At 36.4% G+C, this 71,427-nt stretch overlaps 5 protein-coding genes, 1 long non-coding RNA gene and 1 pseudogene across 10 annotated transcripts; 3 read left to right on the top strand and 4 right to left on the bottom strand.

The window, feature by feature from the left end:
- Positions 1–12,189: 12,189 nt before the first annotated feature.
- On the bottom strand, positions 12,190–15,048 carry LOC147479338 (uncharacterized). The gene is made up of 3 exons (XM_086578271.1): positions 14,909–15,048; positions 14,638–14,832; positions 12,190–12,647 (listed from the first exon to the last, which is right to left on the bottom strand). The coding sequence occupies exons 2-3, from the start codon at positions 14,821–14,823 to the stop codon at positions 12,456–12,458; spliced, it is 378 nt and encodes a 125-aa protein (XP_086434397.1). The 5' UTR covers positions 14,824–14,832; positions 14,909–15,048; the 3' UTR covers positions 12,190–12,455.
- Positions 15,049–15,675: 627 nt separating this feature from the next.
- LOC147479337 (disease resistance protein RPS5-like) lies at positions 15,676–20,950 on the bottom strand. Its single transcript, XM_086578270.1, is given in 5 exon segments — positions 15,676–15,821; positions 17,120–19,203; positions 19,205–20,287; positions 20,629–20,704; positions 20,786–20,950. Coding segments are annotated over 3 exon segments (3,282 nt in total). The 5' UTR covers positions 20,286–20,287; positions 20,629–20,704; positions 20,786–20,950; the 3' UTR covers positions 15,676–15,704.
- A 5,750-nt stretch (positions 20,951–26,700) lies between these two features.
- On the top strand, positions 26,701–30,715 carry LOC147479336 (uncharacterized). 2 transcript variants are annotated; one of them, XM_086581148.1, is made up of 8 exons: positions 26,701–26,814; positions 26,921–27,027; positions 27,286–27,477; positions 27,557–27,669; positions 28,187–28,509; positions 29,657–29,904; positions 30,041–30,153; positions 30,244–30,715. In XM_086581148.1, exons 5-8 carry the CDS (start codon positions 28,477–28,479, stop codon positions 30,303–30,305), a joined length of 456 nt encoding a protein of 151 aa, XP_086437274.1. In that variant the 5' UTR covers positions 26,701–26,814; positions 26,921–27,027; positions 27,286–27,477; positions 27,557–27,669; positions 28,187–28,476; the 3' UTR covers positions 30,306–30,715. The 2 variants fall into 2 exon arrangements, with proteins under 2 accessions (XP_086437274.1, XP_086437273.1); XM_086581147.1 differs by having other exon boundaries at positions 27,255–27,477.
- Positions 30,716–30,854: 139 nt separating this feature from the next.
- On the bottom strand, positions 30,855–39,522 carry LOC147479335 (uncharacterized). 3 transcript variants are annotated; one of them, XR_015206603.1, is made up of 10 exons: positions 39,482–39,522; positions 39,245–39,361; positions 39,051–39,142; positions 38,449–38,521; positions 38,182–38,335; positions 37,888–37,965; positions 37,104–37,218; positions 36,780–36,956; positions 35,652–36,084; positions 30,855–31,652 (listed from the first exon to the last, which is right to left on the bottom strand). It is a non-coding gene; the product is annotated as an uncharacterized LOC147479335 (long non-coding RNA). The 3 variants fall into 3 exon arrangements; XR_015206602.1 differs by lacking the exon at positions 38,449–38,521 and having other exon boundaries at positions 35,652–35,697; XR_015206604.1 differs by lacking the exons at positions 35,652–36,084; positions 38,449–38,521.
- A 1,883-nt stretch (positions 39,523–41,405) lies between these two features.
- Positions 41,406–43,403, bottom strand: LOC147479334 (conserved oligomeric Golgi complex subunit 6-like). Its single transcript, XM_086578489.1, has 3 exons — positions 42,559–43,403; positions 41,666–41,741; positions 41,406–41,493 (listed from the first exon to the last, which is right to left on the bottom strand). The coding sequence occupies exons 1-3, from the start codon at positions 42,683–42,685 to the stop codon at positions 41,427–41,429; spliced, it is 270 nt and encodes an 89-aa protein (XP_086434615.1). The 5' UTR covers positions 42,686–43,403; the 3' UTR covers positions 41,406–41,426.
- Positions 43,404–52,880: 9,477 nt separating this feature from the next.
- Positions 52,881–54,339, top strand: LOC147479333 (potassium transporter 10-like). Its single transcript, XM_086579919.1, has 3 exons — positions 52,881–53,001; positions 53,080–53,334; positions 53,567–54,339. Exons 1-3 carry the CDS (start codon positions 52,923–52,925, stop codon positions 54,259–54,261), a joined length of 1,029 nt encoding a protein of 342 aa, XP_086436045.1. The 5' UTR covers positions 52,881–52,922; the 3' UTR covers positions 54,262–54,339.
- Positions 54,340–62,261: 7,922 nt separating this feature from the next.
- LOC147479332 (thaumatin-like protein 1 pseudogene) lies at positions 62,262–63,138 on the top strand (annotated as a pseudogene). The gene has a single exon (XR_015205792.1). The product of XR_015205792.1 is annotated as a thaumatin-like protein 1 pseudogene (transcript).
- The last annotated feature ends 8,289 nt before the right edge of the window (positions 63,139–71,427 follow it).

Below are 71,427 nucleotides of genomic sequence, written 5' to 3'. Positions count from 1 at the left end.
AAATTTTAAACAAAAATCTGAACAAACGGTGATCGCGACCACAAATACTACCACCTAGAGATGGAATTTCGGCAAATTCCGGCGCATTCCTTCAAATTTGAAGGATGCGACCAAATATAAAGCCACCTAGAGATCTCTTAGCTAAAGACACAAAACGCTTTCCATTTGTTTCCATATGGAAAAGTCCATTTCCTTTCCATGGGTAAACAAACGCCTTAAAAACTATGGAAAAAGTGGACCACTCTTAATTTCCTTTCCTTTCCATAGTATTTCCTTTCCTTTCCATCATAACAAACACACCCTTAATCTTTGTATTGGCAGCCTCACTTTGGGTTTTACTAAAACGGTGGAAAATAAGAGAAATAGAACTGACATAGAAGTGAACAAAAGTGGCTTGCATTGGGAATGCTCTTACTCGGTCTTTCAAAATACTTCGGAGGAACAATCCTCGTCCACACTATCGTAAGGCAGTGGCGCAGTGGGTTAATCTTTGGGTGTATGTTGCAACGGCGAAATGATTTTTTTTTTATGGTGTCGCGAAATGAAATCTTCCTTGACCGGTTCACTAATTTCTTCTCTCAATAATTAGCCATATCAACTCAATTACTCAAAGAAAAAAGTCTAAAGACTAAAGCAACTTCCGAGTTTTATAATTTTTAAAGGGAATTGGGTAGCTCAACTTTACCGTTTAGATTGGCATAAGCAGCTTAAGAGATGAGGGTGGTGAGGACAAGCCATTACACTAGCTGTCGTGGTGGTTGTTCTAACTTCTAAGTATGAATATTGAAACTCTACACTGTAAAGATCACTTGCTCATACAGTCACACTGAGACATAGAGCCATTACAAAATTCAAATTTTCATTACTATATTCGGGTTTAGGCGAGTCGCCGTGAGTATGGTAGTGTTTTGGCCTTTTCGGCTTTTGGCACCAACGCCGAGGGCACGCAGAACCCGCATCTCCTCAAATTCGCTTCTTTAGCATAATTTGGCTCACTTGGACAGTATTTAAAAATTATCCACTGAGTTACTCTTGAGTTATTGCACTGTTGGTAAACTAAACCATGAGGAATGCATTGCAACTGTGCTCTGCTGTACTGTAATGCACAGATTCAATTTTGCACTTGTTTTCGATTTTGTTAGTTAAAAAACTTGTTTGAACGGTCCTTTGAAAATCTGGGCATAAGCACCTCCGTAAATTGGGATTACTAATCCTTAACTTCCACATGTAACAGCGAAAGCCAAAAAACACATCTTAAATTCTTCATATGGAAAAGTTAAATAAATAAAACAAACTCTCCCAAAAGCATATGTCGCAAAGTAACCTGAGCTCAGGTTGCATAAGCTTCTAAGTAAAGGTAATGCTGCAACCAAATATTTTCAAATAGAAAAATAAAAACCTCATGGGGTACCAAATCAGTTCCACTGATGTCTAAACTCCTAAGAATAACTAACAAAACATTTAACAAAATAACATAAGGATGGTTTCCAAGCTGATCAAAATAGATGATCATACAAGAACTGATAACCCTTGCTTTTGGGGAATACCGACAACCTTTTTGTTCCCAGGGAAGGCATTACGAGATATATCAACAAGGGACTTGAAGCTGTATGGCTCATGCATTGATAACTCAGACAGAACCTTTCTGTTAAGTTGGATGTTTTCCTTCATAAGTCCATGCATAAAATTCCCATAATTCACCTGACAAAGATGGGAAAAAGGAAAAAACAACCAGAGATCAACATTACAGCATAAACATTTCCTTGCCTCCTTGGCATCCCAGCAGTTCAAATACGGTACAACAGTTTGATCAAATGCAGTTGCTGAGTGAAAAAAAGAAAAAGAAAATGCAAATCATCCACGTGGTTTACCTCTCAACCTAAACAAAAACTGCCTAGTAATAAAGGTAGTATACAACTATACATGAAGGTGGTTAAAAAGTTCAACAAATCAACAGTCTGCATTATTAACCACTTCCACAAAACTTTCACAATATCTTGAGTTTTTTTCTATTTTTTTCTTTGAAACGCATGTATGTATCCTTCATTGAAAAATATTCCTAAAAACTCAAATAAATAATTTTTCTTCAGTGATACTGCGTGATTCTCAAGAAAACCCTTAGTGGTCGAGAATTTCAACTATCTGGATTTAAATACAAGAAATATATACATTAAAAATCAAATCCAAGAATTGTCTTTTACTAATCCCGGGTGATTTTTTAAATGCAAATTTGAAACTAAGATTTAAATGTCACCAGACATACGTTTATGACTCAACTAAAACGTAAAAGAATATTTTCCTGTAAGAACAACAACCAAAATCCTTCTTTTTTTTTCCACAAGACATTGCATGGAAGGGATAGCAACAACAGAAAAAAGATGTGGATGACAGGAAATGGAAGTCTTTATAGTAAAATTTGAGAACTGGAACTATGATAGTATACTGTTGTTTTAGAAGAAAAAAAAAGGAAGGCTCGATTTGTGGATGAACACAAGAGAATACTTTTCAATTAACTACTTTTCCTAAAGTATTATTGATATGCGTATCTGAATTCAACTTAAATTCTGGTTTAAATAAGTAGACCTCATAACTTAATCTAATATTTTAAAACATGATATCAGACATTTGATTCCCTAACTAAATCTAAAGTAAGATTCAGAGACACTCAAAGACACACACAAATGTATTGTGACCTACATGTGCTCGTTATTGGGTCTGCTTTCTCCAACTCATAAAAGAAATATGAAAACTTACTAGGTAACCAACATGCTTGATTCAAACAACCATACAACAATAAATAGTGGGTATGAGATTCACAATTTCCAAGCTCAAAATTCCTCTCCTCTGGTCTTTTCCCTTTCTCTTTGGCATTTCACCTTCCTTCAAACAACTATTCGAGGCCATCCATTTGCTATTTTGCCTACTTGTCATCGAAGACCTTATCCACTATTATACACATCTATCTCCCTGTTTCCGCTTCTTTCTTCTTCCTCACCTTCTTTCTCTTTTAGGGTTAGAAGAAAGAATCCTAACTAAAGTAACTTCTTTTATTCTAAACTTGCGAAACAAAAATGGATGACCCATTTTCTTTAAATTGTGCGAGCGAATTCCTCATGGATAAGGATGCCAAAGTAGAGAGCCGACCAAAAAAGTGGTGTAGGTCAATCGAGCATGGTCCTATCAAGCTAGATGACAAATTGACTTCCATTCGATTATTCCCAAAGTAGGTGAATATCAGGGACAATTTTCACCTTCAACTTGTCAAAAACCTTTGCCCAAAGGTGAAAATGGAGTGGACTATTTTCGAAAGTCAAAACGAGAATGAAAATTTCAACCGAGATAATGGCTGAGTTGTGAACTTAGGAGAGGACGTTTGATTCCGTGTGTTTTAAAAAAAAAATTGTATTTTTTTCCGGATAGAATATTTGGTTTGTTTTCGATTTTTTTTTTTTAATTTTAGACATTCTCTTTTTCTAATTTTTTCGATTTTTATATTCAAACAGAATCACATTCCATTGGAGATTAATATTAAGTATGTATTTGGTAAACCTGGGGAAAGGAAAGTAAAAGCGAAAAGCGAATAATCGTTTTTGTTTGCAAAAATTTATGGAAAGGAATAATTGTATTGTTGAGTGGAGTGTATTAGTAGTAAGTTCCTATTTATCTATTTCCTTTCCTTTCCTTTCCACAAAAATTTCAGGGGTTAGAGCATCTCTAGGTGGTGGTAGCATACTCTTCATATTTGAAGAATCTTTACCAAAACCGGTCCCAAATTTCACCAACTCTAGGTGGTCGCAAATTTCGACCGCAAAATTTGATTGTAGGGGCCACCACCGCGCCCCGTTAATCTTGAAATCGGCGCCCGATTGTCGTCGCGCCATTGATGCTGTCGGCGCCGATCTAATGGCGGCGTGGGTCTAATTCCAAAACAACCCACGCGACATTAAGAGTGGCGGCGCAACCATTCAAAAGTAACCCCGCTGACATTAGAGTTGGCGCGAGCGACAAAGCATTACACCGCGGCGTGGTCTTTGGTCAAAGTCAAAAAAAAAAGTGGGGCGACATTTGCAATGGCGCGCGACATTACTAATGTCGCTCCGCATCCGCATCCAAATTGCCAAATTTGCGAACAAAAATACGAACAAACAGGTGATGCGACCACAAATACTACCACCTAGAGATGGAATTTCGGCAAATTCCGACGCATTCCTTCAAATTTGAAGGATGCGACCAAATATAAAGCCACCTAGAGATGCTCTTAGCTAAAGACACAAAACCTTTTCCATTTGTTTCCATATGGAAAAGTCCATTTCCTTTCCATGGGTAAACAAACGCCTTAAAAACTATGGAAAAAGTGGACCACTCTTAATTTCCTTTCCTTTCCATAGTATTTCCTTTCCTTTCCATCATAACAAACACACCCTTAATCTTTGTATTGGCAGCCTCACTTTGGGTTTTACTAAAACGGTGGAAAATAAGAGAAATAGAACTGACATAGAAGTGAACAAAAGTGGCTTGCATTGGGAATGCTCTTACTCGGTCTTTCAAAATACTTCGGAGGAACAATCCTCGTCCACACTATCGTAAGGCGCGGTGGCATGGATGGGTTAATCTTTGGGTGTATGTTGCAACGGCGAAATGATTTTTTTTTTATGGTGTCGCTAAATGAAATCTTCCTTGACCGGTTCACTAATTTCTTCTCTCAATAATTAGCCATATCAACTCAATTACTCAAAGAAAAAGTCTAAAGACTAAAGCAACTTCCGAAGTTTTATAATTTTTAAAGGGAATTGGGTAGCTCAACTTTACCGTTTAGATTGGCATAAGCGACTTAAGAGATGAGGGTGGTGAGGACAAGCCATTACACTAGCCGTCGTGGTGGTTGTTCTAACTTCTAAGTATGAATATTGAAACTCTACATCAGAAAGAAAGATCACTTGCTCATCTGATACACCTGAGACATAGAGCCATTACAAAATTCAAATTTTCATTACTATATTCGGGTTTAGGCGAAGTCGTCACGTGAGTATGGTAGTGTTTTGGCCTTTTTCGGCTTTTGGCACCAACGCCACGGCCGAGAGACCAGCACCTCCTCTTTTTTTTTTTTTTTTTTTTTTTTTGTGCAAATCATACTATTTTATATATATATCAATCTTAAGCAACCCACCCTCACACCCATAAAGGAACACAATTTGTATCAACCATACAATTGAAGATCGAGTTACCTAGTGGCCGATAGGCCCAAGCAACTAGGAGTCTCAGATCCCCATTGAAAGCCCTACTAATCCATTTAAACTCTACAGAGCTACTAACAGGTACTAAAGAGGTAATATAGTTTGTCATGGCTTCCCATTCCCATTGACATAGGTGACCTTGTAGTGATCCGATCACCTCCTTGTTATCGCCTATACACACAAAATGTGGCTTCCCAAGCCTCCTTGCCCCGAAGAAAACCGCGAACTTCAAATGCTTCCAAAAGCATCGTCACCGCTCCTGTAGTTCTAAATCTTCCGACAAATTACCCCTAATGACGCATCCTTCATCATCCGATGCTCTTGCCCGGCTCCTCGCCCATCCCAATTCCACTCGTGAAAAGATGCATCAAAGCTTATTATAATACTATCATTTGGAATAAGGGGAAAAAGTTCCGCAAAACTATGTTTAAGTATAGGCTGAGCTAAGATTAGGGGTGAGATGTTCTTCTCTCTCAAGGCCTTGTAGCACTTGTGCGCTGTCTGCTTTGCTTTCCCGAATTCTTTCTCTGTTGGCTTTTCTCGTTCTCAAATTTGAGCTCATTTAAAGTCCATATGTGATATAGAATAAAAAGCCATGTGTATCCCGGCCGGTAGCTTGATCTTTGGCCTTCTTGCGACTCCACAAGATCGATATCCAATCTCTGTCTTAGAGGAAGATCTTTGTGGTGTCCTCGACCCTAGTATAGAGCTATACCACCACGGTTCTTGTCCATTCACAAGTGAATAGCGGATGTTCACCGTTTCCAACTCCCTTAAGCAAAAAGGACATGAGAAATCCCCTTTTATCTTTCTTTTTCGCGGAATGTCTCCCATTGGAAGCATATGCATGTATAGCTTCCATAGGAACATCTGAATAAAAGGCGGTAGTGGGGATTTCCACACAGGTGAGGGAGTGGGAGTTGCGGCTTGAACTTTGTCCCAACTCATCCTCTGGTTTAAGGAACCTATATGCTGATTTAGCAGTTAGGTGCCCATACTTGTCCCCATTCCACTTCATCTTGTCGGCCAAGGCTTGCTCAGGTCTAACTTTGATAGTCAGGATGTGGTTGCTTTCGGTAAGGATCAAAATGATTCCTTATCTTAGTTTCATCCCACCCACTTTTATCACTCAAGAACAGCTCCGAGACTACCTTGTTCTGCAAACTAGGGTTTTCCACCCCCAATTCTTCCAGGGTTACTGGTTTATTCTTACATTTTAGCCATGGGTCTTTGAGCAGAGAAGTTGTTTCCCCATTCCCAATCCCCCATATTAAGCCCCCACTAATGGCATTGAAGGCTTTGTGTATGCCTTTCCAAAAGTAGGAGGCTTTGTCAGGGGGTTTGTCTACATCTCCGATCCAGTTCTTCCCATATATGCTGAACAAGGTTCTTGTCCATAAGGAAGAAACATCAGTGGCAGCCTTCCATGGTAGCTTTGCAAGGATAACCATATTCATGTCCCTAGCCTTCCTTAACCCCAAACCTCCAACTTGTTTTGGTTGACAGATAGAGTCCCACCCTTTGGTATGGACACTTTTTGTTTGTTCCTTCCCGCACCACGAAAATCTACATGCTCTGTCAATCTTATTGCAAGTAGTCACAGGTAGCAGATAAGTTGACATAGCATATAGGGGTATGGTCTGAGCCACTGCTTGGATAAGAGTTGTTCTCCCAGCTTGGGATAACACCTTTGCTTTCCAACCTTTTATCTTAGTATGAATCTTGTCTACCAGGTAGTCAAAGTCCTCAGACTTTTTTCTTGATAGCATAATAGGCACTCCCAGATATTTCTCTTTTGGAGAGAAATTTCTGATTTTCCAATACCTCTTGAGTTTCATCTTTTGTCTATAGTTGACATTCCTACTGAAGAAGACACTAGACTTTTCATAATTTATTTTTTGCCCTGAGGCAGCACAGTAATCATCCAGAATTTTCTTCAGATTTCCACTCTCTACCACATTTGCTTTAGTGAAGAGGATCAGGTCATCTGCATATAGCAGATGAGTGAGAGCAGGAGAATGTCTTTTGATTTTAATCCCATGAACCCTTTCCTCTTGTTCAGCCTTGGCCACCATTCTAGATAAAGCTTCTGAGACCAAAATGAACAAATATGGGGATATGGGATCCCCTTTCCTAACTCCCCTTTCAGGGGTGAACTTCTCCAGAGGGGACCCATTGAGCATGACTTTGAATGAGACAGTAGATACACACACTGGTATATCATATGTCTCCATTTCTCATTGAATCCAAGTTTTTCAAAGATTTTATCTACAAAGCCCCATTCCACCCTGTCATAGGCCTTGGCCATGTCAAGCTTAAGAGCAATCCAACCCTCTCTCTTAGATTTCATGTTTTTCATGTTGTGAAAAACCTCACAAGCCAGGCCAACATTATCCCCAATGCTTCTGCCCTTGATAAAAGCCCCTTGGAATGGGGATATGATGTTGTTAATCGGACCTTTTCGGTCTGTTGGCGAAATTTTGGAGATAATCTTGTACCCAAAGTTACAGAGGCTAATAGGCCTGAATTTAGAAGCATGGTCTGGGTTAGCAACCTTTGGGATCAAAGCTATAAAGGTCTCATTTACCTCTGGGTTCAGGGATCCCAGGTTAAAGAAATCCTGAACAAAATCAACCACAGTTGGCCCTATGGTATCCCAGCACTTCTGATAAAAAATGCCTTGGAACCCATCAGGTCCAGGGGACTTAAGGCTCCCCATCTTTTTGACCACAACCCAAATCTCCTCAGAAGTAGGAATAGCAGTGAGCCTTTCATTTTCAGTAGGGGTAACACAAGGTTGAAACAAATTAAGGATATCCTCATTTGTCTCAGGTTGATCAGAGGTGAAAATCTCCTTAAAGTATTGATTAAGAGAGGTTCCCACCTCTGTTCTTCCTTCCTGCCATTCCCCCTCATTATTCCTTATCTTTTCAGATATTATTTTTCCTTCTTCTGTATATGGTGGATAAGTGAAAAAACTTTGTGTTTCTCCCACCATCTTTAAGCCAGGTATTAGATGACTTTTGTTTCCAAAAGTCTTCTTCTTTAATATACCAGTCCTGGAGCTCCTCTTTAAGCTTCTTAGCCTTGGTATAGTTTCCTATACTGAAAGGCTCGGACAGAACAGAATTGAGCTTAGCTTGGGTAGCATTTATATTAGTGAAGATATTCCCAAACACATGCTTATTCCAAAGGCTGAGATCCTTCCTAGTCTTACTCATCTTATTTATAAAAGTTCTATCAGGAAGATCAGCCTTTATCGAATTCCAAGCTTTCTCAATAACAGCCAAGCATCCCTCATTTTTGAGCCACATATCAAAAAACTTAAAAGGTCTAGGCAACTTTTTCAGCTTTATTAGCCGTTTATAAACAGAGAAATATGGTCGAGGTAGCATTAGCCCGGTCCCGATCGGGCATTAGGAAAGCAACTAGCCACTTTCGGTGTAGCAAGGCTCGATCAAGCCTTTCCAAGATATGATCTTGAATCCTCCTATTGTTGCTCCAAGTGTATTTAGGGCCCTTGAACCCTAAATCCACCAGCCCCAGATCAGTAATAAGGCCATTGAACTCCTCCATGCTTTTTGTGATTTTACTTCTTCCCCCTATTTTCTCATCTAGACTAGCAATGGCATTAAAATCCCCAAAAAGAATCCAAGGTCCTGGGATCAAAGGGGCTAATCCCCTTAGCTCATTCCAAACTTTATTCCTATTATGAGCAATAGGTTCTCCATACACAAAAGAAAAAAACCAAGGCTCCTTATGGAAATAATTGACAATTTTACCTGTAACTTGGTGTCGTGAAGCTCCAAGAATTTCTAGATCGACTCCTTCTCTCCACAAGACTGCCAGACCTCCACTCCTTCCTAGCGCGGGGAAGCGACAAAAGACCCACTCATCTTCAGGTTGTTTACTCGATTCTTTATTCCTTCTTGACTTGCTTTAGTTTTCGGACAAACACATAATATCAACTTGAACTTCCCAACAGGTCCTTTAGTTGTTGAACGCCGTGGTGGTACCTATCCCCGGCGTTCGGGCTTGGATCGTCATGGAGATAGAGGCGGTGTGAGGGGACAAACCACCGCGAGCCCTCGAGGAGAAAAGTAATGACTCACTGTTTATGTTATCCTCACTTCCTTTCTTGCTGTAGTCTTGCGTATTGCTGCTCCCCTCCATAACTAGAGCCTTCCCACCTTGTTCTGATGCTGCGCTTTCTTTATCTTGAATCTGTCTGATCACTGTAGAATCATCCATAGCCAGAGGTATGGGTTGGTCATCAAACCTTTCACAGTCGTCCTCTAGGCCAGCCATATCTTGGATCTCATAATTGATAACTTCTTGATCTGGGTGTTCTAGTCCAGCCTCAAACCGCAAATCATCCGTCATGTCTTCAGAATCTTCTGTATCCACCTCTTCATCCAAGTCTGACTCCAGGTCTTCTTCATTTGTTGTAGACGGTTCTGAGGAGGTATTCATGCCCTCCTCCTCAGTCCCCCCTTGTTCACTTTGGGATTCACTTTCGAATCGATTTGGATATTGGAACAATTGGCGTTCCTATTGGGATAAGTCTATCTCCTTCCCCTCTATTTCTCATTTCATCTGCTTGTATCTTTGCCCTTTTTGATCTCTTCACAGCCTCTAGAATGCTCCTTCTCCGCCATTTATACTCGCCCTCACCAGCCATGGGTTGATAAATTTCTACTGCTAGACTTCCTTTTCTTTTTTTTCCAGTATTCCTTACTCCATTAGATTCCTCTTCCTTTTCTTCCAAAATCTGTTATTGCATTTAAACCGATCTCGTGGCCTCCTCTTTTGCTTTATGCCTCGAGATACCGTTGTCTTGAAACCTCGTCCACGCGTCGCTTTGCTTTGGAATATGAACTCTGTTTTCTGCTCTCGCACGCTGGATATCTCCTCTTTCTCATACTGGATCTCCTTGGTTTTGCTGAGCTTTTCCTTGGAAATCGCTGATTGTAGGTGTTGTGGTGGGTTTTGAGGGCGGCGCATCCTACTACCTTCATCATGCTTGATTTGACTATATTGTGCTCCAGGTTGGACACATTGATACTTGGTCTCGATCTTATCTTGTATTGCATCCTCTCTCCCACCTTCTTCCCTATTTAAAGCATCTGTTATTGTGTCCCGGCCCATTACGTTTTTGTTCATGTAGCCCATGTTATTTTGTTGCCTTTCAAACACCACCAGCTGGCCTTTGCCTTTTTCTTGCCCAGGCCCCAACAGCCCTATCTCGCCTTTCTCTGGCCCATGTCCTTTGGGCCTAGCTATCCTTTCTATCAGAGGGGGAGGTGGGGGTCCAGAATGCTGAATTCTATCCGTTGTAATTACGTCCAGCTGTGTGCTAGCCGTTGTGATTTCCAGTCCCTGTTTCCTCTGGCTGCTGTACTGAGTATTGGCCGTTTTTTTGTCTCTATTAGTTTCGGATTTTTCTGACGTGGCAGTGTTCCATCTGTCTTGTCTAGCTCTCAGCCCGTACCCTTTTCCTCCGTTAGCCGGAGACGCCGGCATTTCTTCCACTCTTAGCTTCTGCGGCTCTCCTACTATGACGACCCTTTGTTTCCCAGTAAATGCTATGCCATTGAAGAATTGTGGGGCTTTCAGTTGGTATGAGAAAAAAGGTTTGATGACTGCTGGGGTTCCTCCGTTTTTTGATATATCATATCTATATTGTGCCCTAATGCGACAGTTATATTGGTCGTGTCCTATGATGCCGCAGAAGTAACAGAAGATTTCAAGCTTCTCATACTTGAATCTGACTACCAGACTGTCCCCTGTTTCCAGTTTGATGTTCTGCTCCTTTGTTAGACGTTCTTTAATGTCCATTTCTATCTTCACTCTAGCAACAAAGTTGGTTAAAAGTCCGGAGGGCATGAGAGATCGACTTCACATACTTCCCCAAGTCTTTGCTCCCATCTTCCCGTATTAGCTTGATTTATGCGTACCTTTGGAAGGTCCCATATTTGTACCCAAAACTTAACAAAATCAAAATTATAATCCTCCATCCGGTGACTTCCCCTCCACTCCTTAATTGATAGGATGTACCCATATATGTTCCATGGCCCGTTTTCCAGTACATGTGCTCGTTCTTTTTCCTCTTCAAACGTAATTTGGATATGATCTCTGTCCACCATTTCCAAGCAGATTTCATTCTTTGTTTGCCATAGTCTATGCACTTCTGCACTTAGGTCTTCTAGCTGTAGTTTGTGCCCTCCATATATCTTACCCACAAGAGTGAGCGGTCCATTTACTTGGTCTGGACCATTTATACAATCCAGTTCAATCACCCTTTGTGCTTTCTTCCTGAAGAATAGATTAAACATGTTCTGCTGAAGCTCCTCTATTCTCTTGTTTCCTTCCATTATCATATCTGTATCTTGGTGTTGTTCCACGCTAGATTCCATAGATGCTTTCCCAAGCTGATAAAGTTAGATGTCCATAGATGCTTTCCCAAGCTGATAAAGTTAGATGTAGAAAAAGGATCAGGGGTTCTCCTACTTCCTATATGAGAAGTGAACTTAGGACGGCTAAGAGGTTACACGCTGTAGGATAGATGAAAGAGAAGAGTTTAAGAGAGAAGCTCTGTTTTCGCCCACAGGAGAGGCCATTAGAGTGCTACAAGTTGGCTTAAGAAAACACTTGAACAACAGAACCCGCATCTCCTCAAATTCGCTTCTTTAGCATAATTTGGCTCACTTGGACAGTATTTAAAAAATTATCCACTGAGTTACTCTTGAGTTATTGCACTGTTGGTAAACTAAACCATGAGGAATGCATTGCAACTGTGCTCTGCTGTACTGTAATGCACAGATTCAATTTTGCACTTGTTTTCGATTTTGTTAGTTAAAAAACTTGTTTGAACGGTCCTTTGAAAATCTGGGCATAAGCATCGCCGTAAATTGGGATTACTAATCCTTAACTTCCACATGTAACAGCGAAAGCCAAAAAACACATCTTAAATTCTTCATATGGAAAAGTTAAATAAATAAAACAAACTCTCCCAAAAGCATATGTCGCAAAGTAACCTGAGCTCAGGTTGCATAAGCTTCTAAGTAAAGGTAATGCTGCAACCAAATATTTTCAAATAGAAAAATAAAAACCTCATGGGTACCAAATCAGTTCCATTGATGTCTAAACTCCTAAGAATAACTAACAAAACATTTAACAAAATAACATAAGGATGGTTTCCAAGCTGATCAAAATAGATGATCATACAAGAACTGATAACCCTTGCTTTTGGGGAATACCGACAACCTTTTTGTTCCCAGGGAAGGCATTACGAGATATATCAACAAGGGACTTGAAGCTGCATGGCTCATGCATTGATAACTCAGACAGAACCTTTCTGTTAAGTTGGATGTTTTCCTTCATAAGTCCATGCATAAAATTCCCATAATTCACCTGACAAAGATGGGAAAAAGGAAAAAACAACCAGAGATCAACATTACAGCATAAACATTTCCTTGCCTCCTTGGCATCCCAGCAGTTCAAATACGGTACAACAGTTTGATCAAATGCAGTTGCTGAGTGAAAAAAAAAGAAAAAGAAAATGCAAATCATCCACGTGGTTTACCTCTCAACCTAAACAAAAACTGCCTAGTAATAAAGGTAGTATACAACTATACATGAAGGTGGTCAAAAAGTTCAACAAATCAACAGTCTGCATGATTAACCACTTCCACAAAACTTTCACAATATCTCGAATTTTTTTCTATTTTTTTCTTTGAAACGCATGTATGCATCCTTCATTGAAAAATATTCCTAAAAACTCAAATAAATCATTTTTCTTCAGTAATACTGCTTGATTCTCAAGAAAACCTGCTTAGTGGTCGAGAATTTCAACTATCTGGATTTAAATACAAGAAATATATTCATTAAAAATTAAATACAAGAATTGTCTTTTACTAATCCCGGGTGATTTTTTAAATGCAAATTTGAAACTAAGATTTAAATGTCACCAGACATACGTTTATGACTCAACTAAAACGTAAAAGAATATTTTCCTGTAAGAACAACAACCAAAATCCTTCTTTTTTTTTTCCACAAGACATTGCATGGAAGGGATAGCAACAACAGAAAAAAGATGTGGACGACAGGAAATGGAAGTCTTTATAGTAAAATTTGAGAACTGGAACTATGATGGTATACTGTTGTTTTAGGAAAAAAAAAAGGAAGGCTCGATTTGTGGATGAACACAAGAGAATACTTTTCAATTAACTGCTTTTCCTAAAGTATTATTGATATGCGTATCTGAATTCAACTGAAATTCTGGTTTAAATAAGTAGACCTCATAACTTAATCTAATATTTTAAAACATGATATTAGACATTTGATTCCCTAACTAAATCTAAAGTAAGATTCAGAGACACTCAAAGACAGACACAAATGTATTGTGACCTACATGTGCTCAAGTATTGGGTCTGCTTTCTCCAACTCATAAAAGAAATATGAAAACTTACTAGGTAACCAACATGCTTGATTCAAACAACCATACAACAATAAATAGTGGGTATGAGATTCACAATTTCCAAGCTCAAAATTCCTCTCCTCTGGTCTTTTCCCTTTCTCTTTGGCATTTCACCTTCCTTCAAACAACTATTCGAGGCCATCCATTTGCTATTTTGCCTACTTGTCATCGAAGACCTTATCCACTATTATACACATCTATCTCCTGTTTCCGCTTCTTTCTTCTTCCTCACCTTCTTTCTCTTTTAGGGTTAGAAGAAAGAATCCTAACGACAAAACATTTGAACGACATTGTGTCCGTGTAAGACAGTTTTTTTTTAATAACATATGGAATCTTGATGTTAGATAGTGAATCTTACGTGGTTCTTAAACTAACTAGTATACTGCAAAGCAATGGGAGTGAGAGAGAGAGACCGCGGCTTTGGGTGGGTGAAGAAGGAGGAGAGAGAGATATTGGAGAGAAGAATGAATGTTTGGCGAAGAAGATGAGAAAAGAGAATGAGGACAGACAGAAACCTACCAAATAGAATTTTGGGCCACATGCCCCTCCCCCAGCCTAGATCGTTCACTCCACTCACTTGATAATCCATAAAAATAAACAACAAAACCTGATAAACGTTCTTCTGTGTTATACAAGTAAGAACAAGAAAGGAGCGACGAACCTCTTAATGAGAAAAACAAAAATATGAACCCGATCCAAACTACACCAAACACCATACCCTTTTCCTCACTGATTCTTACAAACTAGTAAGATTGTCTAAAAAGCAAGTGATACATTTGAATTTTCCATTAATTTCTTCACGAAAGCATTTGAGTTCCCATTTAATATTTAGGTACCAAGTGTTGCACAATTGATACGAATGAAAAATATATGAGAGCTAAAGCTAATAATCTGCTCTATAATGAGTAAAGTAAAAAAACTTACTCCATGCAAGCGGCTACCGGCATTTATACGTTCAATCCAAAGAGAACGCATATCCCTTTTCTTGGTACGACGATCACGATAAGAATACTGTAAAGCTTTCTCCACTCTTTCTCTTGCTATTCTAATACAATTCTTGGCTCTTCCTCTAAACCCTTTTGCTAATTTAAATATCTTCTTCTTGTTCATCTTTTCTAACTAAATATTAATGAAAATGAAGTTAGTAAATGAGATATTGAAATGACGAGAAAATGATTTCGAATTTGTTACTTACCGGTTGGAGGCGAGAGGGTTTTGAGAAGTGAGAGAGATGACTGACTGCTCGAGTGGTTTAAGAAGATTTTAGGCTGTCACCAAGCCCAATACAATCCCGATTGTAGGCCTCCAAGCCCACTTTGATTTTCTACATTGAACCAAATTATACCTGGTTGGGGACTTGGGGGTGAATGTTTGTCTTTTCTTTATTTAGTTTCAATGGAAAATTTGTACCAAGAAAACCATTAAGATTTGTTGAAGACTTGAAGTGGATTGTTATATTGCTTTAGGAAGATAGAGTTCTAATACTTCTATGAATATAGTCAGATAGCAAGAGAATCCATATTACATATATCATATCATTCACACATAATACATGTCTCCACTCACTGAACTGTAAGGAAACAAATAGAGGACAGAAACACCGCGATTGATTACATGACCATCATTCCTTCAAACCAATAAACCGCTATCTAACAACTATTAGTTACTAGTTTCGACTCCCCATTTGAGCTCCTTTTAACCTTGAGGGGTAGCACAACTGGTCCGGCCTTGAGTTTGCTCTCCAATGGTCACTAGTTCGATTCCCCTCCCCGGGATTAGTCGAGGTGCTTAAGCTGGCCCGGACGCCTGATTAGCAAAACAAAAGTATATAATACGATTACAGTAAATATGTGTTGAGTAACTATAATCCAACACACTAACATAAATTATTATCCTAATTAAGTGTTAACGAACCATGTAAAAAGTGAGCTTGGAGTGCTCGTGAGTATCTTGAGTTTGAGCTTGATTTTCAAAATGCGCTCAAACTTGATTCATATTATTGAATGAGCAGAGTGAGAGTTGCTCGCGAGCAACTCGGCTTGATCACCAGCCCTAACCTTCAAAGCAATATTACGCAGTTTAGGATAAGTATTTGTGGGCACGGAAACCTCTTTAAAAATTTTGGTTGAAGAATTTCCATTCCCATTATTTATTTTTTGGAATCTTCATCCAGTATTTCAAATACTTGTGTGTTGTTTAGTTCCCAATTTTCTATTAATTGTTTTTGAAGTCCCATTTTGATGAGCCACCACTTAATTGCAAGTGAGGTATTTTTGAGGTTTAACCTCTAACATAAAGTGAGATTAGTTTAATGTATTTGCATCAAGTTTTTTCTTCGTAAAGGCTTTTGTGTTAGGAGGGCAGGACTCACCCAAATTTCACACATTGTTTGAGGTTAGTTCAATGAGTTTGCATCTAGTTTTTCCGTTAATTATTTTTTTTTGAGGTTTTGACTATCCAAATATATTTTTTTGAGATTATCAATTGCCTAAACTTTGTTTTAATTATTTTTTTAAGATTAGTTCCAGTTTTATGTTCCCAAATTTATAAAAATTTTTTTTTGATTAGGTTTTGTGAAACCGAATTTAAAGAGGTGTCCTTTGCATCCATCTATGATTTTTGATGTTAGTTTGATGTATAAACATCCAAGTTTTGATGTTCATTAATTATTAATCCAGTTTAATGCAGAGTATCCATGACGCAATTTTAGAACTTTATTTTTTAAGATTAGTTTAATGCTCGATTTTTGCATCCGGTTCCGATTTTCCGCAAATATTATTTGAGGTTAGTTCTACGATTTGCATCCATTTTCCAAATTAATTGTTTTTGTTGAAGTTTCATTTCACCCCTATTTTAAAATATTTGTCATTACGGATAATTTTTTTTTTTTTTTTTCTATTATATATTTTGTATAATTATTTTTAACTTCTTTGAAGCCATGATATATTCTTATATTCGAAATAAGTTGAAATAAATTCGGTGTTTTATCATAGATACTAAAATTGTATGATTTGTTATATTTAAATTAGTTTATATAAATCACCTATTTTTAGTTTTTTTTTTTATTTGATCAAATATAAGATTAGTTTTTTGGCTATCGCCTATTTTTAACCATTTGAAAATCCACTGTGTTTGATTCAGAAGAAATCACCTATTTTTTTAGTAATTTTTTTTATTTGATCAAATATATGGAAGGGAAATCTTTCAAACTTCCAAATATAAGAATTAGAAATGCACTCAAACTCTTCAAAGATCTTTCATATTAGAGTTAAAATTAAATTAAATTAAATTAAATTAAAAAAAAAAAAAAAAAAAAAAAAAAAAAAAAAAAAAACTAACTAACTCTCATATTAGTCTTCTATTGTTTTCTTTTATATATAGATAGTAGATTTGTGGGCATGGAAACCTCTTTAAAAAAGGGTTGAAGAATATTCTTCTCGTAGGGGTGATCCCACTCCAGTGCATCCCACCACTCTTTGCTTGCTCTGATTTCTTTGAGTGTAAGTGGTAAAAATTGATGCTCTGCGCTGAACTGAGGAAGTCTCTTCAGTTGAACACATTTAACTACTACAACTTTTTGAAGACAGTCACAAGCCATCACTCCCTTCCAGATGCTTTCCAGTTTGGGTAATTCCTTCAACCACAGTATCTGTAACCTAGGGACTCTGATGGTACTAGTAGTATTGTTGGTGCTCCATTCTCCAGAATCTTCGCCTGCTGTCAGTAGTTCCTCCATTTTCCTACATCTACAAACAGTAATCACTTCAAGGTTTGGGCAGTGCTGCAATGACTTAGTTGAGAATAGGGTCTTCAACTCATGACATGCGTATACTTCAAGCTTCCTCAAAGACTTACAAACTGTTATCCCCGACCAAAGCCTCTTCACTCTTACCTTCTCCAAATGTATGAATTGTAAGTTTGGCAGCGTGATGATAATACTACTATTACTACTGTAGCTCCCCTCACTCTTCTCTTGTTTCCCTTCACCCTCTATCTCTTCATCTTCTGATGCTATTATTATTTCTTCAAATTCACCACAATCAACGACCCTAACCTGCTCAAGCTTTTGGAATTGCTTGGACAAGTTAGACGAGAACAAAAACCTGACATTGGGACATTTCTCGATTTCCAACATCTCCACGTGCTGTAGAAGATGGCCCTTCTCCTCTGTCACGTCTTCTGAACACATTATGTACTCCATTTTCTTGCAGGCGATGATGCGACACTCTCTCAAATCCCTTGCTTCCTTCAAGCACGATAGTTCTGAAAACCTTGTGAGATCATTAAACTGCTGAATGCGGAGGTACTGAGTGTTTTGAGGGAGCACAAGGGAATTATCAGGAATTCGATGGATCTTGTTACTTACTGACACAAGTCTCTTCCAATACAAATATGAGTTTTCTAAACTAAGCATCTTCAACTCCATATCTCGCCATTCATTAGGGTCCACCACCATGAAATTGAACCTATTCAAACCTTTGGTAATCTGAGAGTTGATAATGAAGTTGGACAAACAAGGGAAGTGGACGGTAAGATTTTCCATTTGTCTCAAGCTTAGCAAATCCTCCAAGGAAGTAATTCCACTTTCTCTTTCTCGGAGGTGATCCAAGCATAACTCTTGGAGGAGAGAGAACTTTAATATTAATACGATGGGTACTTCTCTCAAATCTGCTTGCCAAAGATCCAGGATTTTGAGATTAACTAGTGCTTCCATCCCCTCAGGCAGTTCAGTAAGAGCACTTAAGTCCAGTCTCAATACTTCCAGCAATTGGAGCTTGGCCACTGATGGGATTCTCTTCAATTGCTTACACCTGGACAATAATAACACACGGAGATTCACCAACTCAGAGATTGAATCCGGCAATACCTCTAATTTAGTCTCAGATAAATCAAGAACTCTAAGACCAAGCAGGTGCACGAAGAAATCTCTCGTTATACTCTGTAATGGATTTTGTTGGAGTAGTAAGGTGGAGAACCCAGGGCACTTGGGACTAGAGTATATAGCTTTTATTTCATTCCACATCAGTGAAGCCTTTTCAAGATTTTCAGCCCATTCAGCCACATCAGGTATTTCTTCCAATTTTGTGCCTGCTCTAATCAACACATTTTGACTGGTGTCAGTGATCTTGAGGGCCATATCCCTTAATAAATCGTGCATTTTCACATAAGAACGGGGACCTAGAGTGCTACTTTCTAACATGCAACTATTTCTTAATTTGTTCAAAATAAACTGTGCTCTGTCAACCTCATCCTGCCTACCCCGTTCCTTAATTAGTGCCTCATTGATCCAATAATCAATCAAGTCTCCCTCTGGGATTTTAAAATCTTCAGGATACAACGCACGACATAAGAAGCATTTTTTAATAATTTCATTCCCCAATTGATCAAAACTGAATTTCAAACATTTGGAAACTTTCCCATGTCCATGACCCAACAAGTAGAGTCCCTCATGTCTTTCAAGGCAAATCTCCACTCTCGAATGTCATCCTTCCCTCTCATAGCTCCACCAGTCGTGATGATTGCAGGGGCAAACGATCACATTCATCAACTATAAGCTTCGCAATCTCTGTTACTTCTGGTGTGAGGACATTGCCAATTTTAGCCACAAACAATTCCCATGATTCCTCCTTAGAAAGAAGTTCAACTTCAACTCTTCTTTGACATCCCATCCTGTGGCATACTTCAATAGACCTCGTAGATAATGCGAGCTTGCATCTATTGGCTTTTGTGGGCTCAGGAATTCCTATCTCGTATAGAAAAAATGCATCCCACATGTCATCCAAGATGAGCATTACTCTCTTTCTTCTTTCTAACTCTCTAAGCAGCAACGCAGACCTTTTCAATAAGCATTTTTCTGTTGAAAAATCTAGACCAATTGCCTTTGCAATATCATCTTGTACCTTGTGGATATTTGAATTTTTGGAAACTGTGACCCAAATAACTTTATCAAAATAAACTTTTTCTTCAAGGAGCCGGTTATTAATCTTCATCAAAATTGTCGTTTTGCCAATCCCCCCCATCCCAAAAACACCAATTTTCCTGACTTCATCATCCATTAAGCACCCCCATACCATCTCCAAGTTCTTCTCAGCTGTAGTTTTCCCAACAATTCCTGGTGTTGGCATTGGGATTCCCTTCTCTTGTATCTGAATTGCCAAAGAGTCGTCAGAGAAGCTTTTGTCGAGAAGCTTGGTAGCATCCACGGTTCTCTCTGAAATTCGTCTTCTCAGATTCAATCTCAAGTGGCAGTTAGGCAACACACCTATCAGGCATATTTTCCCTACCCTGGTTTCCTCTTCAATGTCATTTATATCAAATATGGCATTTCGGACATTCTTCAACCAAGTTTGTACCTCCCTCGTGGGTTTCTTTCTATGTTCCTGTTCTTCCTTGTGCAGTCTCACGGTTATATCAGTCATCTTGTCACTCAAGTCTCGTCTTATATTTCTCAGCATTTCAATTTCTTTTGTGGGGCTTTTCATATACTTCCAATGCTCATTTAAAAATGTGTACATGCAGTAACTCAAAGCACAAGTAACGATGGTGGCAACAACTGCTGCAAGAGCCTCCATAACTGGCATAAAACAATTAAATAGGTAAGATTCAAGGCAGAACAGTGGGATCCAATTACAAGTTTTTCTTAACTCCCAACGTTTTATTCACTAACAAACCAGCTATTGTAACCTTGATACGGCAGTAGCTACCTCCACAGGTGGCTGAACACAACGTAAAGTTTAGCTCATTTTATGCTTTTTATGTTGATCAGGTAATCTGGTTTGGATATTAACAGTCATACATGCTACACGATGGCTAAGAGATAAAATTGGTACTTGTAGCTTGAGTGGATTCAAACTCACAAACAATAAAAAATCATAATGAGTAACAATAAGCAAAATTGGAAAGAAATGTTCTAACCTTCTTCAATGAAAGCTTCTTTCTATGATGACTTAACTTCTTGATCACTCCTTTTTTTTTCCAATATTTGTGCTCACTATACAAACAAACAAATCAAATATTGAACAATGCAAAATACAGCATTAATAATAAAAAAGTGACTTCGAGACCAACTGACCTGATCACCTGAAGCATGGATTCTTGATTTATCTTCACACGCATTGATCCAAGTCATCCAACTAAGGGAAGCTCAGAGCACTTGCAAAAGAAATAAGAAATACTTTGAAAAGCAAACAATGTGTGAAACTAAAGTAGACAGGCGACCAAGCTTAGTGGTGTAGGACTGGTTACTCGAGCATGTCCTTCCAATATAGAGTTTTGTAAATAAATACTCAACCAACCCAAAAAGTTCCGATTATGGGCCTCCACGTCAAGTCTCTATCTATTATCTATCTATCTATTTATATATTTATATATACTAGCTTCCGAACCCGTCCTACGAACGAGTGTCGTTATATTAAATTATTCTAAAAAATATTAGCAACTATTTATAGCTATGAAATATGAAAATTATATTAATCATTTGTTTAAATTTTTTGCACCACTCTCTATCAAACGAAAGCACCAAATCTTAGTAAAACCCGTCGATTTATTTTGGTTGTTATGTTTAATAATAGAAGTTTGATTGAAATTTTGTGAGAATGCTCAATGTGGCGAAGATGATATTGAAGCTACATAAATAGCAATACATTCTCAATCATAATAAAATAATTATAATAAGCACTACTTAAAATGCAAAACTATACTTGTTGAGATATTATATTCTCCCTATATATAATACAACTATATTTCGATGTTATTTCAATGCATTTGCATCAAGTTTCTAATTTTACGTTAATTATTCTTTGATGCTAGTTCAATGTATGTAATTGGATCAAGTTTCCGATTTTCCATTAATTATTCTTTGAGGTTAATTCAATGTAGTTGTATCAAGTTTTTTATTTCCCGTTAATTATTATTTAAGGTTAGTTTAGTGCAATTGCACCAACTTTACGATTTTCCGTTAGTTATTCATTAAAATTAATTCAGTGCAGTTCCATCTAGTTTTCAATGTTTCGTTAATGACTATTTGAGATTAGTTAATTGCATTTGCATTAAGGTTCCAATTTTTCGTTAATTACTCTTTGATGTTAGTTTAATACATTTGCATCCAGTTTCTGATTTCTCGTTAATTACTTTTCGAAGTTAGTTCGCATCTAGTTTCCAATCAATTTTCGGTTATTTATGCTTTGAGGGTAGTTCGATGTAGTTACATCCGGTTTTCGATTTCTAGTTAACTATTCTTTAAGGTTATTTTAATGCATTTGCATCCAGTTTCTGATTTTCCGTTAAATATTCATCAAGGATATTGCATCCAATTTATGATTTCCCGGCCTGTTAGTTAATATATGATTTTAGTTTAATGCAGTTATATCCAGTTTTCTATTTTCCGTTAATTATTCTTTGAGGTTAATTCAATGCAGTTGCATCCAATTTCTGATTTTCCATTAATTATTTTTCGAGGTTAGTTTAATGCATTTGCAGCAAGTTTTCGATTTTCCGTTAATTATTTTTTGAGGTTTGTTCAATGCAGTTGCATCAAATTTATGATTTCCCGTTAATTATTCATTAAGGTTAGTTCAGTGCATTTGCATCCATTTTTTTTTATGTTTATATATTTGTTAATTAGTCTTTAGATTAGTTCATTATATTTGCATACAATTTTTTGATTTTTCATTAATAACTCTTTAAGGTTAGTTCAATACATCTGCATCTAGTTTATGATTTATGATTATTTATGCTTTGAGATTTTAATTAGTTCGATGCAATTTCATCCGATTTCTGATTTCTCGTTAACTATTATTTGAGGTTATTTTAATGTATTTGCATGTAGTTTCTGATTTCCCGTCAATTATTCTATGACGTTAGTTCAATGCAGTTGTATTTGGTTTTTGATTTCCTGTTAATTATATTTTGAGGTTAGTTCAATGTATTTGCATCCAGTTTCTGATTCATCGTTAATTATTATTTGAGGTTTGTTTGATACATTTTTGCATACCATTTCCAATTTACTGTTAAATATTTTTCAAGTATTTGCATCCAATTTTTAATTTCCCATTAGTTATTCTCTGACGTTAGTTTAATACAGTTGCATCCAGTTTCCGATTTCTAATTAATTACTTTTTGATTTTAGTTTATTGCATTTGCATAAAGTTTTTAATTTTCCGTTAATTACTCTTTGAACTCAGTTCAATGTATTTGAATCAAGTTTTCGATTTTCTTTTAATTATCCAATATGGTGTGTAATACCAACTTTCTACTTATCCATATGTAGTGTCCTTGCAAACATGACATAAAAATAAATTATGCTTGATTTACTTTATTGGATCATCAAACATTATCCAGTTTCTGATTTTCTGTTAATTATTATTTAAATTATATACCTGACTCACTATGTGGGATCTTCAAAGATTATCTACGAACGGGTCCTGTCATATTAATTATTCTGAAAAATATATTCAACTGTATATGTATAACTATTATATACAGATATTATATTGCTCACTCATCCAAATTTCTTATAACATGAAAACCTCACGTACTCTCTACTAAAAAAAAAATAACTCGCCATTGATAAAACCCTTCAACTTCATTTGTTGTTTAATAATAGAAATTTGATTGAAGTTTTATGAAATTGTCTAATAAAATAAAGTTCATATTGAAGCTGCTTGAATAGCAAGGTGTTCCCAATTATACGAAAAAAGATTAGATAAACACCGTTTTAAATGCAAAACTATACTTATCGAGACATTCCCACAACATATAACACAACTATATTTTGATGTTAGTTCAATGCATTTGCATCTAATTTCTGATTTTATGTTATTTATTTTTTTAGGTTAATTCAATGTAGTTGCATCTAGTTTCCGATTTCTTGTTAATTATTCTTTGCTGTAGTTTAATGCATTTGCATCCAATTTCTAATTTACTGCTAATTATTCTTCGAGCTCAGTTAAATGCATTTGCATCTAGTTTCCGATTTTCCGTTAATCATTTTTTTAGATTAGTTTAATACATTTGCATCCGGCCAGTTTCCAATTTCTCGTTTATTATTCGATGAGGTTGTATTTGCATCTAGTTTTTTATTTCCCATTAATTATTGTTTGAGGTTAATTCAATGAATTTGCATCCAATTCCTGATTTTCCGTTAATTATTTATTGAGGTTAGTTCAATGCATTTGCATCAAATTTATTTTTTGAAATTAGTTTAGTGTAGTTGCATCCAGTTTTCGATTTTCCGTTAATTATTTGTAAAGATTAGTTTCACGCATTTACATCCTGTTTCCAATTTATAGTTATTTTTTTTAGGTTAGTTCAATACAGTTGCATCCAGTTTCCAATTTCCCAGTAATTTAATCTTTGAGGGTTAGTTCAATGCATTTGCATCCAGTTTTCAATTTCCCGATAATTATTTGTTGGTGTTAGTTTGCTGTATGTGCATTCAAGTTTTGATTTCCGTTATTTATTCTTTGAGGTTAGTTTAATGCAGTTGTATCAATATTCTAATTGTCCATTAATTAATTTTTAAGATTAGTTTAATGCTTGTATGTGCATCCAATTTCCGATTTTCCGTTAAATATTATTTGAGGTTAGTTCGATGTATTTGCATCTAGTTTTATGTTTCTCATTAATTGTTCTTTGACGTTAGTTTCATGCAGTATTATATATATTTGAAAATATTTGTTATTATTGGGGGGGTTTTTTTTCCAGTTGCTATTATATATTTTGTGATGTTCTTTTTTGTATAATTTAATTGTCCATATGTAATTTGTTTTGGTTTGGTTTGGTATATAATTTATTTAAGCCCAACGTCTACTTTAACTAAATCAATAGTTATATAATTTATTTAAGCCAACGTCCGTTTTAACTGAATCTCGTTATTCCGCTAAAATTGGAAATTATAAAATTCATAAATTTAATTAGAATATGTCGTAATTATTATGGCCTGTGGTTTTTGAAATCCTTAACTATGACTAAATTTTACACCTCAAATTGATTCAACTTTATTTGTTAGACCCATATATATAGTGCATACAATACAATTTTATTTGTTTTTGGTGTACACTATTACTTATTTTATGATTAGTTTACTTTTTTTTTTCCTTTTTTCCCAGTCACATGTGTGGTTAACAAATGCATAAAGTAAATGTTCAAGCAACTCAATTCATTTTTTTCATTTGTTCTTTCGTAGTTTCATTATTATTTTATAGAAAGAAACTTTGTTATGTTAAACTTCACCTGAGATTAGTGTGGAAACTATTCTTTGTGGCGTAAGGGTTTTAGGAAAATCGTTTTTGGTTGAAAATATTGCTTTTTGCAATTTAGTTATTTTTTTAAGGTTAGTTCAATACAGTTGCATCCAATTTCCGATTTCCCGGTAATTTAATCTTTGAGGGTTAGTTCAATGCATTTGCATCCAGTTTCCGATTTCCCGACAATTATTTGTCGGTGTTAGTTTGGTGTATTTGCATCTAAGTTTTGATTTTCCGTTAATTATTTTTTGAGGTTAGTTTAATGCAGTTGTATCAATATTCTGATTGTCTATTAATTAATTTTTAAGATTAGTTTATTAGTTTAATATTTGCATGTGCATCCAATTTCCAATTTCCTGTTAAATATTATTTGAGGTTAGTTCAATGCATTTGCATCTAGTTTTATGTTTCTCGGTAATTGTTCTTTGACGTTAGTTTCATGCAGTATTATATATATTTGAAAATATTTGTTATTATTGGGGTTTTTTTTTTTTCCAATTGCTATTATATATTTTGTGATGTTATTTTTTATATAATTTAATTTTCCACGTGTAATTTGTTTTGTTTTGGTTTGGTTTGGTATATAATTTATTTAAGCCCAACGTCTATTTTAACTAAATCAATAGTTATATAATTTATTTAAGCCAACGTCCGTTTTAACTGAATCTCGTTATTCCGCTAAAATTGGAAATTATAAAATTCATAAATTTAATTAGAATATATCATAATTATTGTGGCATGTGGTTTTTGAAATCCTTAACTATGACTAAATTTTACACCTCAAATTGATTCAACTTTATTTGTTAGACCCATATATATATTGCATACAATACAATTTTATTTGTTTTTGGTGTACACTATTACTTATTTTATGATTAATTTATTTTTTTTCCCCTTTTTTCCAGTTATATGTGTGGTTAACAAATGCATAAAGTAAATGTTCAAGCAACTCAATTCATTTTTTCCTTTGTTATTTCATTGTTTCATTATTATTTTATAGAAAGAAACTTTGTTATGTTAAACTTCGTCTGAGATTAGTGTGGAAACTATTCTTTGTGGCGTAAGGATTTTAGGAAAATCATTTTTGGTTGAAAATATTATTTTTTGCAATTTAGTTTTTTTTTTCCGTAATTAGCTATATGTTTTAGAAAAAATTGGACATTCTGTGAAACTCTAGATGAGATTGTTTATTTATTTATATCCTACTTTTTTATAATTAGTAATAGAGTTTAGAAAAAATTGGAGTCTCTAGAGTGCTCCAAAAAATAGATTGGTGAGGGTATAACTATAATATATCTAAAGATTTGGATTTTTTTTTTCTTTCCGTAATTAGTATTAGAGTTTAGAAAAAGTTGGAGACTCTGTAAAGCCTTGAAAAATAGAGTCAAGAGGGTATAGCTATAATATATATCTAAAGATATACTAGCATCATATTCTAGAATGATCGTGGCTCTTAAATTCATCCTAGTGTTTTTTCTTGCACATAATGTCTCTAAATGAATATTTAAATCAACTGCCTAGATATTTATTAATGAGGACAATTTGGTATTTTTATGTCTTTGTAAATTCTTAGTACCGATATTGTCCTTAAATTAAAATGTTTAACACTTTTGAATAGGAGTAATCGGTCATTTCCATGAGGTGATGAATTAAAAAATCAAATCCACGCCATTTTAAATTTTACGCCCACCATAAATTGCATTTAATTAGTAATAATTGGATAATTTAATTAGATGTTAAAGAAAATAAAAAGTCTAGGGTGAGAATGCGAAGGGATGGAACTAATACTATTTTTTGTTCACTCTCACTCTGCAATCTCTTCATATCCATCACTCCATCACACGCCATGGAGGAGGTGAGACATTGTTATATTTTTATTAATAGATTTGTCTTCATCTCTTTCAGATCCTTCTTCAATTATATTTTTATCCCCAAATCTCCCTGCTTTATTTTGGTACCAGACATCGTTTCTAATATCACATGTCTCTCCAAATCTCACTCCCTCTCCCTCGCAAGAAGAAAAAGCTATCTACTTTAACTTTCTCACTATTTTGATTTCAAGAACTTGGTAAGTTTAACAGTGATCGACTCTTTTATTTATTTTCTACGATTTTCTTGAATGGATTGTCGTTATTGTTCAATTTTATACATGTTTTGTTGTTGTTCTCGATGTTACAATAGGTTTGTGTATTTCTATTGGTTTTTTAGTTTTTTTTTTTTGTTATTGTTTAAATTATTGGGAAAATTAGTTTCTCAAATCATTTTCTGTAATCGGTTTAGTTTTGCTTATCTCAGAAAATGACTTCTTCTTGTGACACGTTGGTAGAGAAAGCAGTATCTAAACTAGATACACTGAATCTACTTCGTTCACTCCGATCCATTTCAGTCTCAACAACAACTACACATGAAATAGATTTCAAAACTTTCGATGGGTTACAATCATGGGACCGTTCTTCAGTTGAAATTCAACTCTCAAAATTCACTTTCTAGGAATGGGTTCATAATGTTCTTAGCTCTGGTAAGTTACCATTCATTATTTTTTAGATAGTTAGAGTAAATTTTGGATTGAAAGACAGTGGCTCTTGTGATTTTTATAGGAGGTCATGGAAATATGAAACCACCCGAGTCGTTGCGAAAACTTATTCTCTTTTCAGGAAATGATTATCTAGGCTTGAATTATCATCCAACGGTTCGTATGGCGGCTGCAGAGGTATGCTTTTCTTTGTAAATAATTTTTATGTCATTTGTTTAGACATTGTTAACCTTTGTATTCAGGCAGCACTACAACATGGGATGGGTCTACTTTGATGCACTATTATTTTTAGGGGTAAAACACACTCCTAGAGTCCTAGACACCACTCTTAATATAAGGGAATTCCATAACTTGTGAGGTGATTAATGTTAACAACAGATGGTTTGTGTTCTTAAAAACACCATTATTTAGACCTTACTTGAAATGCAGTCTTAGTCGACTAACGACAATTTTACCTCATAACAATGTTGTTATTATTCACGCTGCTGCAAGAATTACCTCTCCAGAGCCGTGGTAGGGCAGTTAGATATATATATGAACAAAAAGGTATCATTGATACTGGTGATGCATGAAGTTTGGATATTTGAAGTGGATTATCTATGGAATTATCCCAATACCAAGGAATGTTTTGGAAGTCTGCAAAAAATGGCCAAAAGTATGAATTGAAACAACGATGTTGAAATCTTCATTGCAGAAAACTTTCGTTATGATACAAGCTTCCATGGATTAATTTCGTTCGGGGCTAATATGATACAAAGATTGGCCGGCGACATGAATGAGGTTGTTTTATACATTTATCTTTAGGCAGACTTGGTAAGTTCTTTTAGTTCTTTAAATGATTTTGTAGAAGAAAATGATAAGAAAGCAAGAAAGGACATTATAATCAAATATGTTGATGTTGCAACACTTGGGAATCTCTGTGTTGATGTTGTTCTTAGTGTTCCTACTTTATCTCCTCCTTCATTTGAAGAGAGAAGAGCTTATATGGATAAGTTATCGTCTTCGAAACCTGATAAGGTATGTTCTTTTCGGATTTTATTTACATTTGAGAAATACCCTTTGTATCATTTTGATTAGAATAGCTATTTGTTTGATTTTTATGTACTTTAGTCAATTTTGCTTAATTTTGTTCACATTTTTGGGTAGCAATGCTATGTTTAAGAAAAAGTATCTTACAAAAATGAAAAGAAAGAGGGTATAAGTCTCATTTTTAAAAGTCATGCTTTGATCAATTTTATTATGGGAAGATTTCATTTCAGCTCAATAGATAGTTGGTGGTACTCTACTTGTCAAGAGGGAATCAACCTTTTAAGCTTACTAAATTGTATTAATTATTAAGCACTTGATGACGATATTCCAAATGGATTTAGACCTATGCTTCTTCTCAACCAGGATTGCAAGATTTGGGAAAGAACCCACTGGACAGTGTAAAGCTTTGGGCATTTGTTCTCACAATCAATTACCAACTTTTGACCAAGTTGATCATAAAAATGATTAAGAATGCATGATGGCCCCTGGGCATATGCATTGATCCGCCTTGCTGCCTAGGAATCTAGGATGCAATAGTATTATCTGCAAATTGGAAAGGGATGAAAATCTTCTCCTCTTGCTTCTAGAAGGCAAGAATCTTGCTCTTGTGCCCAGTCATGTGACTGGTAGCTAATCTCAGCAACCCTGACTGGATCAAGGTCACAGTCACTCAAGTTCTTTCCATTACCAGTTGCAATATGCTCCTACCATCACATACCTACTATTCTTTCTTCGAAAGGATTTTCTAAATCATGTGAAAGCCAATAGGGATATTAGTATGCATCATTCAACTTCAGTCCATAGTAATGACTTGGTATACCACTTTGATGGGAACCATCAACCAGTGGAGCGAATAATCGCTTTACAGATTATGCATGCTATTGTTTTTATAGCTAATATACTTTAGTGAATCAGATATTGAGGTCATAGCATGTTCTTATCTACTAGAATGTTCAAGTAGTTGCAGTTTGTATTTATTTTATTTTATTTGTATTTTTATTTTATTTATTTAAAGTAAATTATGCCTTTTTGCATTTCCTTGAAGTTGCTATTGTGATTTTGATGGTGAAAGTACAATTTTTCAGTTTTTTGTATGTTTCTAAATGGCTGACTTTTGATGTGATTATGCACACAGAAATATTGGGAAGCTGGTGGTAACTGCAACATGGTTATCGCTGCAGCAAGAATAGGTCTAAGCTGCCTTTCACTAGGTCATGTAGGTGATGAAATTTATGGACGCTTTCTTTTGGATGTGCTTCATGATGAGGGAATTGGCATGGTTGAAATGAGTGAAGACACTGATGCCAATGCTGGTAATGCTGCTTATGAGACACTCCTATGTTGGGTTTTGGTTGATCCTTTACATAGACATGATTTCTACAGGTAAAAGAGATGTCAGGTTAATTTTAACCTTTTTCATGTGTTTTATTCCTTTGGAAGCTGATTTTTGTCATACAAATCCTTTGCTTTTAATTCTTGAAATATGGTCTATCTGATGGTCTCTATCTTCATTTATCAGCCGAGCTGATTTTAGCAAGGATCCTGCATTTGGTTGGATGAGTAAACTTTCTGGAGAAGTAAAGTCGGCCATCAAGCGATCGAAGAACCTATTATGCAATGGTTACACTTTTGGTAAGCTCTTCCATCTCTATTTTTTTTTTGTACTATATATGCTCTTCCTTCTTATATCAGATTGAATTTGGGCTCCTTTTTTTTTGGCAGGGTTTGTCAAGAGCAAGCTGCGTGAGTATTGCAAACAACTTTGGACCATCATTGGCAACTAAGTTAAAAAAAAAACTCAGATAAAAATATCAACCCTTGCAAGAGGCTAACAAATTAGTAGCATAAACAATTTCGTAATTTTGGACTGAGTTTTACTTCTGTTGTATAGGCATGAAAGCCTAGATTTTGTAATCTAATATTGAGGCATGTTGCTTTTATATTATTTTGACATATGTAAATACTCAAAATTCATCCTACACTTTTATTTTCAATCCACGTGCATTTTAGCTAGTATATATAAAAGCTCGCACCTTACCTCTCTCCTCATCTTATGTCTTTATTTTTCAAACCATGCATTCTCATACACTCCTAAAAAAGAGGCAACTTTATAAATTAGTTTGACCTCCCTAGATTTGCTACTTTTTCCTTCTTTTATTTTTTTTATTTATTTGGTCCGCCTCAAATATCAAAACACACGTACAAACAAATCTTTTGAAAAAACCCTTCCAGCCTTTCATACGAATCCTAATAAAATAAAATTCCTAAAAACTACTAAACCAATCCCAACAAGCAATTGTATGGAAGTATACAAAGTGCGCAGACAAATGTAACAGCTCTCGACGAGATGGGGACGTACCTCAATTGTGAAAGTTTCATTAGTCATCGACCTCTACTTTAGTCTCTCTCTGCAACTCTTCCTTATACTCCTCGAATGTACCAGAATACTAAATACTATAACAGGGTGTCAAGTCCAACAAATATTCCTAAGGCTAATGAGGAAAAGAATAGAACTTCTACAGAGTCAAATGATAGCAAAAACTTGGATGGAGAAGGTGTCTGGTCTGGTTTTACCTCTGTAAAGAAAAGTCTTATGGCTGAAGCCCCGATTATGCCTTGGGGGTCTTTCCTGGATGATTGGGGTGGAAAACGGGATGTCTGGGCTAATCATAGAGGATTGGAACTAGAAGGGTAGGGTAGACTAAGCAGAAAAGATTGTCGAGTTGAAATATCAGGCATCTCTATTCAAGGAAGACTCTGCCAGAGAACCCGTTGAAGTCCGCCTATCTCTTGCTCCATATTGGTAATTAATTTTGCATTGCAGATCATTCCTGGATGAAGGATTGTATAATGCAAGCTGATGAGTACTCCTGTGAATGTGAAACTGCAAGTTGTGGTGGCATGGACTTGAATATACTATTTGTTCCAGTTAGAAAGAAATCAGTAAATTCACCAGCTTTGTCGGCTTTAGAGGTTGTACCCAAGAAAAGAACAACAAGCTTAGCGTCATCTTTGTTGCACCACTAGGTAACAACACCAAAAGGTAGGGCAATTGCATCATCCTTTTTGATTGCAATCACCTTCTCCCTCTTTGCTTCAGGAAGGACGTACAATGCCAACTGTGCCACTACCTGAGAAATGTAAGTAATACAATTCTTAGCATATAGAGAATATAATGCAATGCTGAAATGTTTAGAGAACAAAGTCAAATGATTCAGCTGAGCATATAGGGTTGAGAAATATAATTAGCATATATAACAATTCAAAGGACCTGGTCCCTATAAAATCAGGCTTCTGATCTCATAGGCTTGAGAAAAAAAGAAAAAGTATAAAAATCAATAATGAAGTTTATTAATTCCCATTGCAAAATCCTGCTTTGCATAAGATAGATAAACATCATGACAATGGTTGCCATATTGAATGATACATTTAAGTAGTCTTTTTGTCCTTTTCTTGGCCCTTAAATCACTAACATCTTCAACTAATAAGAAGACCACAGTCCACAGAACATGAAATTTTAATGCAATTAATTGGTTTCTTTACGAACTCCAAATTATTATGCCATATAGCATACTGTGTGAAGGGTTACATAATAGATATTCAACCAGGCGCGTTGGCTTTGGGACATCCAAGTTGAAGCTGTCCTTATCCGTCTTCACTTGACCAAGCAGAATAAAAGTTATGACAATCCCTTTCTCCAACTACACAAAGCTTGCAAAAGTTTGCGTGCACAATGAATCAGTGCTGCGTGAAGTTGATATAACATCAACCTCATATTTTGAAACATTGGGAGCAGCAACTGAGAGTGATTCATTTCTGAAAGAGAAGAAGTGTACTATGGCTTCCATGTTGCGGAAGAAAGGAACACCAAACGAAGAGGGTTCTAAACAGGCGTGCAAGCAATGTTGCACGACAGTGCCTGAAGGGAGAAGACACAAAGTATAGAGAAGCTTATCCAAATCAGTGGTAGACAAATGCATTACTGATGGTGTTTTATAGGTGAATTCTCTGTTGTTGCCTGTCCCAGATATGTTAGCTACAGAGGCACGATAATGCTAATGTTCTTTAGGACATCCAAGTTGAAGCTGTCCTTATCCGTCATCACTCAACCAAGCAGAATAAAGGTTATGACAATCCCTTTCTCCAACTACATCATCTCTGGATATGGGTTGTTAGACATCGCAGATATGCACATGCTATCCAAAGAAAGTCATATTGAAAATGGCATTCCAAGAAATCAAATCAAAGGATGCCTGAGTGCCTTAATTAGAATCGTAGTAAAATGTTTAGGTTGAAAAAGTCAATGGAGACTCATGATGTTCTCAAAGAGCTGCGTTTGGTTGAAAAAGTTTTTCTTTCAGGTTAGAAGTGAAGGAATTCCAAATGACACAGTTGAAGCCGTACTGCCCAGTGGTCTGCCAGAGAGTTTTGTTGAGGACTGCAAGTTGCAGGAGATACTTCACAAATCTGTAGAGTTTCTCCTAAGTCTGTGGAAGCAAGCCAGATTTTTTGATGAAACTATTGCTGCCTATCGGCGAGCTTTAAGCAATCCCTGGAATCTGGATTCTCAGAAGTTGGCCACCATCCAGAAAGATTTGGATGCTGCCTCCATTGAACCCACAGGAAGCCCTTTGCAAGCTATGGCTAACAAACAGAAGAAAAGAAACAATTGTATTAAGGAAGAGCTGATAGGCCCGTGCTAACAGAGAAGCTTTTGCCCTTCTGTACCTAAGCGGCGGATGCCTTCTTTCGCTCAGAACGAGTGGTTGCACTCTCCACGTATTCCTCTTCCCTTACCCTAACCATGGAAGGAAGTTAGGCTGAACCAAGTGGTCGTACGGATGCTGCCTCCACTGAACCCACAGGAAGCCCCTTGCAAGCTATGGCTAACAGACAGAAGAAAAGAAACAAGAAATCTCCCGCCAAGCTCCGTATTCAATCCCTATGGAATTAGATTCCTCGCCTGCTAGCTAATTAATTGACTAAGGGGATTCGCACGCCTGCTCACTGACTTAATTCAATAGGTAGGCTATAGAAAAAAGGGCTGACCATTGAGATGCTTGACATCATGGAAACATATGATGTACTGATGATTGCTGAAAACTGGAAGGAAATGAAATGTCGATGTCGATGAACAAGATGTGCAAAGTTTTATCTGCTTGATACTTTTCTTGATGTAGTAACTTGGCTGCGGCCTAAGAAAATCTAAAAATGACCCTTTGAACAGCTAATTAAAGTAAAGTTGGTAGCATTTGCGAGTTGTGGGGTTAAGTAGGTTTTAGAACTTGATCAATATAAAGTGTCAACAGGAACATACTTATGTGGTAGTCATAAGGTATAACAGAAGGTCCAGTTGATACACAAGAATCACAAGTCTGATAAATAATGACTTGGTAAGTGTAGTTTTTGGAATCCCTATGCTATGGCACAACAAAGTAAGTAATATTCTCATCTTTACTAAATGAAACTTTGTACAGTTGCCCAAAAGAAGAATGCTCTCATGCAAATAATGCATAGTTTGTCAGGGTGAGGGTGTACTAATTTAATACATCCATGAAATTAGTATTGTATCAGAACGATTTTCACAAAAAGTTATTAATGACTCATAGACTCCTTCGTTTATTTTGTATTTATTTGGGCCTCCTCAAATATCAAAATATACGTACAAACTCAACTTCTTATTTCTTAAAACTCTATGAATCCTAATAAAACAAAATTCCTAAAACCTACTAAACCAAAAACTCCACTTCTTATTTCTTAAAACTCGAAGCCGATTTAGATTTTGAATTCCTAAAACCTACTAAACCAAAAACTCAACTTCTTATATCAAACTCAACTTTCTTAAAACTCTCAACTGTATAGCTTCAATGGTGAACATCAAAGCGTGCTTCAACTAGTGGTAGAGCATAAAAAAATAGAGCAAAACCTAGAGCAGCAAGAAGGCCAAGAATAAAATCAAAGGAAACAATAGGTATTGATTCAATATTAATACCTATATTCACTCTGTGGGGAAAGGTATGCAGCGGTAAAGTATTTCAAGCACAAACATGCCTAGAATTTAGCATGTTGTTGTCCCTTAAGTCTGCGAAAAACCTTGAAGTTCTAGATAAGCACACACACTCTGATAATAACAATAATAATCACACATATTCCTTATATTATGAGAGTAAATGTCAGAAAGACAGTGCTTGCTCTATTTTTTCAGCATAAACTATTAGATTGTTTTATTTTATTTTTCTTTAGTTTTTCAATATGAAAGTTTTAAGTTTAAATCAACTGAATTGGAAATGGAATGATTTTATAATAATTATTATGCTATATGGTATACCACATCTTCGCGTTTTATGAGGTATATTCTGTTTCCAGCCTTAACCTTCTTTATGTTTACCTACTATTCTATTTGACTCTACACCTCCACTCTTTGATCTGGGCTTTTCTCTGTGGTTGTGAAGTTGTGATGGTACCCAATACCTCATGATGATTCTAGCATTATTTGCAACCAGCCCAAACGAACTCATTCTATTGACATTTTTGCACATGCATATGTACTGTCTGTGTATAAAAACAGAAACATGCATTAACAGCCATTTTTTATCTACTGAACATGGTCATGGGATCTCTATTTTCCAAATCTAACGAAACATAAATTCTAACTATGGCCAACACTAATGTTAATACTTCAAAGAATAACTTAATGAGTTATAGGATAGCAAGTAAAGGGTCAAAAGAGCTTATTGAATGTGATGAAAACACTAAAGTGTTTCCATTTCAGAAATTTCATGCTTTTGATTTAACTTCATGCTCTCTACCCTGCTTAAGTGAATCCTGATGGTTATTATTCCAAATCTAATCTGCCGTGAAAATGAGTCCACCTAATATCAGTTCATATACCCTCTCCTCTTTGTTGAGTTGTGTTATACACTAGCACAAATATTGCGGAAGAAAAACACTAATTGATTGATTTTGCAGACACTTATCCAATTTTAAGCAAAGCAGAATGTAAACTTAATCGATCTAATTGAATGAGTTATTTAGTAGAAAAAAGGAAAAGGCCTCTTGGTGTTGAGTGTATGCAAAATCAGGAAAGAAATGAATTAATGAAAACAATTTCCAATAAAAAAAGAGCTGACCTGAAGAAGAAGAGGAAAAAATCCGTTGTTGCTTAGTTTAATGAGTCTGTATATTTAGACGGAGATTATTATTTACAAATGAGGAGTAGTGAATCAGATGGTGATGAAAAAGACATATCAAATGAAACTGAACATAAAAGTAAGATTTTCAATATATTTTAATTTTGAATTATGATAAAAATTCCTAAAAAAATTTATATGTTTGTGTTTAACACAGGAAATTGTCATGAAGCTTGGAATTTTGGAGAGCCAAAGTCTATGTGTTCGTTTTATGGAGCAATACTTTGGTATGAAGAAAGGGTTGGTAGAACAAAGCAGACCAAGAAACCAAAGTTTGGAATATGTTGCCTCCATGGAAAAGTTCAGCTTCCTCTTTTAGCTGATGCACCTCCATTCCTAAACCAGCTACTAGATTCTGAAGGTGGTTCAATGTCTACAAATTATAGAGAAAACATGAGGGCGTATAACATGATGTTTGCTTTCACATCAACTAGGGGAGTAATTGATAAAAAAAAAAAACAATGGTAGGGAACCATATGTTTTTAAGATCAGCGGACAAAATCACCACAAAATTGGTTCCCTGCTATCAATTCTAGGTACACCTCCTAAATTTGGGCAGTTATACATATATGATACAGCCAATGAAGTACAATACCCTCTTCAAAATATTTCAAAATATTAGATTCTTAGATATTAGGATATTAGATTTTTTTTTTGATTGGCTAGAATATTAGATTTTTTCCGTAGATATGATTTTCTTTAATGAAAAATGGAGCAAATAATTAGCCATTTAAATTTTCTTAATAATTCTGTTTTTACATGTTCTTTAAGAGTTAATTTGGTTTTTTCCCTTTGTGCCAGACCAGACTCCTAAATTTGGGCAGTTATACATATATGATACAGGCAACAAAGTACAAAACAGATTGAACTCTTTTAGTAAAAAGATTGAAAAGAAGAAACCGTTGGATCCAAACATTATAGCATGACTCATTAGCATGTTAAATGAAAACAACAAAATAGCTGAGACTTACAAAATGGCGAGAGATCGTTTTGAAGAATTTGAAACCGCTGATGTTAGTATAAGACTCATTAGCACAAGAGGAACTAATGGAAGGCTCTACAACTTACCAACTTTTAATGAGGTAGCTGCTCTCATTGTTGGTAATGGAGATGAATCTCAAGGTCACCGTGACATTATTGTTGACAAGAAAGGATACGGCTTAAAGAGAATTGATGAAACTTTTCCAAGTTTTATGTCAATGCAATACCCTCTCTTATTTCCTGACGGAGCTGATGGATATGTGCCTGAAACCAAGTACAGAAATGGTAGTAAAGTGACAACATGTTACCATGAGAGAGTATTATGCATTTAGAATGCAAATGAGAGGAAATGAAGGGCTAACAATAGTCAAAAGTAAATGATTGAAGCTACAGTTTTGGGTAGATGCATACACTGCTGTTGAGGAGATGAGGCTTTCATGGGTTAGAAATAACCAACATACTATTTGTGCAGAATTGTACCAAGGTTTGGTTGATGTTGTTGTTTCTGGGGACGCTAAACCTGCATCTGTTGGTAGGCGATTAGTTTTACCATCATCTTTTATAGGTAATTAAGTCTATTGAAATCCCCAAAACTCACTTACAAGTTTTAAAAATTAATTTATAATGACAAATGATTAGTTTTACCATCGTCTTTTACAGGTGGTCCAAGAGATATGGTACAAAATTATCAGGATGCCATAGCCATTTCCAGATGGGCTGGAACTCTTGACATTTTCACCACATTTACTTGCAACCCTAAGTGGCCTGAAATTCAAATGGCATTGGACAAGGTTTCTAAGGGACTAAAACCTGAAGATGCCTCTGATATTGTTGCTCGGGTATTTGAAATAAAACTGCACGAGTTAATGACTGATTTGCAATGGCGTAAACATTTTGGTAAAGCTTGGGTAGGTCACTCTTTATGTTTAAATGTTTTCACATAAGTTTTAAATGTCAAAGTAAAAAAATACTTAATTCATGTTCAGTTGTATTCTATTTTTGTGAAACACATCGCCTTACTACATTATAATAAATAAATAAAAATCTTCTTACACCTAATCCAGCACAACATAACAGACAACTTTTGGAAAAAATTGATAATACATGTCTATTTTCTAGTGTATATGCTATTTATGATATATGTTTAGTTTTATTAAAACATTGAAGTGAATGACCAAAAAAAACACACACTTACTGATGATTTGCCTTTGCCTTGATGCTCTCAACTTACATCCAGTTAAAATGTCTTAGAAAGATGATTTAAGTATAAGCCCTGTTAGAAAAACAGATATTAGGAAGATCCGAAGATGTTATTTCAGTTCCCATATCAGAATACCAGTTGCACTACATAATAACTCGTCAACTTTTCAACCTTAAAATGGAAAGATTTACAACCTCCCCTATAATGGACATCGTTATCTACACATAAAAGATTTCCTACCCTTAAATCATAAAAGAGTACCCAATTAATCCCAATAACAAACATTACCACTTTAGGATCAATATTTTGTGCTTGATCTCCTGGAAGTGCTTCTCCGATCACTTTAAGCAATTCCCTTTGCCATTTATAGGATTGCTTGGAGTTGGCACCTTCGTCCTTTGTAAAATTAAAAGTTGTGAGATTTCCTGATATGTAAGGTTGCCTGCTTATGTCATTGAAAAAAACGGAAGCGACATATTAGGGATCTTTATTATGTCAAAACTCACTGACACTTCAAGTGAAAAATCAACTTAAATTGAAAAGAAAGATGACTACCTAAGTGAATGGCTTCAAGTGATAGATCAGTAGAGTACAAACTACTAACGTACTATGGTTAAGGAAACACACACTGAAAAGAATAAAAAGCAAAATAAACCTCTCTTAGTTAAACACCTAGAAAGAAGAAAATTAGACTTTGGGAAAATAAGCAAATTGAAAAACTCAATTTGCAGGCCATTATTTAATACAATGCAAAAACTCTAAAATGTGAACTACATGGTGAACAATACTGACATTCAACTTATTCATCAAGCATGCTTCAAGACAATCTAACGATGCATCTGATAAGCTAATCATCTTGAGCACAGATGAGCACCTTTTTATCTTTGACCCTACTTTTGAAAAGTTAAACAATAAATATGTCCTAACTCAAACACATTTAGTCAAGCTCCTGCACTATCCCGACTTAGCATAGAAAACAACATAAATAACCATGGACTTAGCATTCATGTAGCGCCACACACACACACCCTAACCAAACACAAAACAGTACAATGTTTTCTTTCTTTCTTTTTTACTTTTTCTCTGTTGCACACGTTCTTTGAAATGTTTGTTGCCATAATTTAGTAGATGTTATAGTGGATTTAGTATGTGTTTACCTGGTCACGGAATGGGAATGCCTTCTTTTTACCAAAAAATCAAATTCCTTAGGCTTATAGTGAACGATCTCAGGTTCGGGGAAGCCAGCAGCCTAGAAAAATTAGTGGAATCAAATAAGGGAAAAGGAAAAAAATTCAACCTGAACAAGTGAACAACATTTGTTGAATTCTTTTATATTCTCTGTTATAATTACCTTAGCACACGCCTTTGCTAACCCATCAAACGTGACATATTTCTCTGTAGAGATATTGAAGATTTGCTTGCTTGCTTTCTCATTACCAAGAACCTGAATAAAGGCAGTGGCCAAATCCTGTAATGTGTTTCCACAGCTGAATGTGTTAGAAATTTAAGAACTAAATAAAAATAAAATAATATGTAGCTATAGCTGTAAATTTGAATTGTACATTGTGCTTGAGATAAAGATTTTAACCTTTTAACCTTAACATGGCCAAGTTGCGTTATTTTAACCCCCTCAATTCGGACCTGAATTGGGCGACCGACTTTCAATCTATGAAAGAACCATTCCTCAACCGGGTTGTAGTTCAAAGGGCAATAAATGTAGACCGGTCTTATTGAAGTCCAGTTCATATCTCTCGACCAGAGTAAGTTTTCGTCTCGAGCTTTCCTTTGTGCCTACTCTTTGGATCTACTTGCATCAACCTATCATACAGTTCACACAAGTTAGAAGAAGATCTAAGGATCGAAACTTCCGAACATAACTAATTGCTTTCGGTTCCATTGCTTTTCGCCAGAGATAAAAGCCAAGGGTTTTGTCAACTATGAGTTTACGAACAAGTAAAAATAATGTCCCGAAAGCATGTCTTCTGCCACAGATTGCATCTGAGCAGGACAACTGTGATCATTAAGGAATATTTTCCTAACATAAAGGCTCTTCAGTGTATCTATTGAAAGCTGAAAATATGGGGCTTCAGCCTTTTTCAACAGCACTACTAATATATTATACTTACAAGTTACAACTAAACCACCATAGCCTCAAGTTAGTCTACAAGAAAAAAGAATACCAAAATTTAACAAGATTAAAGCTAAAAATACCTAGATAATGGAAATTCAGCATCTTGCCTTGCCTTTGTCTCATATCCTTAAAAGGTATTTAAAGAGGTTTCAGTCAATATCGAAGTTAAGAAGCCATATCTATAGCAGTTAGTTTATCTTGAAGCTTCTTGACCCGAGCCTGCATAAATAGTCATAAGAACTAAAGCAGCTTTCAATCAATTAATATTCATAGAATTCACTTTGTTATTCAACAGATAGGTAAGTAGGGATCACCATACATTCGATTGTCTAACTAACAATCTCTCAGACCCTCACAACTAGAGTAAGTAAATTCTATGAACATTTTCTTTCTCAAAGGCTCTTACATACAAGAGCTTTTCTTGACTTTAAAGACTTCTTTGCTTTCTTGCAGATGATGTAATTGATGTGAATTCTCTTAGTCTTTATATAGATGTCCCTAGTCGGTGAATGCTAAATCATAATTCAAGTTCGGTGGTTTACTCTTTCTAAAAAAAATAATCCCAACCACTACAACATAAAAGACATTTAAAATCACTCCATAAGTTATGTCAAAAATATACGACGTCACTTTTGCAAGTGATGTAATTAGTGGCAACGTGAAAATTCAGGGTTTTCCACATCACTTTTTAAACGATGTCCACAAGTGATGTTACTTCACATCACTTTTTAATTGATGTCCACAAGTGATGTTATAACTTTGCATCACTTTTTAATTGATGTCCACAAATGATGTTATAACTTTTAACATCACTTTTTAAGTGAAATCAATAAAGCCGATTAACATCACTTAGAAAGTGACGTTTCATTCAGATTTCAAATTACTTGTAAAGTGATGTGAAATAACTTTATAAATCACTTTAAAAGTGATGTCCCATTTAACAAAATAATAAAAAAAAAAAAAAAAAACAAAATTGCCAATATCATCCCAATATAATACCATTTTCCTGGTAATTTATCATCAAATAAAGATAAAATGTATCTTAAAATCACATTCATCACACAAACATCATCTCCAATTACAAATATTACACTACATACAAAAAATTGTAACAAGCCAACATATACCAACAAAATTTAATCTACAGTACCGAAGTGAGCCAAAGAGAACCACAATCACCCAACCAAGAACCTATCACGGCCTAACAAATCACTCTGTTTTCTTTTTTCTGCAGTATGAAATATTGTACTAGAAAATCAAAGAAAATTTTATAAAAGGAAAATAAACAGACGAAACATCCGCATAATATAGTACCTGAATGACAAAGGAAGTTCTATAGAAGACAGTTACTTGTGTTCAAGATCGTCCAACCACATTACCAAAAAGTTGTTTGGAGGTTGAGTTAAAATAAAAATGTTGTCGTCCATTTTCCTACATCACTAGCGGAGTAATTTAAAACTTGTGTCTGCCTAGAAAAAAAATATTTAAATAGTTGTTAATGATTTGGGTAGTAACACCAATAGCATGTAAACTGCACCAGTGCTTCAGGCTCCTATCTAGTATGCTAATCTTTTTCTAGATTATAGTACTCAAATTAATGGTGCAATTGATTAACCATCATAAGACTACCAAAAAGCTTACCACAATAAGGATTGTGATAGAGACTGCATATACCAATCATAACTCAAATTGTCTTTAAGCTCAACCCTGTAGTTCCCTGTGCAAAAATTGGAACCATTTATCAGAAAATTTTATTGCTTAAACTAAAATCCAAGATAACTTATTAAAGAAAAGAAAAGACAGATAATTTTTAGTTGGTCAGATGATATTGAAAAATTGAGTGGTCTGAACTAGCTAGAAAAAAAAAAATAGTAATCAAGTGCATTCAAGATCGAAGCAAAAACTAGACGGTTTAGAATGTGAGAAGTTGGAAAAACGCAAGCGAAATGGTGTGGTAGTGCACACAATAAGCACCTAACCATTCCATCACAAAAAAAAAAAAAAAATAAGAGCAAATGCAACTTTAATAGTAGGTTCCAACTTGTATTGAATGAAAACATAAAGATATACTTCATAGTTCCAAGGGAAAAAACAAAAGCAGCAATTGTGTATAAAAAAAAAAGATAAAGTGAAGTGTTAAACTGTTCTAGTCCAGGTTGCCAAACTGTGAGAAGGTGTAGTTTTATTATTGATTTAGCAAACAGTTAGGTGTAGTTTTATTATTGATTTAGAAAACAGTTACAATAAAAAAGTGAATTGAGGGTGTTAAGAAGAAGGAGAAGATTCCACTTTGCACTAGTTGGGCAAAAAAAAACTTCCGGTGTAGATTGGAGTTTGGGGAGTTAGTGTGTGCAAATGTCCAATGACAAGTCCATAGGGACAAAAACAACAACAATCACATTACCCCATGCATCTAATATGAACAAACATAGTAAGAGCCCTTTGCTTGAACTAAACAAAAGCATACATGTTGTATATTAGAGAAGAACATCGTTGTATAGAGCTTCAAATTCCTAATATAGTCCTTATCTGACCTGGTGGATGTCTGGCCAATGACTTGGGATCAGGATAACCGTTCTCTAGATCCATGATTGCATTATAAACCAATTCGTAAGCTTCGGCAAGTGGTCTTGCTGCACAGATACAAGCCTCTGAACGCATTTGTGGACTTGCATCCACTCCCCAAAACGAGTCCAAATAATGCTCTCAAACAATCTGAAAGTGATACATGTGACATGCCCTCTACCTCTGCTAATGACAATTTAGTTGATGCATCACTATCTTTCTTGTTTACCAAATTCCGAATTTGAGATATTCGGTTAACAAACCACATTTTCTTAGGATGCTAGCCACCTCTTTCTCCACAAGAAGGTTCACATTTTTCTCAATCGTGGATCGAAGATTTTTAACATACTCTGCAGCAACATCATGTCCTAACAATGGCTGCTGGATAGCAGATAAGCAATTGATGAGGAAGATCTTGGATGGCATGTCATTACTCTACTTGACAAAATTATTTTCAGGGTAAATATACATAGCTCATTAAATACTTGCAAAAAAAAACCCAGATGTCATTTAATTATTTTCACTTTTCACATTACACGACACAAAATTGATTCTAAGAAGGAAAGAAATAGAGGAATGTAATACTTGTTAGATTGACCAAAAGCCAACTCTGCTAAAGGCCAAAGGAACCAATGTACACATATAACCGTCTGAAATCAACACATATAGCCGTCTGATATACTCACCCTTTTAGATGACTTCAGTAAACAGTCCATTAAAGAGAGTAAAAAATGCAATAATTATATTGCTAACCAACCGAGTCGATATATATTAAGGAGATCTCAAGTAAGAACCTCATAATGTAGCTCCTCTGCACGACACGACATATACCACTATAATATTCTCTTATGATGACTTCGTGACGACGCCTTAAAATTGTCGATGAATTTGTGAATTAACAAATACATGGAGAATGAATAGAGGTTCGCGAACTCACTTTGAGAGGATGGGATGGAGCTGCTATTGTTCGGAAGAGCATTAACAAGTGATGAAGAATCCCTAGTAAATTGGCTTGAATCGAACTTCGCTCTACTTCTCCTTAATGACCGGATCGCTTTGGATCTATGTGCTTACATTTGCTTGCTCGCACATCTGCGATGGTGTAAGAATCGAGTAAATGACTTAAAACAAAAAGACTCTGTGACTTGACATCGCAATCAATCCTGGAAGACACTGCCTAGACTCTTCAGCATTAGTTCGTAAAAAATGTATGGTAGAAGAACTTATTTCAGTTTTCATCAAAGAAAGAATTGGTTTTAATGGTAGAATAGAAGCTATCAGAATCTAAGACATCTGCAGTACACTAGCCTACTCATGCATGTTCTCACTAGTCACTAGATCTCCAATAATTAAACCACCTTAGGATGTCAACCACAGTAAATACGCGAGCATAGAACTTGTCTTTAAACCAATGGCCGTGACTCAACCATAAAATTAAGTTAGGGTTAGTTAGACTTACCCCCCATTACTAGTTGCAATTAGTGTTACACCCCGTTTTCAAAAATATTAGTGATACCCCATTTGAGTGATCCAACGGTCAGATTTCTTCATCTGAAAAAAAAAATTCATCTCGTAACCGTTGGATCTTGCAATTGGGGGGGTATCACTAATATTTTGAACTGTTGGGTTTGAACTTTAATTTGGAGTGTCGGTTTTCTGAAATGGGAAATAATGAAAAATTTAGACAAGGCTCCCATATGGTGGCGGTTTTGGGGTGGCTGGTGAATATGGTGGGGGCGGTGGCGGCTTTGCTTAGTGAGGGGGTTTTGATTAGAGAGAAAATCAGACGGGGTGTGGTGCTAGAAATTTCATTTGAGGCAGGCCCCAAAAATTTGGTGTAAAGTCCAATAATTGACTACCCAACAACGCAATCAATTTTATTGCGCCTATTCGTCCAAACGCTCCTTAGTTTTCCAAAAAAAAATTTATAGGGTTTTTTTTTATAAAAACTATTGAATAAATGCTATTTATTTACAGTTTTCTAGTAGATCTAGAAGTCACATTATAAGTGATTTCAAAAACTTGGCAAAATCACTTTTAAAGTGATGTTGAATACATAGATATTACATCACTTTATAAGTGACACGGTGAGTAACAACACCTTTAAAGTGATGTTGAATATATGGATATTACATCACTTTATAAGTGATACGGTGAGTGACATAAAAAAGTGTTACTACATCACTATTACGATATCACTTATTAAAATGATGTTGTACAACTCTACTATATCAGCTTCTAAAATAAGTGATGTTACAAAAAAATTGTGATAATTATTACATCACATGTTGAGAAAAGTGATGTCATAGTTTTCATATGACATCATTTCACTGAAAATGATGTAAAATTAGTGATGTCATATGTCATATTTGTTGTAGTGAACTGATACAGCTTATGCATATTCTGTCTGAAAACAGTGAGTCCTAATAAGTACTCATTGTAGGTTGTGGGTTGGAATCCTGCATATATTCACAACTTTTTTTCCTTTTCAATCCATGTTAATTTCCATTCCTAAGTGATCAACCTAAGCCCTATTCAAACCTTTTTCTAGCTTAACGTAGCCATAAATTTATATCTTAGATCTATGGTTCACCTCTCAAGGAGTTCAAGGTATTAGTCCAGGTTATGTAGATGCTTTGTGTCCGGGTATGGTACTTGTTTTGGCTTAGTGAGGTATTTGCCTTTTCTTTGACCTCTTCATGTGTCTTCTTGTCTACATGATGTTGATCGTTTTTTCAGACATGACACCGACATGTAGACATCTTAGGAAAGGCTTAGGAAAAAACTTAACCTACAATGCCTCACGGAGAATTGTCAAACCTATAAACAATAGCAACCTCCATGTAGCTCCGATTTGTGACTACTAGTACTTGGTACATCTCCTGGGAATCTGTTACTATTTAATTGAAGTGGGTTTTAGATTGCTAAGACATTTTCGTATGATAGTATTTAGCTTTTTACCAACACTTCCTGAGTTGTTGTTTTCCAGTTATGGATTACTAAGTGAAGCTTGAGAAAGAAAATAGAAAATGCCTCAAGTTTGATGATGATGCATTGATCATAGGCATACTCAAAAACATGCACATTAATCAATAACTCCATTTTATGATATGTGAACGGGGTCACATGTGGTTTTCATTAGGTTAATCTTCTAATTATGACGATCAGCTACTTAAAAAGTCTTCAAATGAGAAAAATGAAGTAAAAGCCATCTGCCAAAATGATAAGACCGTCTATATAAACTAATGTAGATAGGGCAGAGCCAGGATATTTTAGTGCTAGCAACCCCCCCTGGCCCCCTCTTCCTCCTCCTCGATGTCCTTCTTATTGGATTTTTTATCCTGACTGTTTTAGCTGTTTTAGTAAAGCAAAGTTTTTGAGCCTTAATAGAGAGAATTCTCACTAGCTATTCTAGTTGTACTTTTTATGCTTTATACATTGTCACAATAAATGCATATGACACTGATAAGGGGAAAAAACAATATATAAGAGATAAAATCTGGCACCACTTGCTGCATCTTGCTTACTATAAGATTGAGTGACAAGAATAGTCTTGGAAAAGAGCGGGAGAATGTACTTGGTGTTTTTGCTTCTACTATCTCTTGGAAGTTGTATGGTATATGAATCGTGAATGTATGACACATTCTTGATGAATTTTTCAAGATACAAGTTACACATCTATACAGGACGTAACATATTCCTCAAGTAACCATCATGCTCAAGTATGGTGAACGCCTGTGCAACATCTTTTGTGTGTGGTAAGGTATTGTGGTATAATACATGTTAGAATATTTGTTACTATATTTAGTATTAGGAAGTATCTTGTGTATTTAGTAAGAGTATTATCTTCTCCTAGATATGTGGATCTAGGAGATTTATGTATTCATGTATATATACTATTAGAACATCAATAAATATTATCAGAAATATCCATTAAAACATCTTTGACATGGTATCAAGAGCCAACTCCGATTTCCTTTCCACTACCCCATTACTGTAGGAATCGGAGCCTTTTTTTGGTGTTTGGTTTCTTTTTCTGGTCATATCATACTTTTTATTACCCTCTCCTACTTATCGTTCTTGTCTTTTTTTTTTCTAGTTCATTATTTGTGTTCTATATCATAATGACAGACTTAACTACCAATAATGATTCCGTTGTTGTGCATTCCAATAACGATTCCACGGTCATGTCTAATCTTTATATGAAAGAGATGTCCTCACTAATTACTCCAGAATGACTTGATGGTACTAATTACATTGAGTGGTCATTGAATGCGCAGAACAAGATCAGGGGCAGAAAACGTTGGGGCTTTATCTCTGGTACTAAGGCTGCTCCAACAAACATAAATTCTGAGGAATATGAAGCTTGGGAGGACGAGAACTGTCTGGTCAAGTCTTGGCTTCTTAATGCAATGACCAAGGACATCAAGTCAATTTTCCTTCGCTTATCTATGGCCAAGGAAATCTGGGATACTGCAAAACAAACTTACTCTGTTAGCCAAGATGCATCGAAGGGTTATCAGCTATATTGTGAGGAAATTTCTGTCCACCAAAATAAAAGTTCTGTTATTCCTTATTTTGGAAAACGACTGAAAAAAATATGGCAGGAATTTGACGCTATTGAAGACTGCACTATGGAGTGTGCCAATGACATTAAGAAATATACCACAAAGGTTAATTCTCAGCGTGTGTATGTTTTCTTGGCCGGTCTTGATTCTCATTTGGATGGGGCTCATGGTCGTGTTCTTGCTATTAAGCCACTTCCAGACATACAGTCTGTTTATGCCATGGTTTGTGCTGAGGCAAATCGTCAGGATGCCATCCTTGGTGGGACATCTAATGAAGGGACTACTATGGCGGCTCGAAAATCATTTGCTCGTCTTGATTCAAAGAAAGGAGTTCATAAGTGTACCCATTGTAATGGTGATAACCATGTAGTTGATACCTGCTTTAAGCTACATGGTTATCCAGATTGGCATTCAAAGGGTAAGGCGTCTCCCATGTCTTCTAACTCTAAGGCAGAGAGTTCAAGTTCGAAGAGTCACTTAGTCACTGCTGCCGAATTTGTTGCCCAGTCAGGTATATCTAACTCTACTCTTATTGCTTTTACTGCAAATAGTGATTGGATAATTGACACGGGTGTTACTGATCATATAACTTGCGATCGATATAAATTTAACCATTTCTCCTCTAGTTGTCCCAAATCAGTCATTACTAATGCTAATGGTATGTCATCTCCAGTTGTTGGTATTGGCACTGTTCCTTTGTCCCCTTCTTTATCTATCCATGATGTTTTATTTGTTTCGTCACTAAATTGTAACCTTCTCTCTGTTAGCCAATTAACCAAATCTAATAATTGTGTTGCCTTGTTTTTTCCCACTCACTGTATTTTTCAGAACACCCATACCAAGGAGAGGATTGGCAGTGGTAAACAAAGTGGAGGATTGTACTATCTGGAGGATGGTTTTCAACGGTCCAATCAAGGAGTACAAGCTCATGTTATGAGTGACGATAAGGTTAATAAAAATAAAAACGAGATTTGGCTTTGGCATAGACGACTAGGACATCCCTCATTTGGTTATCTGAGGAGATTATTTCCTTATTTATTTACTGGTTGTAGTCTTTCTGATTTTGCTTGTGAAACCTGTGTAATGGCGAAAAGCCATCGTACTATTTTCCCTTCGAGTGATAATAAATATGTTGCTCCTTTTTCTTTAGTTCATTCAGATGTTTGGGGTCTTGCCTACATCCTACACATAACGGGATGAAAATGGTTTATTACTTTTTTCAATCACTGCACACGGATGACCTGGGTATATTTTTTAAAACATAAAAGTGATGTCTGTACAGTTTTTCTCCTTTTCCATCAGATGGTGCTCACACAGTTTGGCATCTCTATAAAGGTTGTTCGCTCTGATAATAGGGGTGAGTATTTCAAAAAGAAATTGACTGGCTTTCTGCATTCGGCTGGTATTCTACATCAAACCTCTTGCACTTATTCCCCTCAGCAAAATGGGGTTGCAGAACGAAAAAATAGACATCTTTTAGAGATTACTCGGTCTTTATTAATTGGTGGTCATGTCTCATCTCACTTATGGGGTGATGCTTTGAACTCTGTTGTTTACTTAATGAATCGTACACCTTCTAGTGTTGTTCAATTTCGGAGACCCTTAGATGTGCTTTCTTATTACTGTATGCTTCCGCCCATTGTTCATTTAGCACCCTATATCTTCAGGTGTGTGGTGTATGTTCACTTACATACACAACAACACACCAAACTTGATCCACGTGCATTGAAGTGTGTCTTTGCTAGGTATGGCTCAACTCAGAAGGGTTATAAGTGTTATCATCCATCGTCTAAATTTTTTTTTGTCTCTTTTTTTGTCTCAATGGATGTCATTTTCCATGACCACGACCTTTTTTATATAGAGATCACTGATTCTTCACTTCAGGGGGAGAATAGAAATGAAATGCAGAATCATGATGATATAATGGTCTTTGATTTATCGGGACCACAATCACCTAGTGATAAACACTCAATAGAAGAAGTCGATGCAACCTCCACTAGAGTGCTCAAATAAAGAATGTGAAGATCAAATCCATGATAGTACATTACCTCCTACAATGGATCCATTAATCCAATCTTCTCCAGAAGACCCATTAGAGGTATCACCTGACATAGGGATGTCCATTCTGCCTAAACCCCCGCCCAAAAACCCAAAAAAAAAAAAAGACTCAACCCCCGCCTCGCCGAGCCGACAAAACCCGAACCCGAACCCGGACCGAAATACATAGGGTGGGGTTTGGTCACACTATCTAAACCCGGACCGACCCGAACCCGACCCGATAATTTGGCCCTAAACCCGTTAAAAGGGTTAAAAAGCCCGAAACCATATCCAGACCGAACCCGAACCCAAAATCCAGTTATATAGGGTAAAAATGCCCGACCAAAACCCGAACCCGAACCCGAACCCGACCATAATTCCCAACAACTATATTTTCATTTATTATCTACTTATCTTCAACAAACTTTTGGTCTTTTGCTCATTACTATTTATTTTTGGTCTTCAAGACAAATTACCTTTGACCGTGCCACTACTCTTCTCTTCTCCCTCTTCCCTCCAACAACTCCCCAAGAACAAGACAACCCAATCACACGTTCATGATGAAGAGATTGGTGGGTTTGATGGTGCTGCTAAGTTTGCATTCACTCAGAAAATTTGCAACACCTCCTCAAATATCTCTTTCTAAATGTGGTCACCAAGGTCGAAAGCAAATCAACAGTCGGATTCACACCACCACAAGAAAACTGAAACTCCTAAAAAGCCATCAATCTTATTGTCAAATCAACAGGTCGGATTCACACCACCACAAGAAGTCGAAACTCCCAAAAAAACCATCAATCTTATTGAGTTATTGTCTTGGAATTGCTTGCTTTGCTTGGTCTACTTTTGTCTTCTTTTGCTTTTCAAAAAATGCAATCCTGTGTGTTTTGAATCTTTGATGACTGTTGGGTGGCTTTACGATGTTAAAGTTAAACAGATCAAATCCAATAAAAGAAGATGGCTTTTGATTAATTAGATGAAAAAGACGTTTTTTCTTGAGATCTTGAGATCTAATAACTGAAAATGACGTTCCTGATGAAGAGATCTAATATTCTTTTATTTCATATATTTCGGGTTTTACCATACCCGAAACCCGAACCCGAACCCGACGGGTACCCGAAATATAGGGTTAGGGTAGGGTTTGGTCACATGTATCCAACAAATACCCGAACCCGAACCCGACCCGCAAAGAATAGGGCCGGGCCGGGTAACCCGATACCCGTTCAAAACCCGAAAAATCGGTTTCGGGCCGGGTCGGGTACCCGTTTGGACATCCCTCCTGACTCTATTATTGTTGATTCTAATATTCATGATGTTAACCTACCTAGTCTTATTGTTGATTCTAATATTCATGATGTTAACTTACCTAGTATTAATTCTGAACGAGTTCAATATCATCTTCCACCTCGATCTAACCGTGGCCAACCACCAATTAAATATGAACCTGATCCTAAAGCTAAAGTGAAATATCCCATAAGCAATCATGTGTCATCCCACAAGTTGTCCAAGTCATATGCATCTTATGTATTCTAGTTATCATCTATCTCTATTCCTAGTAAAATGCAGGAAGCTTTAGCATATTCTAGATGGACCAAAGCTATGGTAGAAGAAATGGCAGCACTGAAAAAGAATGCCACTTGGAAACTTAACCTTGTAATCTTACCAAAGGAAAAGAAGACAGTGGGGGTGCAGATGGGTATTTACAATCAAACTCAAAGCAGATGGGGCTATTGAGAGATACAAAGCTCGGCTGGTTGTGAAAGGGTATATAGAATCTTATGGTGTATATTATCAAGAAACTTTTGCACCGGTTGCTAAACTCAATACTATGAGAGTACTTTTGTCATTAGCAGCTAACAAAGACTGGACTCTTCTTCAGTTTGATGTAAAAAATGCTTTCCTGCATGGAGATCTTACTGAAGAAGTATATATGGATCCTCCCCCAGGTATACCAGAATACTCAGATACAACAATGGTTTGTAAACTAAAGAAGGCATTGTATGGGTTAAAGCAGTCTCCAAGAGCTTGGTTCGGTAGGTTCACCAAGTCTATGAAGAAGTTTGGCTACAAACAAAGTAACTCGTATCACACTTTGTTTTTAAAACACAGAAGAGGTAAAATTACTGCTTTGATTATCTATGTTGATGATATAGTGGTGACTGGTGATGATCATGAAGAGATTTCTAGTTTACAACATTATCTGGCTTCTGAGTTTGAAATGAAACAACTTGGAGACCTTAAATATTTCCTTGGGATTGAGGTAGCCCGATCAAAAAATGGTATTTTCTTATCCCAGCGGAAATATATTCTTGATTTATTATCTGAGACTGGAATGCTCGGATGTAAGCCAGTTGATACTCCCATTGAGGAGAACCACAAGTTGTTTCCGTGTTTGAATGCAACTCCTACTGATAAGGGTAGATATCATAAGCTTGTAGGGAAACTGATCTATTTATCGCATACCAGGTCAAATATTGCGTATGCGGTTAGTGTCGTGAGTCAATTCATGCATGACCCACGTCAACCTCATATGAATGTTATAGAGCGCATATTGAGATATTTGAAATATGCTCCGGGTAAAAGCTTATTGTTCTCGAAACATGATCACCTAAAAGTAGAAGGCTACATTGATGCAGATTGGGCAGGCTCAGCCGACAACATAAGGTCTACCTCAGGATACTTCACTTTTGTAGGTGGAAACCTTGTGACTTGGAGGAGTAAAAAACAGCTAGTAGTATCGAGATCAAGTGCTGAAGTTGAATATATAGGTATGGCATATGGGGTATGTGAGTTGTTGTGGTTGAGAAACTTGTTGATAGACTTGGGTGTTAAACCAAAAGTGGAAATGATTCTGTATTGTGACAATACGTTAGCTGTAGAGATAGCTCATAATCCTGTTCAACATGATCGGACGAAGCATGTGGAGATTGATAGACACTTTATCAAAGAGAAACTTGAAGCTGAAATTATTACTTTTCCATTTGTAAAGTCTGAAAACCAACTAGCAGATGTCCTTACTAAAGCAGCGGCTAGCAAGGTGTTTAATGATTCTCTTGTCAAGTTGGGTTTGTGCGATATCTACGCACCAACTTGAGGGGGTGCTTAAATAAGGTAGAGGCGGGGCAGCAGCCCAAAGGCTCAGTTGGCCGCTGGCTTACTCTCTAGAGGTTAAATCAAGACAAAGAGCGGGCTTGCTTCTTGTCCCTCCCATAGCCAAGCGGGCGACTTGCTCTCCCCTGGTTTGTTTGTCGACAAGAGCGGCCCGGAATGGGCTTTGTCTGGTAATCCATATCCAAGCGCCGCGCTTACTCTTTTCAAGTTGGGCATGTGCATATCCACGCACCAACTTGAGGGTTAGAATATTTATTACTATATTTAGTATTAGGAAGTATCTTGTGTATTTAGTAAGAGTATTATCTTCTCCTAGATATGTGGATTTAGGAGATATTTGTATTCATATATATATACTACTAGAAACATCAATAAACATTATCAGAAATATCCATTAAAACATCTTTGACAATACACAAGACTAAAAAGCCTGTTTTTATATACAGAAGGATTATCAACATCTAAGCTCCACTTTGGATTATAATTATGCCGTGATGATTCAAGTATCCCATTCATATTATTGACTACTACGTGGCATTTATGCCATCTAATAGGCTTTTATATTTGTGCAGATTGCTTTTACCTCCGTGGTTTATCCATCTTTAATTCTAGCGTACATGGGACAAGCTGCATATATATCGAAGCATCACATTGGTGAAAACAATTACCAAATTGGATTTTATGTATCAGTACCAGGTTATCATGGTTTTGTTTTTAGCTGGGACCAGTGGTTTGAACTAAGCCTAATTGAAACTAATAGTTTTGTTGTGTCAGAGCCGTTAAGATGGCCAGTTTTGGCGATCGCAATACTTGCAGCGGTTGTTGGAAGCCAAGCCATCATCACAGGCACTTTCTCCATAATCAAACAGTGCTCTGCTTTAGGTTCTTTCCCCAGGGTCAAAATAATACACACATCATCTAAAATACACGGTCAGATTTACATCCCTGAGATCAACTGGATTTTGATGTTGTTGTGCTTAGCTGTTACAATTGGTTTCAGAGACACAAAGAGGCTGGGTAATGCTTCAGGTATGAGCTTATAACATCATGAAAAGTTTGTTCCTGGTCGAGTTTATTATTGAATCACATCCTTATACAGCACTTTGAATCCTACTTTGAGCAAGCAAGTCACAGAATGGTTAAATTCTGAGTCACAAGTGAATGCGGAGGATTTCATAAGGCCAATCACGCCAACGTACTACACTTCAGAATATAGTAAGATCAACCCACAAGTTCTAAATTCCTTTATGTTATGCAACAGGGTTGGCGGTTATAACTGTCATGTTGGTCACCACATGCTTGATGTCTTTAGTTATGGTCCTGTGCTGGCATCAAAGCATCTTTCTAGCTATTTGCTTTATCCTGTTCTTTGGAGCTATTGAGGCTCTCTATTTCTCGGCTTCACTCATCAAGTTTCGAGAAGGGGCATGGGTCCCTATAGTTCTTGCTTTTGTATTCATGGCTATTATGTACGCCTGGCATTATGGCACGCTGAAAAAGTACGAGTTTGATGTCCAAAACAAGGTTTCCATCAATTGGCTCCTTAGCCTTGGCCCCAGTCTTGGTATTGTCCGTGTAATAGGAATTGGCCTTGTGCACACTGAGCTTGTTTCTGGGATTCCTGCGATCTTCTCGCATTTTGTCACAAATCTTCCAGCTTTCCACCAAGTCCTAGTCTTCCTTTGCATCAAATCTGTCCCTGTGCCATATGTTCAGCCCGAGGAGCGTTTTCTTGTTGGTCGTATTGGTCCTAAAGAATATAGAATCTATAGGTGCATCGTGCGATATGGTTACCATGACATTCACAAGGATGATGTGGCTTTTGAGAAGGACCAAATTTGTAGTATAGCAGAATTTATCCGATCAGAAAGACTGGAGCCTAATGGAAGATCACAAGACCTGGAGAAGGAAGATGAAAAAATTGTTGGAGTTATCCCTCATGTGAGGAGGAGCTGAAGTTCAACCTGCATGTAGAAGGCTGAGCGCACCCTGTGCTCAATTTGGTCTTGCACAAGGCGTGGCATGCGCCCATGCCTTGCCTCCCTCCAAGCTTCCAATAGCGCCATGCGCTTTTAGTTGTTATGCTTGAGGCGCACCCCGCGCTCATGCCTTGGTCGACCTCCAGGCACTTGAGTGCACCCCGCACTCAGCTTGTTCTTGCTCGAGGCGAACCCCGCGCTCAAGCCTATTTTCAGAAGGATTCTATTTTTGTGGACCGCGAGTTTGCAATAAGAGTTGGGGTTTTTGGCAAAACCTAACACACGAGAGGCAGCACAAAAGTCAGAGAAAACCCAATCTTGAAAGCTATCAAGATTGAGAGATAACCTTTACAGAGAGGCAACCCTGTAAAGAGATAAGAGTGATCTAGTAAGGTGAGAGACTGAAAGGAGAGATTGTAATATTCTTTCCCACTTTATAAATGATTAGCTCTTGTAGAAGTAGGCACCATTGGCCAAACCACGGTATATCTTTGTGTTGTGGTTTTCTTTTACTGCTTTACATTATTATCTGTTGTTAATAGTTGTTTAGCGAGTTGGGCATGTTAGTATAGGTTGTAGTTGATATTTAGAATTTGTCTGGAGGTGAATTGTGTTAACATACAAGTTATCTGTGTAGTGGGGGAATCGATTGGTATTAGTATAAACCCCAACAAGTGGTATCAGAGCCAGATTAGATTAGCCTAGGGTGTTATCCAAATCTTGGTTGGAAGGTGTTTGACAAAACTCCTGAGAGAAGATTTGAGTTTAAATAACTTGTAGAGATGGACAATTCTGTGAACACTCGCATGACGAGTCTGAATAGAAAGAACTACACCATCTGGAAAGCCAAGATGGAAGACTTGTTATACTACAAGGACTTGACACTTCCCATTGAGAATGAAAGAGTAAACTAGAAAAGACTGATGAGGCTGAGTGGAAAAAGCTTGACAGAAAAACGATGGGATACATTCGACAGTGGGTTGACGACAATGTCTTTCACCATGTGTCCCAAGAGACTACAGCCTTCAGTCTGTGGAAGAAACTCGAAAACCTCTACGAGAGGAAGTCGGGCGGAAACAAAGTGCTGGTCGTTAAGAAGTTTGCCGACACGAAGTACCAAGAAGGTTCTTCAATGTCTGAGCATCTTAATGAAGTACATAATATCATCAATCAGATGCATTTGATGAAGATTAATTTGGGAGATGGAGTTGAGGCTTTGTTTCTATTATGCTCTCTACCCGAAAGTTGGGAGACATTAGCAGTCTCTCTACACGGAGCAGCCAAGGATGGAATCGTTACCATGGAGATGGCTACCGCGTCTTTGTTAAATGAGGAGACTAGAAGGAGTTCAAAAGGCAGCTCCTCTCGCTCAGAGATCCTTGCCATAGAGAAACGGGGGAGAGGTAAATACAGAAAACCATCTCGTTCTAGAAGTGATGACATAAGTAAATCTAGGGGTGAAGCTAGAACTCCTAAGGCAGAGAGGCAATGTTACTATTGTGCCACCAAGGGCCACTTCAGATATGAGTCAAGTAACACTAAAAGAGGGATGAGAAGAATAACCGCGTGTACATGAAGACATGGTGCGAGGAACGGAAACACGTATTGAGATACTACCGCGCATAGTCGGCGACCCTAGTGGGAATCAGGTCGATCAGTAATAGTGTGTCCTTAGTACCTCATGTCGATACTGAGTAGGTGATAGATACGAGAGCATCCTATCACGCCACAATCAAGACAGAGATTCTTCACTACCTACAGCTGTGGTGAATATAGTGAAGTGAGGATGGGTAACAGTGGCGTCTCGAAGATTATAGGCATTGGAGATGTTCATGTAGAAACCAATGTCGGCTACACCTTGACACTCAAGGATGTAAGACATGTCCCTGACATTTGGCTAAGTCTAATTTCGGCTGGGAAGTTAGATGACGATAGCTTTGTAAACTCGTTTGGTAACGGGGTATGGAAACTAAGCAGAGGTTCCATTGTACCAGCCAGAGGAAAGAAAACTTGCTCTCTTTACAAAACACAGACTAGTTTGTGTAAAGCGGAATTGAATGCGGCAGAAGAAGAAGCTTCCTCCAAACTGTGGCACAAGAGACTGTTTCATATGGGCATAAAAGGGATGGAAGTTCTTGCTAAGTAAAAGGTCGTGCCAGACATTAAAGGTACACATTTAAATACATGTACTCACTGTTTGGTTGGAAAGTAACACAGGGTGTCTTTCCAAAGATTCTCGTCTCACATAAAGGATAATGTCCTTGAACTAGTGCACACTGATTTATGTGGTCCTATGAGAGTAAAGTCCCACCAGGGAGCTTTGTATTTCTTGACATTCATTGATGATATGTCAAGAAAGATATGGGCCTATAGTCTGAAGACCAAGGATGAAGTACTTGGCGTGTTTGAGAAATTCCACAGTATGGTGGAAAGAGAGACTGGGAAGTTGTTAAAGTGTATTCGCTCAGATAATGGGGGTGAGTACATAGGGTCGTTTGAAGAATATTGCCAGAGTCATGGAATTCGTCATGAGCAGACCGTTCCCAAGACACCACAACATAATGGAATAGCAGAGAGAATGAACCATACCATTGTAGAGAGAATGAGATGCATGATATCTCACTCTAAGCTACCTAGAAGCTACTGGGTAGAAGCAATGCGTACAACTGTGCATGTGATCAACCTATCGCCGCACAAAGCCTCCGAATAGTGACTATCCGCAGAGAGTATGGTCGCAGATGTGTTGATTATGGATACTGAGGGGTATTTGGGTGCGTGGCATTTGTACATATTCCGGAATGAGAGATCCAAGCTTGATGACAAAGCCAAGCAGTGTATTTTTCTGGGTTATGGAGATGAAAAGTTTGGTTACAAACTCTATGATCTGATTAACAAGAAGGTAATCCGAAGTCTAGATGTTGTGTTCCTGGAAGACCAAACCATAGCAGACTTTGAAGAGGGTGAGAAGCTACATGCTTTCACTAATGATTTTGTTGATTCATAACCAGAAGTTGTTCCTACTGTGGAACGTGCAGAAGGCATTGAGAATGCAGAGAACCATGAGTTTGAAGCTCATGATGAGAATCATATTGCTCATGATGGGATAGAACCTATTGGTATAGAAGATGCAGATGAGATGCATGAACCACCACCAGAGCAAGCAGAAGTGCATCCTCCTGAGGCACCAGCAGATGGGGCAAGGAGGTCAAACAGAGAGAGACAAGCTTCAACCAGGTATTCACCACATGCATACGTGCTACTATCGGATGGTGGAGAACCTATGTACTATCAAGAGGCACTTGAAGGTACAGACAAAGAAAAGTGGTTGAAGGCCATGCATGATAAGATGGATTCTTTACACAAGAATCACACTTATGAGTTAGTTGAGAAACCGCAAGGACGAAAAATTCTCACGAATAAGTGGATATACAAAGTCAAGCATGAGAAGAACAATCCTCACCCAAGGCACAAAGCTCGCCTTATTGTGAAATGATTTGATCAAAGGAAAGGGATTGACTTTGATGAGATTTTCTCTCCTGTAGTGAAGATGACTTCTATTTGGGTGGTATTAGGTATGACCGCAAGTATGAACCTAGAGGTTGAGCAGCTAGATATTAAGACAACTTTTCTTTATGGAGACCTTGAAGAAGATGTCTACATGGACCAGCCAGAGGGGTTTGAGGTTAAAGGCAAGGAGCACCTAGTATGCAAGCTGATAAAGAGCTTGTGTGGGTTGAAGCAAGCACCGAGACAATGGTACATAAAGTTTGATTCCTTTATGGCGAAGCATGGATACAAGAAGTCTGCTTCCGATCATTGTGTGTTTGTTCAGAGATTTCCAGATGGGGATTTCATATTGCTATTGCTGTATGTGGATGATATGTTGATAGTTGGCCCAAACATCAACAAGATATGTAAGCTGAAGAAAGACTTGAGTAAGTCCTTTTAGATGAAGGATTTAGGTCAACCAAAACAGATACTTAGGATGCAGATCACTCATGACAGAAAGAGTGGGAAGTTGTGGCTTTCTTAAGAAAGCTACATTGAGAAGGTGTTAAAGAGATTCAACATGGATCAAGCAAAGCCAGTCAGTTGTCCGCTTGGTAGCCAGTTTCACATGACCAAAGAGATGTGTCCAAAGGGTGAGTATGAGCAGAGTCAGATGGAAAAGATTCCTTATGCATCCGCAGTGGGCAACTTAATGTATGTCATGGTGTGTACAAGACCGGATATAGCTTTCGCCATGGGCGTTGTAAGCCGATTTCTATCAAATCCGGAGAAGGAACATTAGGAAGGTGTTAAGTGGATATTGAGATATCTCAAAAGCACTTTCAAATCGTGTTTGTGTTTTGGTGGAAGTAAGCCCTTACTTAAAGGCTACACTAATGCAGACATGGCAGGTGATGTTAACTCGATGAAGTCCACCTCTGGTTATCTGGTTACTTTTGCAGGGGGAGCAGTTTCTTGGCAATCAAAGTTGCAAAAGTGTGTTGCCCTCTCCACTACTGTAGTTTTATATTGCAGCCAATCGAAAGTGTTGCAAAGAGTTGCTATGGATGAAGAGGTTTTTCGACGAACTAGGGCTAAAGCAGAAACAGTTTGTAGTTCTATGTGACATTTAGAGTGCCATCTATTTGAGCAAGAATCCGAGTTTTTATTCTAGATCCAAGCACATACATGTGCGGTATCATTGGATTAGAGAAGTACTCGAAGACAAGCATTTGTGTATCGAGAAGATCCATACCGACAAGAATGGGTCGCATATGATGACCAAAGTCTTACCGAAAGGTAAATTTGATGTTTGTTATGCTACCGCCGGAATGGTAGCAGACTCCTCATGTTGATTTAGAAATTGCATGGAGGTATCCCCCCTCACTGTTCGGGAGGGGGAGATTGTTGGAGTTATCCCTCACATGAGGAAGAGCTGAAGTTCAGCCTGCATGTAGAAGGCTGAGCGCACCCTACGCTCAGTTTGGTCTTGCACAAGGCGTGACATGCGCCCATGCCTTGCCCGACCTCCAGTAGCTTCAGTGCGCCATGCGCTTAGTTTGTTCTGCTCGAGGCGCACCCCGCGCTCATGCCTTGGTCGACCTCCAGGCAGTTGAGCGCACCCCGCGCTCAGCTTGTTCTTGCTTGAGGCGCACCCCGCGCTCAAGCCTATTTTCAAAAAGATTCTATTTTTGTGGACCGCGAGTTTGCAATAAGAGTTGGGGTTTTTGGCAAAACCTAACACCCAAGAAAACACATGAGAGGCAGCACAAAAGTCAGAGAAAATCCAATCTTGAAAGCTATCAAGATTGAGAGATAACATTTACAGAGAGACAACCCTGTAAAGAGATAAGAGTGATCTAGTAAGATGAGAGACTGAAAGGAGAGAATGTAATCTTTCTTCCCACTTTATAAAGGACTAGCTCTTGTAGAAGTACGTAGGCACCATTGGCTGAACCACGGTATATCTTTGTGTTGTGGTTTGCTTTTACTGCTTTACATTATTATATGTTGTTAATAGTTGTTTAGCGAGTTAGGCATGTTAGTATAAGTTGTAGTTGATATTTAGAATTTGTCTGGAGGTGAATTGTATTCACATACAAGTTATCTGTGTAGTGGGGGAATCGATTGGTATTGGGAAAATCGATTGGTATTGGTATAAACCCTAACAAAAATGACAGTGGTTGGCACATCTTCAGCACATACTGAAGGGATCCAGATGTGTGAGGAAGATGAGGGCCCTTCAGATATTGCCGGTTCATCAGAGGTAAGAGAAATTTAGTCTCCAATTGGTCCAAGGAAAAGGGGTAAGGTTTGTAATTGCCAAAAAAGCCCGAAATTGACCAAGGTGCGCATGAGGAGCTTCAAGAGTTGATGGAAGCAAGGGAAGCTGGAATGGCATTTATACTCGCACTCTTATGTGAGAGCAAAGTGTCGGTCAAGTCCGATAAAGAGGTCGGTGATCAATTTTGGATATGATTTCTTGAGGAGGAATTCGAGAGGTCCTACATATGCATCAAGTATACCTCATGTATCCACACTTGAAGTTGGAATGGTTTACCTTGTTTAGTTTGGGAAATATAGGTATGATCATGTATCGTGTGATTAGTTGCATACTTGCATACCACGGATAAAAGCTTTCCCATAATGTCCATATTTTTGTGTAGTCGTCTCCAAGAACGTGTTGTTTATAGACATGAAGTTTGCATGGCGTTAGTTTGGTTTAGTATAGAGTTGTTTTTCTGTATGGCCTCGGTGCTCCTACACTGAGTTCAGTTCTTACTAGGGATGTCCATTCTGCCCGAAACCCGAAAAAAAAAAACTCTCACCGAACCCTGCCCGAGCCCGACAAAACCCAGACCGAAATACATTAGGTCGGGTTTAGTCACACTATCTAAACCCGGACCAATCCAAACCCGACCTGATAATTTGGCTCTAAACCCGTTAAAAGGGTTAAAAAGTCCGAAACTATATCCGGACTGAACCCGAACCCAAAACCCGATTACAAAAGGTAAAAATGCCCGACCAAAACCCAAACCCGAACCATACCATAATTCCCAACAGCTCTATTTTCATTTATTATTTATTTATCTTCAACAAACTTTTGGTCTTTTGCTCATTACTATTTACTTTTGATCTTCAAGACAAATTATCTTTGACCGTACCTTTACTACTCTTCTCCTTCTTCCCTCCAACAACTCTCCAAGAACAAGACAACCCAATCACACGTTCCTGATGAAGAGATTGGTGGGTTTGATGGTGCTGCTAAGTTTGCATTCACTCAAAAAATTTGTAGCACCTCCTCAAATATCTCTTTCTAAATGTGGTCACCAAGGCTGAGCAAATCAACAAGTCGGATTCACACCACCACAAAAAACCGAAACTCCTAAAAAACCATCAATCTTATTGTCAAATCAACAAGTCGGATTCACACCACCACAAGAGGCCGAAACTCCCAAAAAGCCATCAATCTTATTGAGTTACTGTCTTGAAATTGATTGCCTTGCTTGGTCTACTTTTGTCTTCTTCTACTTTTTAAAAAATGAAATCATGTGTGCTTTGAATCTTTGATGACTGTTAGGTGGTTTTACGATGTTAAAGTTAAACAGATCAAATCCAATAAAAGAAAATGGTTTTGATTAATTTGATGAAAAAGGGGTTTTTCTTGAGATATTGAGATCTAATAGCTGAAAATGACATTCATGATGAAGAGATCTAATATTCTTTTATTTCATATATTCCGATTTTTTATTATACCCTAACCCGAAACCCGAAACCCGAATATAGGGTTAGGATAGGGTTTTGGTCACATGTATCCAACAAATATAAACCCGAACCCGTTAGGATAAGGGTTTGGTCAAACCCAAAAATGTATCCAACAAATACATCCCAAACCCGAAAATCACCGTTAGACCCGCGAAATTAAAACAAACCGGTCGCTCCCCAAATTTCAAAATGAAGTGCCATTTTGCTCAAAACCCAAAAATTGGGTTCGGACCGGTCGGACAATAATTGCAAACTGGACATCCCTAGTTCTTACATGTTAAATCACCCGGTAGACTGGAAGAAATTAAAACAAACCGTGCACGCAATCTATTGAAATTTCGAAATGAAGTGCCATTTTGGTAACGACTGTCTGCATGCCATCGACATCATAGGAAGTTGGACAATAATTGCAAACTATATTCCTGAAGCTCTTTCCTAGAAAGTTCAAAGTTCCCATATCTGAATCAATAGAATCTAACTACGAAATGGAAAGGAAAGGAAACACTATGGAAAGGAAAGGAAAATAAGAGTGCCATTTTTTTCCATATGTAACGACTGTCTGCATGCCATCGACATCATATACAATTATTCCTTTCCAAGTTGGACAATAATTGCAAACTATATTCCTTTCCCAGAAAACACTTTCCATTTAAAAAGTTCAAAGTTCCCATATCTGAAGTCAATAGAAAACAAACACACTATGTCAAGTCAAACATGTCTCTGGACTTTTTAGAACGACAATACTTGCCACTCAAAATGCCAACAGTAGTCCAAATCAAACCACCCATCACCATAGAAACGCAAAACAGATATTTCTTCTTAAATAATACAACTACAACTATCACAATGAGCTCCTCAGTTAATCTTTTCTCCTTCTTAGTCTCCTTATCTCTCATCTTCACCTTCACTAATGGAACCATCTTTGAGATCCATAATCAATGTTCATACACAGTATGGCCTGCAGCCATCCCAGGCGGGGGCCGACAACTCAATCCAGGCCAAGCATGGATCCTCAATATAAAGCCCAGTATTAGTTCGGGCCGGATATGGGGCAGAACAAACTGCACCTTTGATTCCAGTGGACGCGGAAGCTGTGTAACAGGTGATTGTAATGGACTCCTCCAGTGTCAATCTTACGGGTTACCACCTAATACTATGGCCGAATACTCGTTAGCGCAAATCAATCAAATGGATTTCTTTGACATTTCTTTAGTAGACGGGTTCAATATTCCGATGGACTTTGTACCGATAACAGTTGGATTGCGCGGCATTAGATGCAGAGCTGACATTACAGGTCAATGTCCCAACGAATTACGGACACCCGGTGGGTGTAACGGTCCGTGTCCTGTATTCAATACTGCTGAGTATTGTTGCACAGGCGCATATAGCTTACCAGGTTCTTGCGGCCCAACCAAGCTCTCCAAGTTCTTCAAGGATAATTGCCCAGATGCATATAGCTATCCTTTGGATCAAGATCCAGCAAATACATTTACGTACCCAAATGGTAACTATTATAAGATTGTATTTTGCCCGTGAGAGGCTTATAAGTGTGCTTATAAATGTGAATAAAAATGTCTAGTATTGTTATACCAGCCCAAAACCAGGAACAACTTGAGTAAGTCTTATAATAACTTTAAAGCCCAATTGTATATGTTGCACAAATTGGATGGAGAGTCATTGAGTATGTCTCGTTTCCAGCAGGAGATCAGATGCTCATGCTCTGCTGTATGGACATGCAACGAGATGTCTAATAACGATTGTATTTTGCCACTGAGAGGCTTATATATGCATAAAAATCTCTTTCTTATATTGCAACTTTCACAATCCCGCCCGCCCAACCTGAGCAATAAGCTCAATACTAGTTTTTGAGCCCGTTCAACGATCGGTGATCGTTTTCATGAAATATTTTGTACCAAAAAGTTTTAACTATAGAATTTTGTAGTAAGTTAAATTTTGATGAAAACACTAAAAGTACTGGTCTCTATCATTTAGGGAAGAACTAATGTATTGAAGTAGCATATCTATAGTATTAATAAAAGAAAAAATAGCTCAACAAACATAATTAATTTGATTTATGACCAAACCATCGATAAATGCAAATTATGGAAAAACATAGAGTGGTTAGAGAGTGATGATGTGAACTCATGTATGTCAAAATGAGTGGTCTTGCCTTATGAATTCTTATGTCAATGATAATTAGCACAATACTTATCATAGAACATTCTCAATCCTGTATTTATAATTTATGAGTCCCTCATATTTGTGCTTTATACAAAATTAGAAATCATACGCATCTACTAATAGGACTCCTCCAAGTTCATTTGGTTACATATAAAAATATCACATGAAAAGTCAATAAAGTTGGTTGAACAAACGGTTGTATTGTGGATGAGATATATATAAAGTTTTCATGTTTATATCCTAAATATCAACATCGACTGTTGTCATGCAATTGAATTAAATATAAAGTTTTAACTATAGAATATTATAATAATTTTTTTATTTTTTATAAAAACACAAATTCTACAACCCTGCATGCATGGGCTATAATATTAATTAAAGAAAAAATAGCTCAACAAACATAATTTATTTGATATATGACTGAACCACTAATAAATCCTATAATTTAGAAGTAGAATCCATTTTACTTGTTCAACATGTTTCTAGCTTGATAACTGAAGGTCATGTTGGGAAGAAAGAAGGTGACATCAATATTTTAATGATTTTAGTTTTGATCAAAATAGTTTTTTTTTTTAATATTCAATGTGTCCCAGATTTTATTTCCTTGTAGAACAACCGGTAGAAAGGATGTTGACGCATAATAATATATAATTATAAAAGAAAAATATATTTCAACAAACATAATTAATTTGATTTATGACCAAAACATTGACAAATCTTAAAATTTAAAAGTATAATCTATTTTAATTTTATGCACAAATTAAAATTGGAAAAGTCATTGAACTCCAAATTTAACTGTTGACTCTTTTTAATTGATTATATTTGGACAAACAACCATTTTTGTTCCACATGTTTAGATATGCTCTTAAGCTCTCCCAGTGAAGTTGACCACTAACTTTGGGAGCAGCTGTTGTTGACACCATTAAACAAAATGTATTCGCAACAGGAAAACTCTCTGAAGCTATTTCCTACAGATGCAGATGTAGGCATGAAGATGAGCTCAAAGAAGACAATGTATTTATAATTTGCCAGAAATTTAGTGATCACTCCACTCTACCAGCCAAATTGTAGATAACTTCCACTTTTGCCAAACACACCAAAATATTTGCCATCTGAAGTTTAAGGAGAAAGTTGAATGAGTAGAGACTCGCCAATTCTCTCAACTGCATCACCAAACACCTCAATCCTATTTCTTTTGATGGGTAAAAGAGCTTTTATTTGTTAATTCGATCAAATAACAGAGAACAAAGTTGCATCATAGGCAAAACATCCTACGATTTTGGCCTATTATATTTCTGGGCTTGTTGTTAAGCCAAAAGCCCATGTTTTGTTATGATAAACATGTCGCAAGGTTTTTACCATTTGTTTGATTCATTCGACAGAAACTTGACATGTGTGAAGATATTTCTCATGGTAAAATTTTAATCAATTTTATCTTCTCCAACGTTGACTTGAGCTTGTGCTGTGTTATTTTGTTTTTACAGATTAATTTGAGGTAATTTTTTTTGTTTATTTACTTTTTTTTTTAATTACTAATTCCCAACTCTCCAATTTTTATAATGGTACTTAGTTGATGCTTATTAATTAATTTAGTTAGGAACTATTTGATGTAATTTTTGTTTAGATAGACTTTCATTTGGCTCTTTTATTTGATTTTATTGTACCTTGATAAAATATTTGAATCTTTGTCTCTCTGGATTCATGTGTTTAACTTAACGTTTTTGTTGGAACTGAACAATTTCTTAACTCATTTTGATAGTCGGCAATCATACTAACAATTCATGTCTAACTTGGTATCTGTGTGATCAGTTAACTAGCACTCTAGGATTCCACGAACAATGAGAATGCTAGGCATTCTTTTAGATCTCTTATCCATTTCAAATTTTTGTTTTGATTCTCGCCTGTTTTTTATTAGGTATTTATGTATGACTATATGTCTATATGTATAATTGTATTTGGGTGACGGGTTCTGTTAATACACATGAACTAACCATATATAGCCTTGTTTAGTTTTTACATAGTGGTGAGTTAATGTTGGGATAAAGAAGACATAAGGAGAAATCATGCGTGCATCTTCTATTGCTTCCTATTTGAGTACTACATTTTCATAAAGTACCTTTTGCAATTTCTTATTAGAGGCCGGATCTTCTCCGCCCGGGTGTAAATCCCACCCCACTACACCTTATAGAGAAAACATGACATGTGGATATATACTTAACGTCCCAAAAAATAGGAAACAAACGGAGTCACTAAAATACAAGAAAGTAATGAATTGTTCTCTCCCCCATAATCCGACTTGCCCTCTCTCTAAAATCTCCTCTTCGTTTTCTAGTTTCTACTTAAATAATATATTTCAATATTGAACAAGATATTGTAAAAAACTCATTTAATGGCCAGTGACTGCAATATGCCCTGCCTCTCGTTGAAGTTAAGCACAAAAATCATATAGCTAATTCACTTAATCGTAGTCCAAAAAAACTACAAGTTGTCTCATTAAAGGTAATTAGTCGACTACATACGATCTTGATTTGTCGCACAGGTTTGCTGTAAAGTCTAAAAAGACTTCATAATTGCAATTAAAAGGGAAATCCCAATCCAGTTTCGATGAGAGAAAATAAAGCATGAATTCCTTCTTCTTCGATGCCATTAAAAAAGAGATAGTGGGATTGGTCGCTGGAGACAAAACTAATAGATTAAACGCACGAACATTATTCTTGGGCTTCCTTCCTTTTCTGTTTTGTTTTGTTTTCCTTTCTGTTTTGTTTTTGCCCGAAGGAAAACCTACTACTCTTTTTCCCTGTTTTTTTCTCCGTTAAATTCCTACTTTTGGGGCTGTTAAATATGTGTCCACATGTCATGCTTTCTTTGTGAGGTGTAGGGGGCAGGATTTACACTCGGTGGAGAAGATCTGGCCTCTTCTTATTATACCAAAAGACATATTGGGGTGATGTGTTCTCTGAATACACATGAACTATCCATAATTAGACAGTTTGCATGGATCTCTGGTAGTAATTTCTTTTTTTAGTGTACCCTCACCAACTCTCATTACTAATTATTATCATGGTAAGACCTTGCTAGGATGAGTTTTGAAATTTAAATATATGATCCGTCAAATACGGAAGTCATTGTTTAATGCATTATTATTATTATTATTTCAGGTTATCTTGGAATTTTATCAAAATGGAAGTTTAAATTGAGTTATTTTTGTATTAGTATCCGTTTATTTTTATGTTTAAATGTTTTTTTTTTTATGATTACTAATTTCTTTCTCTATTTTTTTTTTAATGTTTTGTAGAGATTGTTCATGTAAATTTCGTAATTATTTTGGTTCTCCAAAAGACAAATGGTTAGCAGAAACGTTTGTTCAATATAATTATGACTGCATTACTGTTTTTGGTGTTTTTGAATATCTGATTAAAAAAATCAAGCAGAATAGGTGTTGTATACACCGTGGTGTATGTAATGTTTATGCAAATAGTGAAACTCAAAAATCGGTTCTTAGGATGAGAAACCTATTAGATGAGTATGTTTTTTTTATTTATATTTTTATTATTTATTTATGGAATTTAATTACTTATAATGTTTTTTTAAAAGTGTTTGTGTTCGTTCGTATGCTATAAAGATTTTCTGGGTAAATAATGAAGTGGATAATTTACTCAAGTATTATAAGAAAAACTTTGAAGGATTAACTTTCTTGAATTTTATGAAATTTTTGGTTGAAGTTCTTACAAAGTATATTAATTTGGATGAATCTGATGAAGAGGTTGTTTGTCCTCATCATAAAACGAAGAGCATTCAAGAACTTTATGATGAAGGAAATTCAAGTGGTCGGAATGTGAATACTAAAAAAAGACAAAGAAGAACTTAGCAGTAAAAATTGTTGATAGGTAATTGTTTTTTATCATATAAATTTTTTGCATTGTTTATAATATAATTAATATCCCTTGTTTTATATTTTAGATACCTGTTTTGATTAACTTTTTGAAGATTGTTAGAGTAGTTCTTCAAGTGATCCTTGGGTGGAGTTCTAATATGTGTGTATGATCTTGATTAGCCGAAGGTTATTTATTTTTGTTTGTTGTTTAACTGAGTTGTCATGCCCTGGGGTAGGTGTGATAGTTGGATTTGCTTACAAATGCATTAGAGAAGGGCATTGTATATCGATGACATGGCTTTAGGAAATTGGAAGGAATTATTGATCCATTCCCACTTCCAGCAGGGAAATTGGTTAAATGTTTTGGCAATTGAACAAAAGTAGTTAACATGTCTTTTGCTTATTTATTCCTTGTGCCCTTCCTATTTGTAGTGTGTGAGGATCTGTATGGAGTCTCTTCACATTCTTAGTGATGCATACACATGTACCATACACACCCGCTGGTGGTCATATCTAGGTCCATACAGTCTTAAAATGTTTGTGTTACATATTGGGTTGGTGATGGGCTTTCTTTCCCCTTGCAATTTCTCTGTGAGTATGTGTTGTTATATAAACCCTCCAAACCACGTTCTTAGGTTATTCCCCTTATATCACATACTTGTCGTTTCTTCCTCTTTCTCTTAATTTCTGTTTTGGCTTAATTGAATATTTTATGTTTGATTTAACAGGTTTAGTAGTAAACCTGCATTAGGAGTAATATGCCAGAGTATGGATTGGGAAGACAAATGTGTGGTTGTTGCAAACACAGAAATGGATAACGAAGTCCAAGGCTGAAGCACATATATTGGCTGCTGAGCTAGCTGTGGATATTGTTAAGAAATACCAACTGTTGTTTTGTTAGTTTTAGAAAGTTGGTGTTAGTTTTTTTGTTTTTGGAGGGTACTTCTTTTTGTTTTGAATTGTAATATGTCTTGATACTTTGCAAGTTTGTGTGTTTACTAACTACTATTGATCATTATGTTGTGTCCTTAAAACATGACATAAAATAAAAATAAAACTAAAAATTATTCATGATTCACTATGTGGGATCATCAAAGATTTCTAACTTGAGGATTTTTCGTTCGGTCATTCATTTCTTCATACCAAACAATGGCATCACAGTAAGGACACACCGATGTTGTTTCTATATAATCCAAAGGTTGGAAACAACGCCCTGAATTAAATTTAATATTAAAAACTATAACTAATAATATTAAAAATAAAATAATTTTAAAAACTATAACTAATAATATAACTAATATAATACTAACTTTCATGTTTTTTTAAATAAGTGTAATTGAATGCTAAGAATATAATTAATGACATTAGATATGTTTAGAGTATTAGTTGTGTGATGATATAACTATGCCAATACGATATTGCTACCTGAATTGTTGAGATATCACTCATCAATTTCCACTGTAGAAGCATTCTCCGGCCACAAAATTTGAGTCGTAGTGCACGGTGAAATTTAGTAATATTTCTTTTTCTTCGTCAAAATGGGTGGTTTTTCTATGATTTTCACTGTGATCACAACATCTTTAGTTGGCATAATCGCCTCCATGCAGCAGTATCCATTTTTCTATAATAACTTTATGCACCTGCCTCCAGAAGGAGAGGTGGAGAAGACGATAGAAATAAAGGTTATGACCGGGTCTGTTAATTTAAGGCCAATATATTAATAAACTCTCTAATCCACACTTTCTCAATTAACTAATAGTTGAACAAACACGATTTTTATTTATTTTTAAATAAATAATAGGTCACATACTGTCACAATGATACACTGTCAAAAAAAGAAACTTATACATGGACTAAAGTACTACTACATGCATGTTCATTCACTGGCAACCTGACTATAAAACCGACTTGCTTGAAATGTTAGGTAGGTAACATGTAGCCAAATGCACAACAATGCCAGTCCTTGTACGTATCACTTGAGATATACTTTTGATTGAGAAATCTCTTCTGATCTACGAAGTAAAGTAGTGTTCAAAGCTACTCATGTATAAATTACATTGACCAACATTTGAGCCATGGGGACTTCAAAACATTTGATGTAATCAACCTGTAGAAGATTTCGAAGGTAAACAACTATGTGATAGAAAGAAACTAAATACATAATTAAAAAATGGAACTAAACAATAGAGTGATCATTGAAAACTTTTATACTTACCATGATTTACAAACTTAGGAGGGTTGTTTGTGCTACCAAGCCCATAATGGGCTTCAAGGGTTCGATTAGATGTGCTCATAGAAGAAACACTTCTCTGAGACTAAATTGCACTGGTATTCATCTCACAGATGCTTATGCTCCAAATATCTTCTGATATGCTAGGTTTTTTCTTTGTCCAAGCTTGAATTTTCAACCCTTTCGATAGCTTGTCAATGACGATAACTGGTGTTGCCTTAGTACAACATCCAAGACAACCTCTGTTCTGTTACAAATTAGTTTACCACATCAATGATTAATATCAGCAAATGAATACCAATAACTTGCAGTGGCAACAATCAACACTGATTATTCAAGAAAAAGTAACACTAAAAAATATCCCATAATCTAAAATAAAGGTATATTCACCTCCAAAATGAGCAAAAATCTATTGTTAAATTTTCATTTATTTACTAATTGTTTACTTCCCACCACCATCTACTTAAATTCATCCCTAATGGAAAACAACAGAGTCCTCCTCTATTTACTCCATTACTGAACCACGACAGACAAATTAACTCATCTCTTATGTTTCTTCACTTACCAAAAAGAATGAACACAATTTCAGGTATGCCATTCCAAATAGAATTGCAACACGCCTTTAACTTTTAAATAGTAACTCGTGTTACGAATATTGCTATTAGATAACAGTTCCAATAATAGAAATTGAAAAATCACCAAAGAGATAAGATAAATCAAAACTATACTTGTCAAGACATTCCCATCATTTTAATTATTCTTTGAGGTTAATTCATTACATTTGCATCCAGTTGCCGATTTCCCGTTAATTATTTTGTAAGGTTAGTCTGAGTTTCTAATTCCTGTTTATTATTTTTTTGAGGTTAGCTCAAGTCAGTTGCACCCAGTTTACAATTTCTCATTAATCTTTGAAGTTAGTTCAATGTAGTTACATCTAGTTTCTGATTTTTTGTTAATTATTCTGTGAGGTTAGTTAATTCGTTCGATGCATTTGCATTTATTTTCTAATTTTTCGTTAATTATTCTTTGAGATTTGTTCTATGCAGTTGTATCAAGAATTTTCCCTTAATTATTATTTGATGTTAATTCAATGATTTGAATTAAGTTTCTAATTTCCTGTTAATTATTCTTTGAAGTTAGTTCAATGTAGTTACATCCAGTTTTCGATTTCTTGTGAATTATTTTTTGAGGTTAGCTTGTTTGTTTGATGCATTTGTATTTATTTTTTGATTTCTCGTTAATTAATTTTTGAGGTTTGTTCTATGCAGTTGCATCCAGAATTTCCCGTTAATTATTATTTGAGGTTATTTCAATGTAAATGTAGTTATATCTAGTTTTCAATTTCCAGCTAATTATTCTTTGAGGTTAGTTTGATGCATTTGCATCGAGTTTCTGATTTCCCGTTGATTATTCTTTGAGGTTAGTTCAATGTAGTTACATCCAGTTTCTAATTTTTTTGTTAATTATCCTTTGAGGTTAGTTCGTTCATTGCATTTGCATTTATTTCCCTATTTTCCGTTAATTATTCTTTGAGGTTTGTTCTATACAGTTGCATCAAGAATTTCTCGTTAATTATTATTCGAGGTTTATTCAATGCATTTGCA

This window comes from Coptis chinensis, chromosome 8 (assembly GCF_015680905.1).
Source record: "Coptis chinensis isolate HL-2020 chromosome 8, ASM1568090v1, whole genome shotgun sequence".
Lineage (NCBI taxonomy): Eukaryota > Viridiplantae > Streptophyta > Magnoliopsida > Ranunculales > Ranunculaceae > Coptis > Coptis chinensis.
Note: the sequence above shows the minus strand (reverse complement) of the source record. Positions and strands in the feature narration are given on the sequence as shown.

Excerpts from the sequence above, each read along its gene's own strand:
- LOC147479338 (XM_086578271.1), bottom strand. The coding sequence starts at position 14,823 with ATGAACAAGAAGAAGATATTTAAATTAGCAAAAGGGTTTAGAGGAAGA. Across the intron at positions 12,648-14,637 it reads CCGGTAGCCGCTTGCATGGA|GTGAATTATGGGAATTTTAT; the intron begins GTAAGTTTTTTT and ends CATCTTTGTCAG.
- LOC147479336 (XM_086581148.1), top strand. The coding sequence starts at position 28,477 with ATGGATAAGTTATCGTCTTCGAAACCTGATAAG. Across the intron at positions 29,905-30,040 it reads CATAGACATGATTTCTACAG|CCGAGCTGATTTTAGCAAGG; the intron begins GTAAAAGAGATG and ends TTCATTTATCAG. Across the intron at positions 30,154-30,243 it reads ATGCAATGGTTACACTTTTG|GGTTTGTCAAGAGCAAGCTG; the intron begins GTAAGCTCTTCC and ends TTTTTTTGGCAG.
- LOC147479334 (XM_086578489.1), bottom strand. The coding sequence starts at position 42,685 with ATGCGTTCAGAGGCTTGTATCTGTGCAGCAAGACCACTTGCCGAAGCT. Across the intron at positions 41,742-42,558 it reads ATTGGCCAGACATCCACCAG|GGAACTACAGGGTTGAGCTT; the intron begins GTCAGATAAGGA and ends ATTTTTGCACAG. Across the intron at positions 41,494-41,665 it reads CTATCACAATCCTTATTGTG|GCAGACACAAGTTTTAAATT; the intron begins GTAAGCTTTTTG and ends TTTTTTTTCTAG.
- LOC147479333 (XM_086579919.1), top strand. The coding sequence starts at position 52,923 with ATGGGACAAGCTGCATATATATCGAAGCATCACATTGGTGAAAACAAT. Across the intron at positions 53,002-53,079 it reads ATTTTATGTATCAGTACCAG|AGCCGTTAAGATGGCCAGTT; the intron begins GTTATCATGGTT and ends TTGTTGTGTCAG. Across the intron at positions 53,335-53,566 it reads GAGGCTGGGTAATGCTTCAG|GGTTGGCGGTTATAACTGTC; the intron begins GTATGAGCTTAT and ends GTTATGCAACAG.